The sequence below is a fragment of the Teleopsis dalmanni genome, chromosome 2 (assembly GCF_002237135.1).
Source record: "Teleopsis dalmanni isolate 2A chromosome 2, ASM223713v2, whole genome shotgun sequence".
Lineage (NCBI taxonomy): Eukaryota > Metazoa > Arthropoda > Insecta > Diptera > Diopsidae > Teleopsis > Teleopsis dalmanni.
The window spans coordinates 52,819,329-52,876,853 of record NC_051847.1 but is presented as its reverse complement, the minus strand read 5'-3'; the positions used below and the strand labels follow the sequence as shown (position 1 = coordinate 52,876,853).

Here is a 57,525-nt window from a genome sequence, read left to right as displayed (position 1 = left end):
TATTCTTTAAATAATAATATAATATATAAGAAAATATGATTATTTTCTTTAATTATTTTTACAATATATGTAAATAATAATGTATTTTCGAATATTTTTTGATTTATTTAGTTAGTCATATAATTTTATTTAAATCAGTTGTTATAAGTTTTTGTTTATATTTACTTTTAGTTTTACTTATATTTTGTTTATAATTCCCAACTTTTGTTTTGATAAATTTTTTTTAATATCACTTTTTAGTAAAATCGATTATGTCCCGAAAAACGACGCATGCCAAATTACTTTCGCATACTAAACCTCGTAATTTTATTCCTCGAATTTATAACAAACTCGGTTGAGGTTTTGCAAGTCATGTAAAACCTCAACAACAGAAACGAATATCATCCCAAATTGTATTCTATTAAAATGTGCCTATTAATTGTTTAAAAACCACTTTTTATCAGTAAAAGTGAGAATGCATTAACCGAGTTTATCAGTTCGTTGTTCGGTTTCGTATTGTCCCGAGTCAGCAAATTTTTCGCTCGAACATTGGATATTTATTTCAGTGCAGTGTTGGAAGACTGTCCTAAGTGCTAGAGCTATTACGTCTGAGACTATGTTATCAAGCTAACGCAATTTTTGTTGGCTGAATGAGTGGAGAGTATTATTAGGTCATGCAGTTATTTAGCATCTATTCACATTATTTAAGACTACCGCACAGTGCGGCCGATTGTCGATTGCCGAAAAGCTGGTCAAAAATCAAAAAAAGTTTTAGATTACAGATTTTTATATTTTTATGTTGTGTTGGATTTAAGATATGATCAGGAATAATAAATATCCTATAAAAATTTTTTTTCCTTTTATTTCCGCCACTATAGCAGTCGCAACATAACCTTTGTTTAAGTAGCATTTACTGTGTGGTCAATTAAATAAAATGTTTAAATGAAAATGAATAGCAATGAAGGAAAATGAAATAGATTTCTGAAAGTAAGTAAAATATAAAACAATAAAAACTAAATAACAAATTTTTAAGTGAAAAATAAAACAGCTGCAACTATTGTTTCTAAATTTTTATGATTAAAATTGTTGAAGGACTATATAAAATAATGAAAAAGTTGTGTTGTTCCACGTTGTTCCATTTCAAATCCATTTTTAAGTTATAGGCAGAATGATTTCCTTTAAAATTAAAAAAAAATTTGTTTCTCATTATTACTCTTTTTTTGTTTTTGTAAAGTGTATTACTACCAAATCAATGCAAAATTCCATCTCGCAAAAGCAATATATACAAATAAAGTGTTTTTTTTTAGATGTTAAAACTAACTGTTATACCTAAATTAACGTCTATTTCATTAAAATTTCAATATATTTGTATGTCGATATGACTCAAAAATGAGTTGGTAAAGAACTGAAAGTTTTAGAAAAGAATTAGGATAACACAATTGAAGGTAATACTGCTCGACGATTTTTGGAAAATGGAAGTATTTCTGCTACTATATCTAGACAAATTAATCGATATCTAATTCATTGATTTAATACTGCATTAGAAGCTATATCATCATATATCATTTCATATATAAAATTGGGGATTTAAAGGATTAATAAATTTTTTTTTATTTTCATAATTTCGAATACGAAATTCGTTAACACGTCAATGTTTTATAAATCGGACATCTTGTTGACCTCATCACCTCCGATTTGGCCAAAATCATTTTCATCCTTCCAATTAGTAAAAGAATGACCCAATTTTAGTTAATTTGCAATCAATGAATAGATAGACATTTTTGTTTTAGATGTTATTTCTCTAATTCCCTTTCTTGCCTCTTTCCCTTGCCATATTTAGAAATAGTTGAAAAAAAAGTCTTTATGATAGTATAGGAAGTACAGGAATAAGCGAAAGGACGTTATAATCAAAATTTTTTATATATTCATTTGTAGCAAAAAACAAAAATTCGTATTTCATAAACTAAAAAAATTTTTATTTACCCTCTAAAACTTCAACTTTTTGACTTTTAGTCAAAAACATTACTTATATATTCCACATTTCTTGTCGTAAGTATCTTGTGTATCTTCATTTTAATCAATCTTCAAATTATGTAATCATTTTAACTATATTTTGGCAAAAAAATGACTTCATGATCTCCGATTTCGCTAATAGTTCTATCTGCTGTGCCATTAAATTTTTCCTGTCATCTTCTTCATCGCTATCGTTAGAGTCACCAGAAGGAATATTAAAAATTTCAAATTCGTAATTAAAAACTAAATATGATGTAAAACTAATTTGTTTAATAAAAATACTTCTAAGAATAACAACGTCCTAATAAGTTGTATATTTATATAAAATTTAATGATAAATTCAATTCAGAAATAAAAAGTAAACATTTTTGTGTCGTTTTTCTTGGAAAATTGATTTAATGGTATTACAGTGCGTATGAGTTATGTGTAGGACGTCTGATAAATTAATTTTTTTTAATTATTTCTAAAAGGAGTATCACACTGGAATATTTATTTTTTAAGTAAAATATATTTGTTAACCTATATCAAAACTAAAGAAGAAAAATTTGTATGACATATTCCTCTTTTTTTTAGTCAAAAATCGTGTGTATGTGTTCAGTGTGTTGTGAAGGATAAATTAATTTTTTAAAAGTACTTCTAAGGACAATATCGTCCTGAAATTTTTTGGTTTTATGTAGAATTTTATTACTAATTGAAATTAAAAATATTATATAAGAATATTTGTAGTATATTCTTTGATAATTCAATGGAAGTATATTACGCATGTACTTGATGTGTTTTGCGGGAGAAAAATAATTTTTTTAAATTTCAAAAAATAAAGCCATTTAGAAAATTTTTATTTCTTAGTAAAATTTAAAACTGATTCTAAATAAAATACAAAAAATGAAAATTTTGGGGATATGTTTTGAAAAAAATTTTTCTTTGAAATTCAACGGTTAATATTTATACTTAAATATAAACAATCTTAATTGTTTAAACAATTTATTAAAACCTCAATTAACCATCTTCAAAACGTAGCAAATCTTAAGTTTCTACCGTTAACAGAGCCTGAGATAGAGCCATTTAAAAATATGACTACAATGCCAATTCTCAAAACCCTATGAGTCCATATCTCCTAGGAAGAAAATTACAAAGTTTTTTCACGAGATACGAGTCTTCTTATTTTATGAAAGGAACTCATAAAAAAAATTTCAGCGAAATCGGAGATCATGAGGTAAAAAAGGTGTCCGATTTGTAAAAGAATGACCCATATGTTTTTTATTTTGACATTAACCTATTTAATAAATGGCAGTTTATGTGGTCTTTTATCCATCGGGTTTTGAGAATTAGCATTGTGTACACATTTTCAAATTGCCATATCTAAGGCTATATAAATGAGAGAAACTTAAAATTTGTTTCGTTTAAAAAATAATTTATTAAACTTTTAAGAAATAGTATAAACGATTAAAATTGCTCACATTTAAGTACTAAAATTAACTGTTAAATTTCAAAAAAAAAATTTTTTTTCCCAAATTTTCATTTTATTTTATTTTATGTATTCATATTTTTATTTAGTGTTAAATTTTATTAAGAAATAAAAATTTTAAGGATAGCATTATTTTTATAAATTATTTTTCACCCGCAAAACACATCTAGCATATGAGTACTATATTTCCGATGAATTAATTTTCAAAGAATGTACTACAAAAGATCTTATATATTATTTTTCATTTTGGTCAAAAATCGAATGTGAGCTAGGCATTTTTATATTTTTGAACTACATGATTCATACTGTCCTTAAGCGGATTTATAATTTTGGTATATTTTACTATGAATCTCAGCACCGATGTTTAAAGCATTAAAATTAATCCAAATTAAATACATAACTATAATGTACAGAAAAAGTTACAAATACTATATGTAATAGCTTAATAAGACCGAAATCTGATCTCTAGTTTAATTACGACATCTTAACATATATACAAATTAATATTTATCTGTTAATTCAGTTTCTATTGATCCAGATTGGAAAATATTTTTTATATTTGCTTTAGCTCTTTATTAATATAATTATTAAATTATTTATATAAATAGTAATAGTAAATTAAATAGTAAATTAAATAAAAATAGTTTGTAGCGCTATTAGGCTTTTGTTTAAATGAACTTAAAATTGGGTGATGTGATTATATAAATATATAAGTGGAGCACACACACATATATATATAGGGCCTCAACTATTCCTCCAAATCTTATTCTGTTGTCTGCTTCTCTCGTTATTTGGTTCCAGAAGTACTGTGCATCTTTAAGCTCCTGGTTCACGATTCTTCGTCATGTCTTAGCAGGTTGACGATTGCTGTATGGGTTTCAGCGTAGGGCTTGCTTTGTATGAAGGTTGATGTTTTCCTGAGCACGTGACCAATCCACTTCCAATTTCTTCTTTTGATTTGTTCCGTGCGTTCCCAGAAATCAGTATCATATGCGCTACGGCCATCATATTTTTTTTTATTTTTTTTTGTTAATTTATCATATTTGTTAATGAATACGCGATTGAATAGAGACAGAGTTTTCTTACTTTTCGTATCCGTAGTACACACTTGATTTAATGTTCGAGTTAAATATATGAAGCTTAGTGCAAATGCTTATTTAATTAGACTTCCACACATTATTTAACTGACCGAAAGCTGACTTGGCTTTACTCAGTCGGGGCCTGACGTCTTCTTTAGCACCACTTTTATCCGTGATGATGTTGCCCAAATATATAAATGATTTAACGTGATCAATTGCATCATTACAAAATCTGATGGATGAATGATCCTGGATAGTGTAACCGCTACACATGAGTTTTGTTCTTCCATGGCGTGTGGCAGTATATATTGTGTGTCAAATCCAAGTCTTGTTAAGCATTTGTCTAAATGTTTCCAACTATGTTTTGGAAATGCTAATAAATGTATAAAGTGTAGAACTGTATTGACAATTTTGCAGCTTCATCATCTAGCTAGTTGCCAATAATATCCTGCCCAGAGATTCGTATCACTGAACTACAAAGAGTCGTAATAATATATGTTTGATCATGAGTAGCAAAGTATATATTCATATAACTAATCTCTTATGCTGTTATTCCTAGGCACTTATATTCACCACAAAGCCTCTTTCTGACCCCCACCCAATTGCTTAAAAAATTGACAGCATATAGCACAATAACAATGTCATGAATACAATGTTGTAATGTGTAATATTTAGAAAATTATTTTTTATATATGTAAGATTTAGAAAATAACAATGTTATGCTTAAAAACTAAATTATAAATAAATTGTCATAGATGAGCAAACAAAACAATAAACAGTAAAAAATTGATTTTATTTGTTATATGTCTAATTGATTGCACTTTTACAGTGATTGATCATATCAATATATAATAAACATACACAATAAATACATCTTATTTTTCAAATAAATTAATTTTTCTATTTTACATTCGCTTTTATGTCGTACATGCGATCATTTACAATGTTTAAGTAAATACCTTTAACACATTGTAGTACAAAAGCTTTAGGATCGAACTCCATCTCAGATGGTGTTTGATCGCAGGGTTCAACGAAATAATTTTTTAAGAAGTGTACCAAACCAAGTTTTGTTTGAAGTAATCCTAAGCGACTTCCTATACAATTATGTGGTCCATTTCCAAATGGAAAATATGTCATGGGAGTATGACTTTTTTTGTTTTCTGGTGAAAACCGTTCTGGATCAAAAACATCTGGGTTCGGCCAATACTAAAATCAAAATTATGTAAAATCAAAAAGTTTATAATATAGGAAAATTATTTTATACCTTTGGATCACGTTGTATTCCATATATTGGAATGTATATTGGCATGCCATTGGGTAATGCGTAATTGTAATATGGTTGTAGAGTAAAATCTGACTCATCTTTAGCTTTGTTAAATTCGCGATCCAAAAATGGTAATACAGGATACATGCGCAAAATCTCATCTACAACCATTCCCAAATACTGAAGATTTTGAATATTTTCATAAGATATTTTTCCGTTTTCAACCAAGAATGCATTGCAAATTTCTGTACGTAAACGCTTTTGTAATTCTGGCTTCTTCGATAATTCATAAAGTGCAAAAGACATTGTTGAAGATGATGTCTCAAACCCTGCAGTTAAAAATACAGCAGCTTGAGCCACTAAGAATTCATTATTGTTAGCTCTATATAGGCTTTGTGCATCTGGAGCTTCCTTTTTCAAGGATACCAAAATATCAATAAGATCATTGCGAGTGGTTCCACTGCTTTCACGTTCTGATATGACATAATTAATAGTTTTACGCAAGAAATTTGCACATTCTGTAGAAAATATCTTTACACGGAAAAAGCTAACTAATTTCGGTAAATATATTATAACGAAGAAATGAAATGCGCGAAACAAATTAAATTGAAATACTTTTCTTCCATAATGACGAAATTCGGCATTTGGATTTTTGAGACTGTTGGCACGTAAACCGAATGCTATGGTGGCGACAAGATCTGTAGTGAAATTTGCGCAGATCTCCTTCACTTCCGTTACAAAGGAATTATTGGTTTTCTTATAAGATGTCAAATGATTTTCCAATTCTGTTGCAATCTTTTTGAAAAATAAATTCAAAATCAATATAAGTATTTTTATATAGCACAATGCATTTAATACTTACATCAACCATAAGTGGATACATCTGTTTTATTTTACCACTTGTAAAAACTGGTGATAGTTTTGTTCTGATATCTTTCCATTCTGGATTTCTAACGAAAAATAAATTATTCGATCCTAGTGGATCATTATGTGGATCACAAGCTACTGTACGGTTTGAAAATTTATTGAAGTCCTTGATTAAAATTGATTTTATTAATTCAATATCTCGTATAACTAATCCAGGTTTATGGAAACTGTATATTCCTACAGCGGCCGCATCGCTCAATGTTTTATCACTATAGACATCTGACGCAATCAACCCGATACTCGTTTTCAACGTTAATATTGATTTAGTGTTACCAATAAATGGAATCGGTTTTAAGTACGGAATACCTTTACGTTGCCAATAACTATAATTATGTTTGACCCAAAAATAAATTAAGCCAATTATAGCTGTGATCAGGAACAGAGCCTCAGCAGATGCCATTTTAGCTATAAGAATATAGTATAAGATAAGATAGAAAATATATATAAAGTTCAATGGTGTATAATATTGTTAAAAAGTTAAATAAACAATTAAAATTTTTATTATTTACTAAAGTAATTAGCGCAGACTTCGAAAATAATTTCCGAGATGAATTCAAAAAAATAAATTATTTTAATAGTAATACATTAAAGCGCAAAAGGGAAATTCTAGTGAAGAATTTATAATTTATGTATGAAATTACTAAAATTTATTTAGAATTTCGGTACGTTGCAGTTTTTCAGAATGCCACATATTTTTTATATAAAATACTCTATAAAACTCCTTTCACTTTATTATATGTCTATATAGCCTAGTTCTGTAAATATCGGACTTAAAATATGCAAATTTTGTATACAAAATAACAATAACAGATGGCGTGTCTACCACTTGACCCCTCTGTGTCTAATCAATATAAAAATGGCATATGTATACTAATTCTCGCTAGATGACAGGTACAGTTTTCTGTTAATGTCAATAATGTAAGAACTTTACAATTTTTGAGAATAGAAGAAAAAGCTTTACATGCGTTTACCGTAGTGGAAAAAGTTACTCAGTATTGAGTATTGAAATGATCAAAAATTTCTTCAGAATTTTTTATTTGTTTTTTTAATGTAGTACTTAGTAGTCGGGAGCTTGGTAAAATTAAGGCTTTAATTTATAAATTTTAATTATATGAATAGCAATAATAATAAATTAATTTGTAATAATGGTATTGAATAAAAGCCAACCAAACTAGTCAGAACAATATAATCGCGGGAATAGTCCGAATTAATTTTGATAATTATTAATCTCACAATAAAAATCAACAAAACTTTTTAACAATAACCTGATTATTTGCATAACATACACGTTTATTTATTTACGTATTTTAAAATAGTTATACCAAATATTTACGATAATTTAATTTCGGGCACTACAATTTAAGTAGTCAGCCAGACAAGTGATAATCATAAACAAATATCACTGGCGCAGGTGTAGATACTATACGGTAGACTAGATAAGAATATTTTGTCTATAGTATAATAGTTTTTTTTACTACTGTTAAATCAAAATAAAAAATTTTAATTAGAAATGATTAAAAAGATTGTTTAATTTTAACATTTTCGTTGCGTCGACAACAAAACAACAAATAATTCTCCTATCGTTAATAAACAACAAAAATAATTTTTTTATTAAACTGTAAAAAAGCAAAGTAATTGGCACGCTTCTCTTATCACTGCAAAAATATAATTACTTTTTAAAAACTTTCACATATATCAAAATAATGATAACAATGATAATAATGCCGGCTTTTATTTAACTCAAAAAAACAGAAATTACATAAAAACCTTTCCATAAAGTTAATTTATTATATGAATTAAGATTTTTTTTTTCTGTACTATTTAATTGTATTTTTATAAAGAGGTTTTTTGAACAGTAGTAAACTACAACAACAAAAATTCATTTTTATATTATTTTAATTAATTGAATTTTTGGCTGACCATACAGCTGTTTCGAGTATTTCCAAATACCCATCATCAGTGGTCTTGGAAATAATTCTTGTATTTAAATATTCGTAAATAATTATTTTTTGAGACTGCAAGTACCAGGAATCGAACTCCTGTCCTGCCATATTTGAAGTTCAGAGTCAGTGCTCCTTAACCAACTGACCCAAACACGTACTTGACTTTTATGTTCGCACATTTTTCTAGAATTTTGTTAATTTTGCTGTGAAAGTTGTATTAACAAATTCATTTGTATTTTTATTTAATTTGAAAAACATTTAGTTTTTCAGTTTTTATATATTCCCTTATAAATTTCTAAATTTAATTTTTTTATTAAAATATATTATACTTTAAATAAGTGCTCACATTTAGTTAAAGTGAAGATGTCAACTAAACTTAAACATCAAGTTTTATTAACTTTAACTTATATTTCTCTCTACTTGTACTAAAGTTTTGAATATTATTTGAAAAATTTATTTAAATTAAATATTTGTATTTGACTCTTTTTAGTAGAATTAAAAATTTAAAGTATCTTTCGTACTACACACACCGGACTGTATTTAGTATACTAAATCTCTTCAAATTTATAACAAAATTATAGATTGTTTTTTGAAAGTCATCGTTTGATTATCAAAGCATTTGAATACGATTTGCAAATGTTTAAGCAAAACAAATTTTTATCAGTCCAAATTAAAAATCACTAACCTTTTCTGCTCCAAATGACAACAATGTTTTTGCACTGTCATTGGTAGTTTCGGTAGAGAAGTATGAGAAGTATAAATTTTAAAGCAGAGTCTTTTAGTCAATAAGAAATGATAATTCAAGAGAATAAAATTAATTTTTATATTAATTTAATCTCTTCTACATTCTTCAAAATAATATGATTATATGGTATATTGACTTTGTTAAGGTGTTTGTAACGCAACATAGATTTTTCCAACTGTATTATAAATACTTTATAATCTATATATAGAGTTTTTAGAGTCAAATAGCTTTAACTTTGGCGGATCGAAAAACAAAAAAAATCAAAAAAAAAAAAAATATTATCTATGATGCACCGGTGTCCTGTAATACTTCTTTGTTAAGGGCGTTTTTAAATTGTGAATTATATTGTTTTATGCTATGTGTGTTATGGCAGAACTAATCAGTTATTTCGAAATGTGCTTTTTCTGTTGCTACATTTATTTTAATCAACTTTTAATAGTTATCCATATATATATCATTCCACTATTTCAGTAATAAATTTTCAAAAATGCTGCCAAAATGGTATCATATATTTAGGACGTATGCGAGTTAGGCTAAGTTGCGTTCTAAATGAGGGAAATTCTAAGTTATGCCGATAATATAGCCATGTGTCGATACGTATTGATAAATGGCTAAATGCGTGCAGTGCAAAAAATCCCAAAAAATCTCCCATTTGGTTTAGCATCAACTTAGCCATACTCGCACACGTCCTTAGTTTAAAGTTTGTTATTTCACAGAACCGCAGAATATGTTAAAAATAAGAAAACTTACTACAAAAATGGCGACGAATGCTCTCAATGTTGGAACTCATTTTTTCCTTAGTGGATCTGTCAACATATAAATTTTTAGATCCGGTGCAGTTAAAATCCGCTGGTAACTGTTAAGAGAATCTTATTTAACAAAAAGTCATTATATGGTGTAGCATTTGTTCATAAGGCCGTACTTTATAATATATAACGGCTGTGTAATATAAGTTTAACCATTACAGTCATATAATTATTAATTTGAATTTGGAATGTAATCGGTTTTAATGAAACGGTAACATAAGCCGCAGTATTAGAGCTTTGTTGTGAAAAAAAATTACACGAAAGTGTAATTTTATACTTTAAGATCATGCGATTTGTTACTAATGGATTTTTTTTTTTTGAGGTTCGTATTTATGCAAACAATCATTCAAATCCCGATATATTAAAACATCTTGATGAACATTCGTCAAGTTTTAGCCGAACTATTGGCAGCTTTTCCGATAAGCCATAAAAAATAACCTCAAAATGATCCAGAAATAATTTAATAGAAAATATTTGCAATAAAGTTTTTTAAAGTACCCTGTAGCTAAAAACGGACAAAATGGATCAAGCAATCCAGCCCAGTTAATAATGAAAGAGCCTCAAGAGGCCTCAAGAGATCAAGATTTAAGTTATATCAAATAATAAGAGGCAAACATTTTATTTTAGAAACTCATAAGTGGTGTCCGTTAAAAGACTTTTCACTGTAATTAGAAAACTTAGCTTCTTTATTAACAACATCGTTAGGAATGTTTCGATATAAGTACATATAAGTTACTGTACTTTACTATTGATACCGAGTATATTTGTACTTAAAAGATATTTTCGATATTTACTTTGTGAAGAAAGAAACTGTTTAAGTTTAAGTTCTCTATATCATACATACACAGTTTAAGTTCTCTATATCATACATGTTACTATACTCCTTAATATCAACTGACTTTTTTGTTGACACCAAGGTCTTTTGTACTTATTCAAGTTTTGTGGCGCTAATCTACGACTACACTTGTTTATAAACAAATGCAAAACATTTTTTTAATTTTTTTATAATACTGATAAAACACAAGTACTAGTAAGTATTTGTACTTTAAATAATTCGTAAGAGTTCAAGTCCAAGTTCCTTAAAATAGTATACACATCAAAATGTATCGATATTTACTTTCGCTATCGCCACAGTAAACTTGATCTAGCGAAAATACGGAACAACGATAATCACTCTTCGAATTCTATCAACCATTTTTAACATATTTTGAATTAGACTTAGAGATATCTTAGCTTAGAGATATCTTACCAATATTTATTCAAGAATTATTTTTATAGTGGAGTTTTATCCTTACTGAAAGACATAAATAAATTGGATTTTGTGAAGCCAAAGGAAGTTCTCACTTCTCTTATTATGTTTATACATAAAACAAAAAATATTATATTTTTTTAATATACCTAAGAGTTAATTATGAACCAAGGTCTATTATAATATACATATTTATTGCTATAGTATTAGTATTTAATTACTATATATAAACGTCATATATTATAGTGTACACTTTCTTTTTAAAGTAAGTAATCGAGATACCTCCTAGATATATGTCTCTCAATAGGTTTACTTACAGGTCATTGTATTTTAGGTAACCAAGCCAGGAGACTAAATTTCCATTTCAATTATATCTGTTGTAGATGTAGTGAGGATGATGAAAATGAATCCCAGCTGCTTTGTTTTTTGATACGAGGTTTAGCTGACAAATTAGCTAAAATTCAAAAGCTGTGATTTCCTTAATGATTATTATTCATTTATTTGCTTTTAAGTAAATTAGCAGACGATAGTTCAAAAAATTATTAATTAGTAACTATTGAGAACTAAGCTAAGTCAGAACGTCTTTGTCTTTCTCCCTAAGGAATTGCGTGAGTTTTTTAGATCAATAAAACATTTGTATACAGTCAGGTTCAGTTATAATTCCTATATTGCAATAGTTATAAATATATTAATTATGTTTATATATGAATCAACATAATCGATGTTATAGGGTACGTCAATAGTTGATTTAATGTCCATATGTAGCGCATAAAAAGACAAATCGTTTAAATAGCTGTTGTTTGAGTTCTTATAAAAAAATTATTAATAATAAATACACCTAATCTAATATGAAAGCATGTTTCATTACGTTATTTAGAAAATTTATAAGAAATATTGCGAATTGATAAGGATTATTAATTCATGAATAACGTAGAATCAAAATAATGAATTTTAGATATATAGCTAACAGATTTTGTCAAATACGGATTTGCCGGAATACCGTGTAAGTACTCTTTTTTTGATTCAACTATAATATATAGCATCTTTTTGCTAACTCTATGGATTAATAAATTTAAATTTTGCTATGAAATGAAATCCTTTAACACGTACTTAAATTTAAAAATATACAAACACATATTACCTTTTTTTATTGATACTAAATTATGATGAAGTCCTTGACCATAGAGTGCTACATCACACTCTCAATATAGTTGCATAAATTACAGGTAAATAACAAAGCATATTTGTAATTTAAAATAATCACAGTAAATAACTATAAGATTACATAGTAAGGTAAAAAACCAGGTTTTATTAACATATTTACAAAAAACTACAAAAATTAAACTTAAGCAGAAAATTTAAATTTTCTAAAGTAAAGGATCTCGCACTAAATTGCAATAAATTCCACCATCAGATTGTATGATCAGTGCACGAGGATTGAGTTTCATTTCTGAAAACGATTTCTCACACGGTGTTACACGATGGTTTTTCAAGAAATATATAAGACCAATCTTAGCTTGCAATAACCCGAATCGTTCACCAATGCAATTGTGTGGTCCTGTACCGAAGGGCAGGTACGCGTTTAGATTAACTAAATGTTTGTTTTCTGGAGCAAATCGGTCGGGATCAAATTTCTTTGGATTTGGGAAATACTAGAATGAAAATAAACAATTTAATTAAACGATTTCATAATAATAAAAATATTATTTATATCCTTACTTTGGGATCCATATGTAACGAATGTATTGGTATGTAGACAGGCATACCATTGGGTACAGCAAAATCACAATATGGATTAAGAGAAAATCCTTCTTCACCTTCTTTTAGCGTACATGTACGATCAAGGAATGGTAAAGGTGGGTAAAAACGTAACACTTCTTGTACGACATTATGTAAAAATTTCATATCTTTTATTATGTCATAGGTTATTACGCCATTGTTACTTTGAAACGCTTCACGTATTTCCTCTCGTAAGCGTTCTTGTAGCTTTGGATGGCGCGCCAATTCATACAAACTGAAGGACATTGCAGATGATGAAGTTTCGAAACCAGCAGAAAAGAAAATAGCAGCTTGTGCCACTAAACAATCACCTTCCAAAATGAAATGATTCTTATCTTTGCTAGCTTCTGCTTCCTTACGGAAGTTCACAAGTATGTCAATAAGATCATTCCGAGTGGTACCCGATTTTATACGTTCCGATATAACATAATTAATAGTTTCACGTAAGAAGTTTGTAGTGTCCTTCGAAAATACCTTAAAACCAAACAGTTTCACTATGCTAGGCATGAAAAACATTGCAGTAAATTCAAAAGCACGGCGTCTGGTAAATTCAAATATTCTTTTACCATTTGTACGAAAATCACCATCAGGATTAATCATACTATTTGCGCGTATTCCATATGCAACCGTAGCTATGACATCTGTCGTAAAGAGAGTATTCAAGTCTTTTACTTCTTTCATAATGGCATTTGTTTCTGGATCGATAGGTAGAGAGGAAAGATATTTATCAAGTTCACGTCCGACCTGTAAAGTTAGTGGAATAGAAAATTAGAATTGTTGATTCAACGAAATAATTATATTGCAACTTATATACAAAGTAAAAAATAAAAGTAATATAAATAAAATCATATTCGGCACACTTTCAATTTGTAAGTTATTCATTTTAGTAAGCAAATATTTTTTGATAAGACATTATAACTAAAAAAAATTGATTATTTAATTCATCATTAAAAGTGATTGATGACTGCGACTTAATTATACACATTTCTCGAATCGTATCTACTAAACTTGTGATGTTTTGCAATTTATAATTTTAAATGAAAGAACTTCAAGCCTTGAGCTTTAACTAAAAAATATATTAATAAAAAACTATACGAGTACGCTTGTTTTGATTGTTAAATAATAATTTCCATAATATTGTATTTGGTATTTTATTGGCATAATTTTAGAATGATATTGACGCAAGCAGTAACCTACAACATGATAATAGGTCGCAATTTGTACTTCATACATACTTTCTCTCTCTTGTTAAGAAAGCGTGTATTGAGTTTGTTAGGATCTTTGCTATTGAGTGTAGAAAACACCGAAGACAAGGCAAGAAGAAGAAATGATGAAAACAGAATGAATTAATTGTTATATGTTCACCTCTTTCGTTCTAAATTAGTCTTTTATAGAATATAAATAAACAGGATACTGGTTCCTGAAAGAGCAGAGCAACGCGACCATAGTTAATCTTTTGCGCTCTAAGTTCTATAGTTTTAATGTATTTTCTAAATCTATTCTTGGGATGGCCCTTCATTAGAATCTAATTTGAGCCCAATTGGTCTACCGGAATCTCTTCAAATTTGATTCCAAACATGTATCTTTTTTACATTTTAAAATAGGTAGTAAATCCTACCTAGATTCCTTTTTTCTTAGTTCATGTTAGTTATTCCCTAACTTAATCCTTAAAGCAAAGTTAAAATTTTTAATTTTAATTATAGCATTATTTCACGATTTATTTTTTTGTATTCCAAATAAATTTTAAATAAATTTAAATAAAGTTATAAAATTTAAAAAAAATTAACAGAGAAGTAATCTATTAAATCATGGGTTAAAAAATATAGTTATGTGTTTCTGAAACTTAAAACAGTGTGATTTCAGTTTTTGCATTTGCGGTCTAATATAAACGGACAATGTATTTTTCAAATAAAAATACTGATGAGGCTTTTTGATAATATCTGTAAGGATAACCCAAAATAACATTATTGTTATTTAAGCCTATTATAATTTTTATATAAAATAATAATGTATAATAGATATTATATTTATATATTTTTTTGTATAATATATAACATATATTTTTAAAATAATTATAATAATAAATTATAACTCTTTATTCTTCAGCTAAATAAAATTAAAGAATATAAAAATTGAATATCTATCGTACATTTCTTCACATCAATCAGATCACATCAATTAGAGTAATATGTTACCTGATGGAAGTTTTGCATATACTTTTGATGGAGGCATATATATATATACTAAATATACTTTCACTACATATACGTTTTGTTATTTACTAATATGTTAATATTCGTTTTTTTCTTTCGAATTCTATATCAATAAATTTTTTTTAAAATTTCCGGGATTCTCTAAACCGAACTTACCTCTTCAACGAGTGGAAACATTTGTTTCATTTTGCCACTTGTGAACACTGGTGTTAATTTTACACGTATCTCTTTCCATTTAGGATTTTTGGCAAAAAATAAATTATTGGCCCCTAAAGAGTCTGAGTGGGGATCCGATGCGGCAAATCTATTTGAAAATTTATTAAAATCCTTGATAAGCACTGATTTTACGATTTCTAAATCACGCACTAGCAGGCAAGGTTTATTAAACATGAATAACCCCACAACGGGTTGATCGATAGCATTTTTATGATTGTACAAGTTCTGGAAATGTGCACAGATGTCAACATCCCAAGTAATCACATTCTTAAAGTTTCCAAATAATGGTAATGGCTTGATGTAAGGCACATTTTGACGTTTCCAATAACTGTAGTGATGTTGTAGCCAGAGCCAAACTATCGACAAGAACACAACGGATACCGCGAGAACTTCCGTTAAATGCGAAAATAAATTTGTGGAAAATAATTGCGACACCAGCGCCATTTTATTAAAAAACAAATAGTTTTATTTTTGAAACATTTATTTCATTATGATTTCACTTTTCGTACTGACTTCGTATTCGATCTTAACATGTTTTTATACGATTTTTTGGCGAGTCAAGTCATATCAGCGTCGCTCACCAATTCTGATAGAGAAGCTACGATGAGTAGAATGATTAGGCATTTTAAAAATGTTTAATTTTTACAGTAGCTAAATTATTTTTTTCTAACTTTAGTATTTACTTATTTTTCAAAAAATATTTTATATTTTTTAATAAAACATAGATAATCCAAATATATGCGAATCTAAAAAATATGAATGCTTTAATTATACAGAATTTTTTTTTTGTAATTCTTTGTGTTCCTAATATATTATTTCATATAATAAATCAATTTGAACAGATTTGTTATGAAGTAGTTTTAAACATATATTAAAAATGAGTATGCAAATATATAATAATTTAACATAACATACTCGAGTCATATTATGAAAAAAAAATCCTCAAATCTATTTATTTCTTTACACAAATACAAAATAAAAGTATATAAAATCTTATAATATTGCACTTTCATAGAGCACATGCCGAAAGTAAGTTCAATCTATTATGTTCCAAATGGTAATATACCTGAGCTATATCTTATGCTGATTTTTTCAACACTTACCTTCATAACTATTTTCGTAAAATCAGATACGATTCAGATTTTCCTAGGATTCACGGATTATATTCGAATAATAGACTATTTTGACGCCCTTCTCAAGATATCGTTATTTATTGTTTAAATTTTTTAAATTGATTAAACTAATAAAAAAACTACATTCGCCATCTAGTGCCGTACATAGATTCGCCATACATAGTACTGTTGATTATATTAACAATGCATAACAGAAATTGACGCGGCAGATGATATAGAGTGTAGTGAAAATAAAATCTGAAATGAGTTTATCGGATATCGCTTTCGTGTCTAAAATCAATATCATCCTTCTGAAATATTATTTTTGTAAATTACCGCTTATATATCTCAGTAAGTTTAAGTTTGATGTGAACGTAGTTAAGAAAGTACAACTGTTAATATATGTCGTTATCAGAATAACAGACTACTAGATCCTTATTCCATTTTTTTCACTTTATATCAGTGAGTATTAGAGTGCTGTAATCGAAGCAAAGAAAATATACTTGCTAATTGTAATAGAGCAGATTCATTTTTTGTGATCATAAACATTTGTCTAGTATGTGTTTGTATACTGGAACTAAGATGTAAGTGTTAATAATGGTGAACTAAAAATAACTGTCTATACTAGATTAATAGATCACGCTTCATTTGTTATATTCCATTTTATTAAGAATTAATGTTTTACAAATAAAAATTGTTACTGATATTAATAAGTAGCAATATAATTTTAATAAATATTAGTATGCTAAGAGTGAGGTTCCTAAATAGGATTCACTTCTCGATCACTTGCAACCAATATAAAAATGGAAGCTTCAATTTAATAGCCTTCTTTGCAGTTAGAACATATTCTGTGCTATCATTTGCTGTTAGTAAAAAATAATGTAGGTAAATATCATCTCATTATAAAAATTATTAAGTCGTATGTAGTTGTACTTTCGATTAAGGAGAGAAAGGTATTATGGGCTTAAAGGATGTGATTTACAGAGTGATATATCCATCTGCTCTGCACGTAATCTAAAGTCAGAAAAGAAATGTCGTGTCTTTTTAAATCGAAAAAGATATCTAAACTTGTAATAGGAAATATTATATTGTTTTTAAATATCATTAACCTATGTCCGGATTAAGAGACTTTCTCCAGTGATACATCAATGCATCTCATAGATTACTGCAAATCATTGTCCATTCGCTATCTTCCACTTACAAAAAACTATTATTTTGTATGATATTTATTTATATTATCAAAATAATCATATATGTATATAAATATATAGAACAAGAGAGATATATATATATACATATACGCTTGTTGAAAATAATACTTATTATTTTAGTAGAGATATGCTTTGAAAATCAACTAAGAACTATTCAGTTAGTTACGGCTAGTTTTTAAGTTAAGTGTACTTATTAAAAATCGTGGCTAATTAAATTTATCTTATTTTGTTTGTTATCTTCTAGTAAACATCTTATAATTTCTTATCTAAAGTCAAATAATTATAAGTACCTGAAGTATTGTAAATACTTAATAAATTAATTTAGTTACATACATAAATCTTATCAGCATATCGAATGGCTTAAAATATACATTTATCAATAATTACATCCATAGGAATCTAAATTATTTATTAAACTGATCCTTCAATTCCTTGTTTAGTCGATTGCAACTCAGTATAGTTGTTTCTAGTATTTTAGTTAGATGAATGAAATGTTTAAAATACTTGTGTTTTAAGAACTGAGCAATTTATTGAAGTAAGTATGTTATTATTTGCCTTATAAACTGAACAATCAAAATATATATTTTATGATTATCCACAAAAGTATGAATAGTATTTAATATGAATGCTAAGCTTTATTTAAATAGGTGCAGATTTGATAAACTTTAAGGTTTTAAAGAGAAACATAATTGTTTAAATAAATGTTTATATTAAAATCTTTATGAGTTCTCTTTTCACCTTTTTTGTCTACACCACATGGTCCATGGTCAATCAACAATAGTTGTGTGTACAACTATTCATTCAAACATTCAAAATTTTCACTGCTGGTATCCAATACATATTACGGTATTCTGTTGAATGGTATTCTGTTGGAAATGCTATAAGTCATAAGTCTAATATGATTCATCGGCAGAATACACTGTGCCTGTACAAATTTAACCGTATTCTCCCCATTGTTTATATTCTCTAATTCGTTGTTATATTGTTTCCAGTGTACTTCCGAATACTTCACCAAAACTGGATGTATTTCTTAGTATTCTTTCAAATATGTTAAGTTGGTTAATTATATCAACACTTAATATATAGACACCCGTGTGTTACAGCCAAACGTATATATATATTTTTTTTTTGTCGTTTGTTTGAGGAATTTGCGTTTTATAGGCAGCTTTATTTATTAACTATATATGATCCTTGAGGAGCTTATAGTATTAGATTTACTGAGCAAAAGCTTTAGACATTTGATTATGCATCATATTCAAATACTCGTATATAGTATAGTGACTAATTTTCAAATCAGATAATATTTTCACTACTATTTAATCGTCTATTTAATCGTTTACATTTTAGTTCATCTTAGTTTAACAAAAATATCTAATTTTAGCTTTTAGAATTTTAAATATTACGTTTAGTGCTATTGTATTTTTTGTAAGTACTCATATGCCTGAGTATTTTTTTTTTTTGAGGAATATTGTCAAAAAGTTGTCAAGATCATGAATGGAGATCGTATGATACGCGTATAATATGTTTTAGATCTAGTTTAGCTTTATATGATTGCGAAATTTTTCCTTGTATAAAAACTTTTGAATAAGTTTCTGTTACTGTAAACTGTCAAGTACGGCAAGTTTCCATAGTAAATCCTGTATATATTGTATTATATATATCACTATTAAAAATCATTAAAAATTTGTATGTTATCGCCATATAAGATAGGGAGATACAAGCTACTGAATGGTAGAATATGTATATTCATTTATATGTATATACGAAACGAAATTTTTTACAAAATACTACAATAGTTAGGATCTATGTTTATATTTCGATTAGTATATTTAAGTGTATATACATACATATGTTTATATATATCATACCTACATATTTAAAACGTTAATAGCTTCTATTAAAAACGTAAATTTATTAGTTTATAAGGTAGTTAGGATCTATGTTTATATTTCGATTAGTATATTTAAGTGTATATACATACATATGTTTATATATATCATACCTACATATTTAAAACGTTAATAGCTTCTATTAAAAACGTAAATTTATTAGTTTATAAGGTAGGTGCAAGGAAAATAGTGAACAATTACTTTTGCTAGATCTAACTTGAATTAGAAATCAGTTCAAATACTGTACTTAATAATTATTTTATTATTTCAATATACTCGTAAATCCATAAATATTATCTATAAACATATACATATCTACGTACATATATGTTTATATTAAAATTATGTGTAAGTTAATGAACTCATATATATTTTTTTTGTTAAGTATTTTTAAGTTACCTTCAACTATTACAAAATGTCAACGACTTATATTATTTTGGTAAACATAAATAAATTTATGTAAAAATGTATGTATGTATTTACTACGCAACAAAAAAAAATTATTTCAGTTAGTCGCGTTTTAGTTATACATGCTATATACATAGTTGTGAAAAATTAGAAAAAAAATTTAAAAAATAACTGAAACAAACTTAAATTTAATCAATTGAAATTCTACTAAATTTATCACAAATGTTATATCAAGTAAACAAAAAAGGTTTTTTTAATTCGGTAAGTTAGGGGAATTATTGTTAAACAAAATTTAACGATTTATATAAAAAGCAATATCAACTATCGTAACGATATAGATATTGTATAGAAAAATTATTTATTCCTAATCAATTATGTACTTGTAAAACAGTAAGCACTAATAAAAAAAAGCATATAATACACAACAAAAAAGAACTAATCTTTTCAAATCGGTTACAAGATCAAAGTTTCATTATCTGAAACAAAAGTAAGTCAAACAAACTTAACTTTAAAACATATCTTAAGACATTTAAATTTTAAAATTTTAATATATATAAAACATCTTTTTTATCATATATTCTGTTTAAGTCTAATACTTCATTATATACATTTTTTATAAGCTCTCAGCGACCTTATATGATGAGATTATTCTAAGAAGTTAGAGCATTATCCCATTAAATACTGTATGACTCTGCTTCTGAAACTAAACCTTATTTAATGTAATAATTATAGATAACATACTTTTTATACAAAATGTATATAATTGGTTCTCTCAATTGATTATTGAAATATTATTTATATATATATATAAAGGGTTTGCTTTCACCAACAGTTCTAATAAAGATTATTTAAAATTGATCTCACCGGCAACGAATCAAACGGTCCGGAGATATATGTTAGTTGGGTAAAATTAATAAGACAAAAATGCATAAGATTTTTAAATAAACAAAAATCTAAAATAATTTTAGATTCATATTAACAGTTGTCAATTGAAGATCTCTCCTACAAAAAGGTATACAATGTTCTTTAATATAATAATGTCATTGAACAGTTGATACTAACGGTCTCCAGTTAAATAGTAATATTTGTTACTTCAATTTGGAGAGCCTTTAACCTATTCAAAGATTATTAGATGGGAAAATGATGAACTGTTGCCTATAAGATCTATTGTGGAGTTCTAGTCTAAGATTGCTATAATCAATTTAAGCAAATGATTTATCTTGACTGTAATTTAGAACTCAGATGTAAATTCTTTTATAGAAAAAAAAGTAAAAGGTTTTAATATTTCTTCAGTTTTTCCTTTTCTTTTTACGACTTATATTGAAAAACGCAAAATTACTTATTAAGTCGAAGCTTTATCTATATAAATTACGATCATCTTCATATATTATATATCTTCATATATGTTAGTTTAGTGTATTGAAAGACAGTTGTGATATTAATTATAATTATAAAGCTAAACAAAAACAATTTGAAAAACATGAATCTGAGATAAATTGCAATAAGTAATAAATATTTATGAAGTAAAATAATTATAATTAATATGTATTTAATTTGCTGCGTATGATTGAAAACAATTATTATACATTTTTGTGTAAAATACACAAAATGATTGCTGAATAAGTAAACAAAAGTTAATAATATACACAAAATTTAAAGAAACAAATTATATTAAATTATATGGAAATCTGTTTTTGACAAATAACAATATGAGTTCATTCTTTGGTTGTAATTGACTAGAATTTATTTAAAAAATCTGTTATTAAACTCGTCAATGGATTTAATTAAAAATGTATTTGAAAAATATTTTATTAACATTAAAATGATACAAACCAGATAATGAGGTTAGGTTTCGAATTTCGTAGGAACTCACCTCGTAGGAACCCGTAACCTGAAATTTATTGTGGTGAGGAAATGGTGGAGTATCTTTCAGATAAAATGATGAATTAACTATAGTACTTTTTACCTTTCAGTAATGTTATGATACATTAATAATGTATAAACGTACCTGTATACATAGTCCTTTGATTCATAAATTTTAAAATATCTTCCACAAGTTAAGAAGTAGATTTTTACTTTCCATTCATCAAAATAATACACTAATACCCTGATTTGCGTCGTTAATTGGGATCGACAAAATACTACGCAAATCGAATCACATTTCTCCGTATATTTAATTCCCAAAAATATTTTGGTTTTTGACCACTTGTTGATAGAGAGGTAACTGTTAACCGTTTGAATATTGGCGAAGTCTGAATAAGATTTTGCTCAAAAGTGTTCCCTTTGATTCCGATTTTCTATCCAAATGGTTAGAAGGGGCTCCATTAATAGAATTAATGGACTTCTAGTATTTGTAACTTGTTTGGCCTGCAAATGTCTGACAGCTTCATAGTCCTTTATTTTGTCCGCATCACGATAATAAATTGTTCTTACAGTAGTTGAAGCTAAACCCAAAATTCATGCATTAAATTAATAAATATAAACTCCCTTTTAAAAAATGTGTCGCAAAGCGGGGTATTTGAATATTATAGGGGTTTTTTGATTACCAGAATATATTGAATACTGAAGCAACTGTATAGCATTTGTATCGACTCGCGACGATTATAGTAAAAACTATATCAATAAGAAAACAATAATAAGGTGTATATATACCTTCCAATGAGCTATATAAATTATTTTCTGGGTATGCATATGAGTGCATATAGATGTTTTTCCCTTTAATCGTATAGCACAACCCGATTTTCTAGATTATAGCGATTAAAATTTTGGTTAAATTTGGAGTCAAAAAAAGTTTCCAAATTTATTATATCTTTATATAATAATATATTTGTATTTATATATATTTGTTATATCTTTGGCAAATGTTAAAATTTTTTTAAATGTATTCATCTAACAAATTAGACGAATTCGTTAAAAGCGTTTAACGCCAAGTCAGTTTTCATTATTTGATTCACAAACTTAATGAATTATTAGTCGATTTTGTATGAAAAAACAAAAAAAATTTATGGTTTTTTCCAGATTATCTAAGCTAATTACACAGATTTTAATTAAACATTAATAATTTATTATTTCTAAAAATCGTTTAAAATCAGCTTTACGAATTTTTATAAGATACCTCTAAATCTTTTTGAATTTGAAATCATTATTAATTTGTTTTTGCTGTTATATCAATAATAAAAATTAATAAGTTTAATTAATATAATTTAATTTTGATAAATTGGATTTTTGCATTCTGCTAGACAGCAGAATTCTATAGAATGCTATAGATTATCTAAACTACTTCAGTAGATATATAACACTATATATCTTGTTATATCAGTAAGAAATATTAATATGTTTAAATAACACAATTTTGTTTATTTAAATCACACTGTTCTGAAAAATTTGTTATGAAATAATAATAAATTACTAAATTAATTAATAAAGTAATAAAGTACTTAATAATAAAGTACTTCAATGTGGAATGTAATTCATTTCGAATACTTGTTTCCAATTGATTCTAAATAAATGTTTTATATTAACTGAATCTAATACTACACTACTATGTACATATATTAAACAGTTAATATAATTTAGCAGTATATCAATTCTATTGTTTAAACTGCAAATTATATTAGATCCATTGCATGCGAAATCACCGATTAGAGTGCATTGACCCTAATAATTTTCCAGTTAAATAATGAAACAATTTATTAAATAATTAAATATTTTTCAGAAAGATAATTATTGTTGTATTATTTTGTTAAAGATTTGTGGAATATCAATTATTCAATAAAGAAAATTACACGATGTTTTGTGTTTGCTAGTAATTAATGATATTTTGTAAAATGAATATCATTTTGCAGTTATAATTTACAAATTGTTATGATAATATAGAAACTTAATTACGTGCAAACATACAGGTATAATATATGTAATTAAGTTATTTAAATATCAGTTATTAAAATTGATGGCAAACAATCATACAGAAATGACATAAACATGTGCTTCAAAAAATACGACGTATGACAGATGAGCTTTCAGATTTCTTTAAAAAAAATTGCTAATAATTATGTGTAATTTCAATAATTGGTTACTGTATAAAAACATTCAATAGCAAGTACTTATTTCAGAGAAATTGCGTAGAATTTAAAACAAATAATAAATATATAGAAGTAAAATTAAAATAAATGTAAATGTAGATGCTACAGTTTATTAGGGTATGCGAACTATTGTGGAAAACTTAGTTAAAAATACTTCCATTTCGGAAGTAAACTGGATAACCAGTTTATCGCTATAATAAAACATAAAATGCCTTTATTGATATTGGACAAATTTGATAAAAAAAAGCAGATATACTCCTTTTTGCTCATTTCATCCTCTGACCTACAACTTTGACGGTAGTTGCTGGAAGAACTTTTAATTGGAAGACGTTACTACCTATGAGACTAAAGTGTCAATACGGCGATTATGTGGAACATTGAGTTTTCTTATTATAGATGGACTATGACAGTCATGTTGTGTTTTGCGTACCATCTTTAATTGACCATTTTAAAATATATTGTACGTATAACAAATTTAATTGAAACAAAATAAATTCCCACATCTGATGTACATAATTAATATATTGAGAAGACGTGTATCATTTTTAACTTATTTATTACCCCATAGTTGCCAGGGATGGTCTAAGACCCAGAACCGTTGATTGTATCAATATATTGTTAAAAGATAAACGACATTTCGATACGAGATTAGATAGTGTTAAAAAAGTATCAAAGAAGATAATGAGCGCTTAGTTATCACTAAAGATGTTAATATTACTATTAAATATCTCATTGTGTAAACTTATTTAATTTGATGTTCAACAAAAACTTATGTCTACCATAAAAAAACTTAATGCAATCTAATCTACAAAAAAAATTGATTGTATAGATTGTTCATTATTTGAAATAATAAATAGTTTTATATTAGGAAAAATTATCCATAAAATCCTTTTATTTACGAATATATTTTAGTAATTTAAGAAAATTCTTTCGTAAGGTTCGTTAGTTTTATGGTCTTATACCACAACTTTAATAGGTGATTTTACTCAATTTGTCTTCAATGTCATTAATACGACACCGTACTTCGGGCGCATTATCTTTCTGAAATTTAACTATTTCCTCTTCAAAGAATTTTTTGACTATTTGCAATTGTTTCATATCATTCGCTTCGGACAACCGCTTGATAAGTATCAACACAATATTAAGTGCCTCCTTTCTCAAACCTGTATGTGGCACACCTGCAAGCGTTTAAAATATTTTAATTAGGAATATTTATTTAGATTTATATAATTTATCATGTTTTACCTGCAGCATAGGAGACAGCGGAAAGTACATCATTGCAAATTTTCTGTACGATCACTTCACGTGTTTGTAAAGTGTCAACTTTTAGTTTTTTCTCCACTATCTGATTTACTTCTGCAGTTTTTAGTTCATCAAATATACGTAAGCGATCAAGAAATTTAGTAAGCGCGACCAATAGACTGACTTGAACCGGTCTTGTGTTATCTTTAAGGCACAAGGAGCACCGTTCTGCAAACATTATTTGATATTTGTTTTGAGTTTCAATGGCATTTTTCGGCCATGATTTTCCAAGTGTATCACAAACTGTCTCCTTTAATTTGTTAAAGATTTGTGCGCGTTTATTACGTTCATCTGCAGTAAGATCCTTTTTGTTATCTTCATCATCAGAAGTCTCCGATTTACGTAAATCCTTTTCATCAAGCAAATACCATATCATATTATATACCTAGAATTGAAACCAAATTTGTGATATGTAATATAAAAAACTTTTGTAGATTTTTAACTCACGTCCTCAAATCTATCTACATTTAGTTCTTCTAATATGTCACCTAAAGATGATAGTGCATTTGTGCGATATCGTGGTTCTTCTTTACGACATTCACGCATTGCTGATTCGATGAGGCGTTCGCATACCTCATGTTTGTTATCTAAACCTTTGCAGAGTGCAGCTAAGGCTTGCAGTAATCGCTGCTTACCATCAAATGTACGTCCTTGTAAGCCAACAAGTAGCAAATTTATTAAACGTATACGATCTTCTCCAATTGTAGACCACAAACGCTGTGCAATTGTGTGTATTGCATTTGCAGCTTGAGCTTTACGGTGCCAACTGGCATCATTTAATGATTTCTCTAGTTTAGGTATTATGACATTTAAATTCAAACGAATACCAGCATCTCCTGGACTAATTTCATTCCATAAATCTTTCCAAGACTCAATGTGGGCTTTATTTTCTTCTGTTTGTTCTTCATGCATAGCAAAGAACACTAAAGGAATTACACTGTCTAAGTAGTCTTTCAACAGTTCCGGATGACGTTTGTTTATTGCATGAATTGTTTGCACGACTGATCGATTGGAAGGATTTTCCATATATAATTCGTCAAGTTTTACAAATAAGTTTTTAATTGACTGTTCCTTAGCGTTCCCCATTAAGTGGCCAATAGCACTAGCGCTATATTTTCTTACTGTTGGATTACGATCCTTGAGTCCAACAAAACAAGCACCAAGGTATTTTCCTACAAGAGGTGTCATTTCCTTGCTTAAATGTATGCTCAGCTATATTAAATAAAGAGAGTTTTAGACAATAATACTATAAACGATATATATTTTAGCTTACCAAACACACAAAGTGAGCACAGGTAATTTTTGTACCCAAATTCACGCTTGTCTTCATTAGTTCTAAAACTGCTGGAGTCATTTGTTCCAAAGATTCATAATCCAAGAACCTCACGCACTTAAAATGTTAATAATTAAAGTAAAAAAGAAGTGAACAAGAAGTGACATATTTAAAATAAAATTAAAATCAAATGTAACGAAAGAAAGTATTTTTAAACAGAAAGGTTTTTGAATAGTAGTGGATCACAACAAAAAGTATCAATTTTATTAATTGAATTATTTGCCATACAACCCTGTTTTTGTCCAACTGACACAAAGTCGTTATTGACTCGTGTTATTTTAACTAGAAATTTCGTCATTTCATTACTAAAGTTTATCAACACAAATTCACTTGCATCTTTTTATTAGAAGAAAATGTATACCAGCTATACAATAATATAACTAACTAGAGTTTTTGGTCTTAGATTTTTGTTCAATTTGTTTTGTATATATACCTTAGTTATAGTCTCTGTTGTGTGATGAGACTTTGCTGCTTCAGCTCGTAGTGAATCAACAGCTTCTTGAGCTTCGTTATCGTTACCAAGCCGTGCAGATAAATATGATAACTTTGTTGAATCTAACTCTCCTGTAGCTTTTAATAAGCATGGTATCAGAGCAGCCAAATGAGGTTTAATAAGAGATCCAGAAGAATCAATCAATTCTGAAATAGTTCTAATACTGATTTTACGGATATCAGCGACAGTATGTGTAACTCCAGTTTCAAGTAATAATGGTAAAATAGAGGAAGACACAGCTAAACCAGATTTACCATGATCAGATGAAGCAGCTACAACGCAAACCTATATAAAATAAAAATATTAATAATTTATATTTACATAAACTAAGTTCTACATACTTTACTGAGAAATGTAACTGTACCCTGTGCTGTTTGTCGAGTACCTTCATGTATATCGTCCATAACACGAAACAGCTGAGACCATAACTCTTTTAATTCTGGCTCTGGAACTTCATCTGTTAAAGTGAACTTACTATAATAAAATCGTCATTTTTATTAAAATATTTTTCGTTTACTAACCTACTTCCATAGATACTGGCGCAGTTTTTGATTTTTCTACAACTTTTAACTTTTGTATCATATTTTCTTCAGTACGCAACCTTAATCCATTTGAACGCTTTAGTAAATCCCGTACAGCTAGGCAGCAAGCAATGCGTACGCGCCACTCTTTAAAAGTTAAATTATCCAAAATTTCGCGCAATATCTCCCAGTAGTACTTTTCAACCACTTCTTTTGAATCAGTTACAATCGAGTCCCAGATTGATATCATGGAATTTTGTATTTTTGGTGTGGGATCGTATTTGTAACGGTACAAACGTGGTATAATTTTTCCCAAGTATGGTTGCATTTTAGCTTTAGAATTTTTTGAAAGTGATTTTAAGCCAAAAGCAGCACCAAGTTTACTCGTCCATGCAGCATTATGATTTGCCAATTGCATAAATTGATAAACCATTTCGGGTTGATTAAGGTCAGATGCTAATGCGCAAAGTTCCTTGTATGTAGTTATATTTCCACTAAAAAGAGTTAGTATTTAATTTAAAATTAATTCAGTAAGTTTATTATTTTCTTTACCCCATTGGAGTTTTGCCAAGTGTTCCTTCTGGAAATAGTTCAGTTTCTTCTGTTACTTTATTAACACTTCGTTTCCCACCAATTAATTGATTTAATAAGGAATTTGCTAAATCGTGTTGACTTTCAGAACTAGATAAAGAATAAACTAAGCCAAGGCCACGAGAAGCAACATCTTGCACAAATTCTTTGGAATTATAAAATTAATTACACATTAGCTATATCATATCACTTTAACAGCACGATACAATTTTGTTTAGCGTTGCGATCTAACGACAGGTTTTAGTAAAATTGAATATTCTAAGTAACTTTTTTATTACGATATGTCCACGTCATTTGAGTACCAAAAGATATCAGAAAAGATAATCAAACCATCAAGTACCATATGACATTTTTACATTGATTACAAAAACATTGATCAACAACAATTAGTATCTAAGCAGTGCGTCTAAGCTAGGGTCTAGTTTGTATTTTTTATGTAAGACATTTCAGTCGGATATCTCAACAATCAAGTTATATTGAGACACACCGCAATGAAAAAAATTTCTCAGCTTGATTGATTTTATCAAAATCCGTAATCAGATCACAGCACTTCGGAAACTATAAACATAGCACTTTAATCAATATACTCACCACTGTCGTCTGACAATAGTTCGGTGAATGCGAATTGTAATATTTCTTTTTTATTGAGTAAGGTCGGATGATGATTACAATGCTTTACAATTCCTAATAACCAAACGGATGTGGCCTATATATTATTAAAAAAAATGTTATGCATTTATTAATATAGTCTAAACAAAATTGTACCACTATTTAACTTACCTGTCTACTGTGTGGATTTGGTTCCGGAACTAAACGAATAATTGAGTTCAAAAATGCTTCAAAACTCTTTTCGTTGCAATGTTCATTTACAAAATCTACTGGTGGTGTTCCCGTAGTAACATCATACCCATTTAGTGTTGACACAATAGCTTCTGATATAGCAATATTCAAAGCAGCATCTTTTGGCACCTTTACCAATGACAAAAATTTTTCTAAATTACGTTGGGTAAAGTGGGATCCATCACCTATAGCTAAGTGTCCCATACATTTTGCTGCTACTTCACGAATTTTGGCACGTGTTGAAGTACTCCGCAATATACTGAATACTACAGTAAATATTATAGTCTTCGTTTCTGCTGTAGCAGCTAAAGAATATAAAATAAATAAATAATTATGGATTTGTTTATTGTCACTAAAACTTACTTTGGAACTCAACTACTTCATCCTCATCGTTTTCCTTTGGTATTGTGATCTCAACTGCAACATTTGGTATAATAACAATTTTACCAATCATCGAAATACAATTTAAAGCAGCTGAAACCAGCAGCCATTGTGTTTCACAAAGCATTTTTGCTAAAAAAAAATTAGTTAAAAATAAGAGATCGAAATGAAAAATATATTCTTTTTATTACATATAAGTTTGATAGCTTCAACAAATTGTTTCCACTCGGCTATATTAATACTCGAATTATTTGCTTTTAGATTTTCCAGTTTTCGACTAAATGCATGTCCTATCACTAAAAGCCAGCCATGCTTGTGCTCTAAGCTTTTTTGCTTTATATCAGCAATATATTCCGAAACCTGAACAAAAATATGTATTTTAATAATCTGTTTATATATAGTTTTTATGTATATTCCTTACCTGAGTGTTAAATTCATCGTCACTATAACCGTTTGCCAGTAAGATTCCATATACTTGTGCTACATTTATACGCATAGTTTCTGATATATCCTTCAAAGAGTTTGATAAGGGTTGCAATAAATGCATTTGAGATTTTGCAATTAACTCGGGTGCCACATGTAATAAATCGTACAGACAAATCAAATTCGATTCGGCTGTAATAATTGTTATTGTATATAAATATTAAAATCGTTATAAAATATTTACTTCTCTTGGCCTCAATACTGCGTTGCACAAATTGCAGATATTGATGCAGTTCATTATTATCACTCTCTTCATAATTATTTGCTATATATTGTTTAAGAATGTGAGCATATCTTTCATCACCTGGAAACGATCTTATTCCTGCTGAATACCATAAGCATACGCGTAAATAGTCAAGTACCTAATAATAACAAAATATAATTATATATATATATATTATAAATACACAATTCAATAGATATGTACTTCTTCATAGACTTCTAGTGTAAATGGTAGCTTAGTACGTCCTACTACGACGTATGATGAACTTTTTGCTAAACGTTTCTCAGTCATGCTATGTACATGCTGCATCATAGATTTGAAACTTGGCAACACAACTCGCTTCTGATCCTGTGCCGATTTGTTGAAGTCATCAGATGCTTCTTCAGGATATTCAATTGAAGATAACATATTATAATTAACATGATCTTTCTTCGATACGCCATAAAGGTATGTGGTGACATTTTCACGAAGCGAATTTCTAAAAATGAATTTTAACCATTCAATTAATAAACAATATTTAAATAAATGTTATAATATTACCGTTCTCCTGCTATTAATAAAAGTAAATATCTTGCAGGAGCATAAGATTCCGGAAAACATGTTGTGAGAAAGACACTAGTGACATTTTGAATTATATGCAATTTCGCTTCAGCGTTATCTGAGAGCATAGCTAATAATAGATGTTGTTGTCCTGACAAGTGAATTTCATTATCCATTTCAACATCCTCATCATTGTTAACATTATTTTTTTTCTTTTCCCATGAGAAAGCAGGAGCCATCGATACCAACGCTTCTCGTATGGAAGAATGTAGTTCTGGAGGTGCATTAGCAAGATGATTAAAATATGAAAGTACTATTTTGAGATCTTCATTAACAACTTCAGGACAAGTACGTGCTAGTTGTGCCATTGCAGTATACGCAGCATTTTGAACATCTATTGGTTCTGATGATTCTCGCCCAATAATTTGTCCAATACCACCTAATATAACTTTAGCAAGTTTAGAAATAAGCGCAATAGGTCCACTGAAAAAAAAAGAAAACATAAAATTAAAAAAAAATTTATATAACAATTAACAACACTTACTCTTTTATTAGGTTTTCAGAAAACTGCAAAGCTAGCACTTTACATTTTTGATTAGTATTTGCGCCAAATAGTCCTTCGAATATAACTTGTATACCGTTTGCAGGATTTATACCTTTACCACGACATTTAATAAGATACTGTAGTAATTTTTGCCTAACACGGGCACAACAAGGATTCGTTTTACGATCAGGGTCAGTACTTCTATTACCAGAAAAAAGTACATAAAGTGGTTCAGTTGCATGTGGATCACTAAAGTCTATCACAGTAGAAACTTTACTCAATTCAGCTATAGCAGGAGTAGCTACACTAAAGCGTGTATCAGCAGATGCTACAACTAGCAGTACGAAAATTTCCTGATCATTAAACACACCGGTGCAAATAAAGCGAACTATGCCTTTTTTAATCTGTATAGAATTATAATTACAATAGAAATTATAAAAAACTTTTCTTAAAATTGCACTCTTGCCTGTTCTAATTCTTCAGCTCTCCAATTACTAACAGTCACGCGTTTAAAAGAATATGTACTCATACCCGGAGGAACATCATGCTCTGGTGTAATGCCATATGGCAACAGCAATACATCCAAAAGAAGATTAAGAAAATTTTTACGTATTTTTGGTTTATCATCTAATTTCAATACTTGACTACGTTCTTTTGGATCATCTGGAACTTTTATTTCACCTAATATTGGAAGTAACAACATAAAGAACCTAAAAATAAAATGAATAAATAAATAATAATATAATGAATATATAATATGGTAAATATTTACTTGTCTTGATAATTTTCCATATTTTCTTCACATCCTACCACTTTAGATGCTAATTCACTTCGACTTTCAATAGAAAGTCTCGGATATCCCATAATTATAAATATAATAGCAAAATTAAGTAGAAATGGAGAGTATCCATGTATAACATATTGATCCAATAATGCATCGACTGGCAACTGGACTTGCGAACGTGAAGTAACGCGTCGTTTAATGTGAGTGAGTACTTCGATAACCTAAAGTGTATAGAAAACATAAGTATGTTTAGTTTATATCATAAATCTATAAAATTTCTCTATATCTAACCTTAGCACGAACATTTTCATTAGGTGAAGTTATTTTAAGAATGACTGGCGTTAAAAAACGTCCCACAGTAGATTCTAATTTTTCATCAGTGTCTGCGGCCCCCAAGCGAAACAATACACGCTCCAATAGTTCTGCAATTGAAAAAAAAAGATTATAGTAGAAATATGCAAGTCTTATTAACTGAATAAGTATTTATTAATTTATTCATTAGTTATTTAATATTAATATTCGTATATACCAATTTCGTCCGATGCAGATGACATTTTCTTTCTTTTTTGCTTACTCGTCTAACTTGTGTGTCACTTTTCAAATGCTTTGTTTTGTTTTGATTTACTTTTGTGCCGTTCTTTCAAAAGTATCGGCACATTCAAAATAAGTTAACTACTACAGTATAGATGTAACATATTTTTAGGTAAAAACTTGTAGTCACATCTACAATTTCTATAAAATGTAATTTCTACACTGTAAAAAACTAGAGACAATATTTTCCAACAAATTTTTACTACTTAGTGAGTAGTGTAATAAGTAATAATAGGTCTGTTCCACGAGCAACTTAAGTAAAGTACAAACTGCGAGCGTAACAGAAATAAAGTGTGAATTCACACAGATTTAAGTAAAGTGTAAAGTTTGATGAGAACACCAGTGCCGCGCAAATAAACAATACAAAAATTTAAATTGAGACCAAAACAGACGATTCACACATCAACACAAATTTTATTTGAAATAAAATGTACAAGTAAAGTCTGTGTAATATTTTCAAATTTCGACAAGGATGTTACGCTTTCTTAGATGCTCTCTTTTACTCGAAAATTTGCTTGGTGAAACGCACTTGTGTATACACAGTGTTACTCAAAGTTACTGCAAGTAGTTCGTGGAACAGATCTGATATTAAGTAATTCAGCGGGTCACAAGGATAATACATGGCATTTATGAATTTTGGCCTTCTAGTGTGTTTAGTGTGCGTATATATAATATATTTGCAATTTCACGTGTAATAGCAAAATTTGCAAAAATCATACGCAGATTAATGAAAATCAAAATATATGTATTAAGATGTCAATATTAAGACAAGGATCAAGATCTCTGTGTATTGTTGAATGTGCATCATTGCAAACTTAAATAATTGTGAATGCATTTTGATCATATTAGTCTTGCAAATATTTAGAACAGCTAATTTTTGTTTTTATATTTATTTACTTATATAACTCATATTTCGATATGCATAATTTTAAAGATGCCAAGAAAAAGTGAAAAGTAGAATATATTGAATTCTGTGCTGAATTTTGTTTGTTGCAGAATAAACGAATAATTTGAATTTAAGCTTTTACATGTTTAATATAGTACTTTCTTGATCGTAAAATAGATATAAAATCAAACAATTGTCAACAAAACTTACCAGTTCCGCTAAAGTATCGCCTAGCGAACAGTTAAAAAAGGTACTATCATTCACAATAGAGTTTTGAAAATCACATATGCAAGAGGGAATTGGTGTTGAAAATATGATCTTGCATACTGCCTTGAAAATCAATTGTAGTATTATAAGGGAATTATTTTTGTAAAATCAAATAATTTTGCAGGTGCAACAATGCATGGAGATCTTGAATACTCCTCTTAATTTTTTTACGCTTTTGCTTGTTGATCTTCGTATGTGATCGGCATTATGTCGGTAACTATTTAGTCCTTGAAAATAATAGTGTATGCAAAAACATTAAAGCAGTGTTTAGCATATTATAATATCCATCAATAAAATTTTTAAAATAAATTATTATATATACTGTAATATGTGCAATATCATTTTATTTCTATTCAATTGGATACAATTTTTTAAGACACAAATGTGAACTTGTACTCTAATCAATACACCGATTAGAGGTAAAAAATATTTGAACTATTGTAAAAATGTCAAATAGCTTTAAAATATTAACTTAAGCTCAAAAAGATCAATTTAGCCGTATTTTTTTCATATAGAGTTGCAAAAAAATTTTTGTAACTTACTAAAGAAAACACGTGAAGTAAGAACAATACACTTAAAATTTTCAGAGTAAGGCTTTACTTGTAAAAATAATACGTCGAGTTTCAGTTTAGCATTGCTCTGTTATTACTCATTTTGTTTTCTTCTATTTAAATGAAGTAATTTTAAGTGTTTGCAATTTTTATATATATCATATTGTACACAACACAATAAAAAACATATAACAAAAAATAGCATTAGACATATTTTAAGTGATGCCAATGTGTTTAAACCAAACTTAATCCTGTTTTTTTACAACTCTAAAAGAAATAAATACATCTATTGTAAAGTCTTAATTTTGACTTACAATTGGCGATGGGATCTTGTGGTAACCCACATAAATGAGTAATAATACTCGTACTATTAAGCAAAGACAAATGCATACAAAAAATACTCTATTCGGACACTCTTCAATAAATCCCCGAGCTGCACGTTTCCAGATTGGTTCATGAATTTTTTAAAAAGGACAAAATTTTGAATACGAAATATAAATTGAACGTTTCTGTCCTAAAAAATAAATAAAAGGTTTTTTAAATGTTTTAAAAATTTTAGTATTAATTACTAGGATAACAAAAATCTACTCTCTTAAGTAAATTGATTAAAAATAAATAAATATTGTTAGATTAGTTATGAGTTCATTTTTTTGTATATATTTCTGTTTTTAAAAACGCTTATTTGAATCAATAAAATAGATGTTTATTTGATGTCTTCCCCAGAATTGTAATAATAATTCAACCTAAGGAAGATTATCAAATAAACTTCGAAACGTCGACGATAATAATATATAGAGGATTATATTATACATGATTAATTTATTTCAAAAAAATAGTGTATTAAAATCAAATTACAATAATATGGGACATAACAATAGAATTATTCAACGAGGACTGTTAATTGATAAATGGTTCTATTGAGACCAAATGGTATATTAATGGGCTAATTTAAACTAAATCTACATAAAGACAACTGACGACTATAGATATCTCCCTACCCATCTACAAATTAAGTTATTCGCTTATCCACGCTTTAGGTGATTATAATTGCTGCTATAGGTCCTTGGCAGCTTTAGCCTTATCTATTTACACAAACAGACAGGGAAAATAAACTATAAAGTGTCCTTACTAAAAAAATACTTTAAAAATGTATCTGTTAATATTACAAGATTCTTGATAAATGATAAAACCGTTTGGCATGGTGGTATATGAATTTTAACAGTATATTTACAACTAAAGGCGCATCATCTAAAATTTCCCTCATAGAATTTATTAAGGTAAAACAGGTTGCACATACTTTCGCAGTACATGAAGTTAAATAGTTATATCGTATTTCAGCTATATTGGTTATCAACTCAAATATAATATCAGAAGTTTTATGTCTTACTATTTAATTATATATTAGTTTAAGATAACGTTTTGGATATTTGATTTTTGTTTTCGTATTGCTTTGTGTACAAAAACAAAAAAACTGAACTAACTCTACCTGCACCAACCATTCAATACATTTTGCATGAAATTAGAAAACCAACTATTTTACATGCAAAACGCGTTTTGTATTTTCGTAATATCAGGCACGCCATGTGGCTTATATTTTGTTTTTAAAAATAAAAGTTATTTTTGATTTTTCTATTTAAAAATAAAATAATAGTTATTTGTGCGTTTTAAAATAAAAAGCAGAATGATAAGAGTTATTTGTGCGAGGAAAAATAAAAGGCACATGATAATAATTATTTTTGAAATATATAATATAAGCAAATTTAAATATAATTTTTTGAGTTTTATTTTAAAAAGCGAATGATAAAAGTTATTAGTTGATTTTTATATTTTTAATTATACCTGTAACGGTCCCTGTCTATGAGTGTTCTGAGATCCTCCTGTCTCTGTTTTTCATATCGACTGAAAATTAATATATCCTTCATAATTATTAAATAATAAATTATTAAAATGCAAAAATAGTAAAATATAAACATATTTTTATTCCATTAATAATGCTTACATATAAAATTTAAATCTTAAAAATAAAATAAGTTTATATAAACAGCAGCTGAGAGCTACTAAATGGTTTTAAAATGATAGTAACTTAATGATTTCTGTTCCGTGTCCGAAATTACTCACAAGGACAAAGTTAATGTACCGGCACAATTTTGTTTTGTTTCTTAGAAGTATAATCACTGATTAAATTAATGCAAATTACTACAAAAATAAATAATTTATTATGTTAATAAAATGAGTAAAACTAGTTGCTCTTGTATCTGAAGGAGCACTTTATGTTTGTGAGATGCGTGAGAAGTACCATACTTCTGGGCGTGAAAATTAAATTTATTTTTTATGTGTTGTATAATTCTACAAATTTCTGGTAACATTTATTATTCATTCTTATGCAATAATTGTATCTTTAAGGATTAAGGATCTGTGATTTTCCGCCACTTTAACGGCTCACATGTCCGAATAGATTATCATTAAATGTCCATTAAAGTTTTTCTAAGTGAGGCGCTTAATTACTATTGCGAGCAAGGCTGATTACTTAAGTGTAAACAAACAAACTATAAACTTTTTTCTGTCTTTATCTGCAAAGTTTTAAGATGTTTTCGTTGTTTCTTGTTAGGCACGATAACATAATATGAAAGAAACCATTAAGACATTGGCAATTTAATTGACGCAATTAACACCAACTACAACATCAGTATTCAAGTCATGAGATTGATTGGATTTAGTATTAACCATTATTATTAAAAATATCTATAAATAGATACATTTAGAAGCCTTTTTTATGTCGAATACATAAGTTGCTATTGTAAAAATATAATTTGAATAAAACATATTATTCAGTATAATACATTCCATATTTTGGATGCCTTAAAAACTCCTCATGTTGCTAAAAATTTAAATAATAAAATCATTTGTATTTATGTATCTAATGTCAATGTATTATGTATTCGGGCTATATTGTTACACGTGGGCGTAGGCATAAACCTTGACGGAGGGCAGAGCTTAAATAATTATTTTTAATAAAAATTTCAAATTGATGTGCTATTAAGAGAAGTTGAATTTAAAACTTTTTGGCGTTGAGTTCATCGAGAAGAAAACCTAAACCAAAAAAAATTATTCACATATCAATTAAAAAAAAAACACATTAAAACCACCTGCCATTGCTGTGCTATCATTGCAAGTACTAAAAATTTATTTAAAGAACTTTAATAATATTTTAAAATCAAAACAGATAATCAAGATCTTAAGCAACAAATGCTACAACCGAGTAACTTATGCCATTTTCGATTAGAAATTCTAGGCTAACTTTTTTAATTGAGATTCACTTTAATTGTAATTTCCATTTCTGATTGGTAAATCTCGAGCGAAATGTATAATACTTGAGATAATTTCATAACACTATAGATATTTCGACAGAGTAGCAAGATTACCCTAAAATTAACAGCTGTTAATGACAGATAAAGTTTGATTTGAATCGAGATATGTGTTTTTAAAAAATATAAATACCCACTAACAAAACTGCAAAAATGTTGTTGGACAACTAAATTTGAAAACGCCATAATAAAAGTGTAAAGTAGCAACAACAAAATAGATTTATTCTCTGACATGGAATCGAGATAGTTTTCTCTATTCACGAAGCTAAAACTACCATTCCGAGGAAGAAGTTCAGAGATAATTATGTTCATAAAACAAAATTCACTGAGAGAATCTACGAAAAATATGTAGAAGATTAGTTCAAGCACTGGTATAGTTGTATCGTAATTGAATGGCCTATATTTTTATTGATTGATGATTTTTTCTGATTTCTCAAATAAATGTGTACACATTTTTAAAGAATATATACAACTAGTAACGTCATAAAAAAATCTGACTACCCTAAAGGTGTGTGGGGGTCACGACAGTCGCCTGATACAATATTTAGTTTTTAGTCATTTGAAACCAATTAGCATTAGTTCAACATTAGAACAATGCATAGAACGAATCTAAAGCTGGCTTATTCTATATAAAATTAAAAGGAATCAAAAATTGTTTATACTTTTTTTTATTAATACTTTCAATAGAACAAATACTATTTACTTTAATAAGCAATTTCTTTGTGATTTTGGCGTTATCTTTTTATAAGAAAACCGATATTAAATTTTAAATCCTACAGATATAGTGAACTGTTTTATTCATTGTTTATTTGCAGTTTCATAGGTCCCAATTACATACTTGCTGCAGCAAATTTTTAATTTTTTTTTTACATATTTTATTAATTTTTTTTCGTCCCAAATTGTTAATCAAACCTTCAATAGTTTAAGTCAATTTGGATTCTGGTTTCGGGAATTATTTTTTTCTGCTTTGCTGACATTGTGAAAATATATTTTCTAAAGAATTTCTCTCAAGGACTTGTTGTGCACAGACAGTTGTGTAGACAAAGATATACATTACATATCCGGTTTATCATTGTATTATTCGATTTGAATTTATTAGAATTTTTGGCCAATAAAAGTAACACTTAAAGAAGCTCTTCTCGTATCCTCAATTGTCTGCTGCTGTGTTCAGTGCCGCACATAAAAGCTGTTGGAATTTTCATTACATATTGTTTATACCCGGATTGTTCCATAATGGCTCATATGGCGATGTGCACTTAATTCAGTGCCCCAAGGCAGCTTCTTGATTGCCTACAACAAAAAAATTTCGTATTTTGTTAGCTCATCTCAGCTTTTTAAAGCAGCACTAACGTTGCTGCTGCTGTTAATATTGGTTTTTTTCCTTGTACAAGTGGTGGACGCTCATAAAATCTCCCTTCGTAAGTGGGCGATTATTCGCGATTACAAAATTTAACAAAGCACTCTTGGCTCCAACAAAGCAACGCCTACCACGTGCATTAAGGTCATGTATATCAATACATGTTTATGTGCGTATAATCATTGAATTTAAGACATTGCATAGACCAGAGGCTTTAGACGGAACTGGGGAGACGTACTAAGACAAAATTGCTGATTAACTTAGGAACGATTACTACCATTCTTGCAATGGATTTGGTAAGCTCATGTCGAACAAATATTAATGTTCTGTTATATTGCACATAAAGTAGCTGGTCGGTGGGGATATTAACAGTATCGTTAAGTAGAATAATGAGTAAGCAATAAGCAGTAACAATTTGATGAATACGGTTGTATGGTACTTATTTATGTGTAGCGTGGATCTTACCAAAATAATTTTACTTTCAAATTTTATGGTAAAAGCGAAATTATTAAGGTGAACTTATGTTTAAATTATCCTATATATTACTCAATTCTTTTTTAGGTGCTTTGAATAATGACTTCTTCACGCTCTAAAAATTAAAGAGTGTCATTCATGGAATGGTGCAATGGAATGAAATCCCTTTTAAAATGTATGTCTAAAAAAATAGTTTTTTATACAAAGTCTAAGTTGTTGCTCCACGGTGACAGTTAAAAATTAGAATAGCTTACGTGGACGTAGTTACTAAGGTTGGAGCTAGTCGTAGTACAAGGATTCAATCATTGTGAGCCCTATGAAGCAAGTTCTTCTAAGATTTAAGACCTAAGATTTATGTTCTTGTAAAATGTAATGTAATTTTTTTCATATAATAACCTATGTATATTCGTTTAATAGTTTTTTAACTATTCATATGAAATACCCAAGCACACTTGGGTATTTTGATTATTTTAGAGGTACTTTTGTTGCTATTAATTATAATATATTAAGTATAATTATATTATATTTTGCTAATTGTGTACATCTATTTATGGTCACCGACGCTTCCGATTGTAGAAGTATATGTTGTGGAAATGTTTGTAGATTTATTTTCAAACCAAGTGCTCAATATGAAAAGTGTATAGAATAGTTCCTTAATTTCAAAAAACGATTGAAAAATTGCCATGCCTGAAATATCAAAAAAAATCGCAATTCATCGGTACGATACCGGTAAAAAAAATAATATTCTAGGGTTCTGCCCATCGATATTTTAAATAATTTTGCATAAGGTTTTACATTTAATTGATTTCTTACATCCATTGAAGCTGTTGAAACTTGATTAATACGGCGTTTACATTGGCCGAAAATGGCTCATTTTGGTCAAAAATCGAAAATGAGTATCGAATGGCTCATTCTTGCATATAAAATTTCAAGCACAAAATGAGCAATTTTCTCACATTCTGTATGAATGACGTTTGAATGCATTCCACATATGTTCCAAATGCAAAGGAATCTATTGAACATACCCTAAATGAAAGCTCTTCATGGCATTTTGACAGTTTGTAAAAGCTGTTTTGACATATTTACAAAAAAAGATAAACAAATGTTTAGTAGTTTTATTTCAGTTTGAATTGTTACCATGAGAACGAATGAAATACAACGAATGTAAACACTTTCAAATGAGTCATTCAAAATGAGCCATTTTCGGCCAATGTAAACGCCGTATAACATTCCAAACGTAAAATTGTATTTAATAATGAACCACAACTCTAACTAAGTAAGTCAAGAATTAAGATTAGTGTCTTTGATTTTAGATTTTCCAGCACCCATGGCCACACTCCGACAAATGATTTGCTTGTTGCAGTTTATAAGCTGGAAACATCATTAAGCAATAGAAAATAAGATGTTACTGTAAACGTCAATGGCAAGCGATGTCTAGCTACCACCATGTATTCTTTTACAGAAGTGCATGAACAGGAAGACCTTTGACTTCAATAGGATGGTAGCATATGTCATACTGATTATAGAAAGAATTTGATGACAATATGATATCTAAAAACAGATTCGTTACGTGATCAATTAGATTATATGGGCTGACGTCACTCCACAAATTTTTATGAGAACATTTGAATTGTTGATCTATGAGAACTAACCAGGAATGATTTCAGATCTTGAGCCCAATATCGAGCGTACTATTTGTGACATATTGCTATATATAAATTCTTGAAAAACTGTTTGTGACGATCCTGTGACCGAAATCATTTTTTTATCTATAATGTCGTACAATTATCTATTGCATATACAACTTGTTCATTTCATTTGCTTTAATTTCAATATTTAATTTTATATATTTAAAAAGGACACCCTTTAAGTAAAATCAGATTTTGTATCTTTATATTTTTATTTAATAATTTTAGGTTGCAACTTATAATACCATATTAATTAAATATGCGGTCTGAAATACATACTTTTAAATTTATATATATTAAAAGAGGATTTTGATGTAAGCATATCTTTCAATATGATGTTAGGATTTGATATATATAACAACAGTGAAATCACCGATAATTGTAGAATCGTATAATTGTTTTGTAAGATGTATTGAAGAAAACTTTTTCGTAAATAAAGTTTTTGCATAATAAATTTGATGACTGACTAAAAATATTTTATAAACAATTAATATAATAATGAAATCACAATCTGCAAATATACTCATACCTGTTGCGTTACAAATTGTATTTCTGCTTTATATTCGGGATGAACTGCTGCTAGGTACAGTGAAATGTTTATGATGGACTCTTCTATCTTATTTGCCCATTTATTTACTTTTGTGTGTAATTTTGATAATAAAAAAACTTCCAGTAATAAACTCAAATTAATTAATAGAAACGGTGTTGTTAAATACGACTCGCTATCGACCAAACCAAGTAAAGAAATCATCAACCGATATATTACCAACTCAGCAAAAGATTTAATTTCATATAAAATATTGTCGTGAATAGAATGCATTCTTGTCTTTAAATTATTTACATCTTTAATAACTCTCCAAAGAATCTTGTATTGTTCTTCAGAATACATTATTGGTTTATCTAATAATATACTTAAATGTTGGTACGAATTCGCCACTCTTTGATAATAGAGGAATACACACTCATAAGCGAATTCATACATTAAAACATATATAATGCTGGAAAAATAATTAAAATATGCAAATAAGCGAATATAATTTAAAAAAATTATATTTAAAATATCGCGTAAACGAGATATCCAAAATGAAGTAGTGTCTATGTAGGAAGTCAGCATAAAACGATGTTTAAACTCATCGTACGTCTGTAGTATATCACTAATCAATAGTTTGTTTTTATCCTTTTGCATTATTAAATTGAATATTAAACTAATTGAACGTATTATGCTTATCATATATAAAAACATATAAAATTTAATCTTCAATACTCGTCCTCTTTTTGTAAAAAATATTTCATACGCCGTTTCAATAAAAAACAAATATAGACAAAACCGAAGAATACATTTCATAGCGCATTGGTAATATTTTTGACCATATAAGGCATAACATTCTTCAAGACTATTGGTGGCTTTTACATAAACCAAATTACTGAATCCCACGCATTGTACACTTTTACATAGTAGTAAACTTTGCAACTTAAAGAATAGACCAGTTTTCAAACGATAATCCACAAAGCTGAACATTCTAAAACGATTACAGTACGAATGAATCCTAAAATGCTCTTCCAAAACTATTCATTATTTACGAATAAAGGTCTGCGTTTTATATAACTATGTATTACGTTAATGATAATGATAACCATAATGTCACCATTTACCATTAATTTAAATAGTGAAATTGCTTAAATGTAGCAATAAAAATAATATAGAAAATGTTTATTAACTTTAATGGATTCTTATCATGACTATATTAACAAAATTTCTAATATTTTCTCAATACACGTATCCATGAACAAAGTACACACACAAAACTCTACAGTAGAAGTTATACTCAATTTTATGTCATATTAAAAAAAAATAACTATAATTAATTAATTCAATTATTTCATAGGTGGTTTATGATTTCATTCTAATATAATACAGCAAGTAAATTTGTTAATTAATTTTACATTATTTTTATAACGTTATTTCTAATTTACCATCGCCGCACCACCTTTCGTACTTCCATGAAATAATGTACTTTGTCCTTGCTAGTATTTTGTGTATTCTTTACACCGGTGTCTGGTTTTGGCCTTCTTTATCAATTCTCTCCATTGAACGTGACTGCTAACCGATATCCTACAAATGGGCGCCACTAGGACACGAGTGTCTAGATCTACGCTATATTTTGAACTCATAGATGTTCTGGCTATTGTCGCTTGGCATAAAATTGACCACAAAGCGCTTTGTAAGCGTACTTCTCTATACTAATAGAAAGTATATGATTCACCAACTGCAGCCTAATAAGCTTTATTTTATTCCGTTTGCTTGTATAAAAATTTAGATTAATTTGGTGTCGTTTAATGTCTGGAGGTGTTATTAGTCTGTATTTCATTTTTGATAATGAATATGGCAGTTATCGTCAATAGACTATCTACATATATGTTATATGATTACAGATCTTTCATGACATGAATAATATTAATGAATTATTTATTTTATATTTATTTTATTTTTAATAATATTTAGTGTTAAAACTATATTTTAATATTAAAAAAAAAACAATAATCCAGTCAAGGCGTAGAGAGAGGTTATGAAGAAACCTCGCAGTTAATAGAGAGCAAAAGTGCTCAAGTGCACTGACTCAACTAGCCTTAACATTATATTTTTAAAATATATATATTCATTATTACATTTTGTAAATTATGTATATTTAATTTGAAGTTCTTATTCTTAATAAATAAATATATTAAATTTAATTTAATTATATATTTTCTACAAAAATTAATATACATATATATATATTTACATATATATAAATTTGGCTAAACATTACCCCACTCTAAACTGTTAAGCGCAAGGATGCTTTTGTGTCATTCAATGCCTGTTTTTAATACTTAAAAAAGAAAAATTTTCCAAATTCTAAAAACAAAAAGAATCCTTTCAGCCTTAACTAAATATATGACAATGCATGAAATAATAGTTGTGCATCAAATGCAAGGATACAAATTTACCCAATATTATAAAAAGAGACCTTGACTTTTGCTTTAAGGATTAAATTAGCTCTTCAGGTTAGAAGATTTATAAGAGCAATTGTTTTAAGTGCAAAGAAAAAAAAAGCTAAGAAAAAAATAATCTATAAAATACATTTCTACCTTATGATGTTTAGATGCAAGGAAGCGAATAATAATCCAGTGAGAATTTACACATATATACATTTACGGAACTTTTTAGTTTGTATTTTAGGCATTTACATTGGAAATATATTGCAATTGTATTTGTCCGAGGTTATTTCTTTAAAATTTTCATACATACAGATATTTACAAGGATAAGAAAAGTATGCAATGATGATGTTCACATGCAAATATTTGTCTAAATAATCTAAGAGTAATTAGTTTAAAGCTCAGGTAAAAATATACCTATTGTATAGATGAATAATTTCGACTGTCATTTTTTTCAAACAGCAGAGGTTATATTTTGCAGAAAATAAATTAAATATTATTATCATTAATGCAAAAAAAACATGCCTTAAAATAAAAATTTATTATTAAATATTATTATAAAATATTTTGAATTTGGTGATAAATTTACACAAAATAAATCTTTATACTTGAACCTCATTTCTTTGATTAAATCGTCATCAATAGCTTTATACCTTTCAGAATAGAGTTCGTTTTAGTCATTAATTTGGTGGATGAAAAATATTTCTGTTGCCATTTTTTCAAATTTTGAAATAATAAGTAGATACTATATTTCACTAAAATCTTCAAAATAATCATTTACGACAGAGCTAAATCTGCGTACTTTTTCTTTGTGCTCAAAACTCCAGCCTTTAGAGCTTTGTCACTGTCACTGCCTGATAACCATATCATGGTTACAAAGTCATGCCCTCAGTATATTGCTCAATGACAATAACTGGACAACAGTGGAAATTAGCACCGTAGATATACTGATCCCCATCATGCTCTAAAAAATGATTATCCTACAATAGCTAATTATATAGGTGAATATAATTAAATAAATGACTTGCAAATAACTAACATAACTAAAAAATAAATAACTAAATAAATAACTATAAATAAGTCAATAAATAACTATATAAATATATATTATTATGTTGAGGCTAGTTGAGTCAGTGCACTTGAGCACTTTTGCTCTCTATTAACTGCGAGGTTTCTTCATAACCCCTCTCTACGCCTTGACTGGATTATTGCTTATCACTTCTATCGTATCCATCGTTTGCGTCAGTTTATGTCAGGGGAAAGATGCTAGGTGCAGCTTAAGAAAACATCAACAGATATTTGAAAACAGTGTTATGTCCTCAATTCTCTAACAGTTTCCATTTAAACGTTTCGCCTAAGCACTATTGTAGGTTTATCAGAGTTGAAGTTAGTATTGCAGTTTAAAATGCAATACGTAAACTAAAGCAACTAGCGAAGTTAGTCCCTATAAGTTGTGTTAGTGAAACAAAATTTACTTTAAGAATTTGGATTCGGTAGTTGTGACTTTCAGTTTATTCAATATTATACCTATATAGTAAAATCTAGATATAGTACGACACTCTATGAAGTATGTAATCTATTAATTATACTCCCTTGCCATCCCAGAAAACAGACCACATTTTTCTTCATATTCTTCGGAAGTTTTTTCATCTTTTTTATTGCACTGCTTTGAATGTAGTGGTGCATCATTATTTCGCGTTTCGTAAATAGTTACGAATTTAACTATTGGAATAGTCTTTTCCAATAGACCCATAGAAATGTAAAGTGATTATGTTGTTGGTCCACAGTCAATAAATGCATGTTTCTACACATATTTGCATACAATATTGTTCAAATGTAGTAAAGCAAAAAATCTATAGCAAGACCAAGTTTTCTGATTCTTTTTGTATTATCACTCAATAACCTTTTTAACTTTCTAATAACTTCAATAACAAAACGAGCATAGATTAGAATTAATTCAAATTAAAAAAATTATTTTATTTAAATCTACTATAAAACAATATAACAAATAGAAATAGAAAATTAAATTTCAAATTATAATCTGTTGATGATATAGTATCAAAAAATAATATGAACTTTATGATAATATTTGAAAAAAGTTAAAGTCTTAACTGACAACAATACGAAGATATATAAATAGTAAGTAACTTATGTTTGCCACTGATTTGGATTAACATAACTATGAGATACTGCACCACGTAATGAGTCAAGACCCTTATTTAATGGTACGGGCTTAGGTTTTTTAGCAGCTTTCGTTATCCATGCTTCCCATGCTTCAGTTGCTTTTTGTTTTCTCTCTTCTATTTCAATACGTTGTTTATTTATTTCTATTTGTTTTAGTAAACGCTTTTGTTTTTCTTCTCTTTCCTTATTACATTCCCATTCTAAAAATTTGATTTTTGATTGCATTGCTTTTAAAATAGTGTTTTCTTTCTTAATTATATCCGTAAGTAACTTAAGTGACTCTTGAATTTTCTTTAAGGAATGAGCATGTTTTTTTTTATTGAACCATTCCTGAACTTTGGTCGCTGAAACACTATTTTGCAATTCCTTATGTTTACGTTTTTCCTCCTCTAATTGTTTTTGTTTAATAGTACGGTCCGTTAAAAGTTTGCTGTAAAAAATATTAACCGATGAAAAATTAACAGAAATATAATCAAATTTTATATCTATTTTTAAAGTAAATTTAGTCTCATATTGTTTTAATGCATTTACTTCTTTTGTTCTAGCCACTGTGTATAAGCCAATTCAGGATTTCTAGCCTCTCGATATATTTTATTCCTGTCTCTGTCATATCTTGAAGCTGTACTTGAAAGTTGACGATTTGTTGGTATCTTTAAGGGAGGAATGATGTCTTTTTTCTCCATATTGAGAAGAGAATTAACCTCTTTTTTATTAGTTGAAGTCGGTTCTAAAATGTTCTTAATATATGCAGCTGAGTTTACAAATCTTGAAATAGGATTTATTGTTATCTCCAAGGAAGACACAATATCATTATCTTCCATATTGACAAAAGAGCATGTCTCTTCTTTATTACCTGAAGTTGGTTCTAAACGCTTTTCAATAGACCCTGCTGAATTTAGAAACGTTGGAAGACGACTTTTTGGTGTTATTAAGCTGGAAATATTTTTTTTCATATCAACAAAAGTGCAAGTCTCTTCTTTATTGTTTGGAATTAGTTCTAAAGTTTTCTCAATATATTCAGCTGAGTTGGTAAGCCCTGGAACATAATTCGTAGGTTTCTCCAAGCACGACACGATGTCATTATTCTTCGTATCGACCAGAGGACAAATATCTTCTTTATTGCTTGAGGTCATTTCTGAAAATTTCTCAATATACGCAGCTGAGTTTACAAACCTTGGAGGAAGAGAAGTTTAAATAAATACGTTCTTTTTAAAGAATTTTACAGTTCCCACCTCACGGTTGTGTTTTTATTTTGAGAACCAGAGTTTAGTTTTGTTGAATTTGCTGAACGTGTAGAGCTTAAAGAAACGCTCCTATCAATTTCTGTGCCGTTTTTATCAATTTCTGTTCTGTAAAATACCATTATGTAGTTGATCGATATGACAAAGAAAAATTTTTTGTATTATATGAAAGAAGGAAATGACAATAAATTGAATTGTATTTTGTTAATATTGTTAATATTTTTATTTTTTTTTAAATTAAAACTTTATTTATATATAAGCAAATCTGTAAAATGAGTGCTTTGCTATAAACATAAAATATTTCATCAAGTTTTTTTAGTCCTGTTTTGAAATTTTTGGTTATTAGTGACTATCAAAAAAGTTTGCCTAAGCATAATTCATAATAACTCAATAGTAGCTTACAAGGTCAAAGTACATCACAAAAAGTTCCTGAAACAGAATTTTCCTCCGCCTTCGTTTGAAAACTGATTGTATGTCATGGTAAAATATGTCAAGCGAAAAAACTGAAAACCTTGTCATCAAATTGTTTGCAAAGAAACTTTTTCTTCCTCTTTAGACTTTCGTATGAATTTAGTTAATTAATTAAATTGTCAACGCCAACAATTGTTGTCACTCTGAGGACATTTTTGTAACTTTTTATATACACAAATATGCATATCTATTTAATCATATTATATTATATTTCCTCGTTAATGAAGATATACGTCCAATTTTTATGAAATGTAGATATATGTATATTTGTATTATTAAAAAGTTTCAATAAAATTAAAAAAAAGGGACGACTTTTAAAAACCCTGTAAGTGTGTAATGGATGACTAAAAAATTAAATATTTGTTATATATAATTTAAAGGATCATTAAGCCTTGCTAGCTTATTTATAAGAATGTTTTCTTCAAAAATATTTAATAACACATTTTTATGCACTCTTCCATTCACTTGAACTCCACTTCTCAAAATTAGTGAGAACACTAATTCAATGGGATAAATTTCACTTTTTGAAAAATTGGCGGTTCTCGAGAATATAGTAATAAAGAAATACTTTACTCTCGCTGCTATGGCCTAAGTTTTTCTGGTTTACTAATTTTAGGCATTCATCTCATATAATTCTGTAAAAGATATTTCCCGACCGAAATGAACATATTTCTCCAGCTCTAATAATACACATATATATACAGGGTTAGGCGATACATATTCGCCTAACCCTGTTCACCTACATATTACATATTTATTTTTTATTGGTTCAAATTACAAAAATCTCATTCACTCTAGCTCGTTAAAAGCGGTTAAAAAATGAGTTGTATGTTTCACGAATGTGATCTTCCAGTATTTTTGGCCCATTCATAATAATGGGTTAATGGGTTTCAGCCTATCCAAACTGGCATATTTTTTAGTCCTTACCTTGATATCCTAAATGGTCCAGATGGAATCGTCAATCGAATTTGCATCTGGCGAATTCGAAAGCCTATTGTATGCAATGTAGATTCAGAATATGAGACCATATATATATAGTTTTTTTTATTATTTAATTATTTATTATTAATTCAAAGAAATTCGTATAGCACTTATAAAAATGTTTGAAATCTTACTTAAAATCTAAATTGACAATAACATATTTGTTGTGTGTCAAATATATATATTTTGTAATAGTTAACCCGGTTTTAGTAAATAAGCCAAGTTTTTATTTATTAGAAAAACGAAATATAAAAGTCTTAAATATTTTCATCCTTTAAACCTCGTTTATATTCTCAAACAGTTCATTTTCAAGTTCAGATTATATACAAAAAATTTAGCTACAACCTGTTACCCATCCTTGATAGGATTTTAATAAAACCTGTGTAAATAAACTGTCATACGCACAGAAAATGGAAAAACTTCGGAAATTTAATGACTTTGTAATTTTGTTTGAAAAAATTTTACTAAAAAGTGTAGTAAAAAAATAACATCCGCCTTTTAATATATTTATAGGATGGTAGTAAAATTTTGTACCTCGTATATGAATGTATGTACATTCTCTGTGAAAATACCTATAAACATTCTGCATATACATATGTCCTCTATAAACACAAACAATGCAATACCCAAGGTAAAAGGAGTCAATGAAAGACCGCAGGATAGAATGAAAAATAAAATTTAAACAATAGTAAACCACATCAAAAAGAACATAGCAAATACGGAAAATTGAAATTTGGAAAAGGAAACGAAGTTGGTTTGCTTTTCCGAAATTAATTTTTGTACTGGAAGTACAAAAATGGATACTTGAAGCATATAAATGGGTATAAAATATTTATAAAAAAGTATGGAATGGAATGAAATTAAATAAAACATATGTTGCACGAACAATAAATAAATTACACTTATTACACGCTGCTTACGGGATTAATAAGTTAAAATAAATAAATTCTTAATATGATTTGGAACAATATAACCTTAAGGACTTCAAGAAATTTTTTTGACGTCAACAAGAACCTAAAACATAAACTATAAGTCGTATGTGAGTTGTTTCAGCAATAATTTAAATTCATATTAATTCATTTCAATCGAAGTAAACCCTTACACTTTACTCACGCATGCATATAATGCTAAAGGTAACTATGTTAAAAGAAATATATACTTTAAGGTAATAAAAGTCAAATAATAGTCGCGCCAAAATTCAAAAAAAAAAAATTAAAAAATAAAAGCATTTAAAATGTTAAAAACTGTTAACTGTATAGTAAAAACTTTAAAAATCAGAAATATTTTCAAAAATTTAACTATTCAGAAAGATAAAAGTACTTAAAATTTCAAATTAGTATTTTCCATTTGATTATGCAAAATTAAGTATAATTTATACAATGGCCTATAACCTGTGAAACGGAAAAGTTTTCTTGGTGAAAGAGCACTTTTTTCTTTTTTATCTGGGGTCGTTGCTTCAGGATTTTCTCCTTTAAGCGCACCGGTTGGACGATCGCCATTCTACTCTGACATTTTTCAAGGTAATAGATGAACAAGTTCTAGGGTCATTTCAAATTACGAATGCCATAACATTACTAGTTGTCTGTTGTGTTTTTTACCGCTTTGGGCGAGGTTCACCGATTACCGACGCAAAAACTAATTTTTATCTCGCTTAAACAACTCCAATTAGCTCACTAAGAGAGCTGTAACTAAAAAATTATAAACAATTGTCATAATATTTTGGCAGGCATCAATTGAAAAATTGATTGAAAAGTGAGTGTTAATGCCTATAAAAAAATAACTAAAAAAAAACAAATGGAGTGTATATATATGTCACTTTACTTATTTTACACTACTAAAAATTGCTCAAGGGACCCTGCTTTCATTAAATATCTCAGGCGGTGAATTAGTTAATATGCTATAATTTATTCTGATTTTCTCAATTTGCGTTTAAAGTTGTTTTTTATTTTTTATATACTAAATAAAAGTTTAGGAGGTTAAAAATCAATGTTTATATTATATTATAATATAATGCATTATATTTATAATGCTGATTAAAATAGCAAAAACATTTTTTGTAAGTGTTCTTATTATTAAAATGTTTTCTTTTTATATACACATATATACAATGGTAGGACAAAAAGTAAAGAGCAAATTCAACAACGAATCCCGGCCTATTTAAACAATGTAGGCTTTACTACCTAAGTAAGCTCGTGTATAAAAATATTTCAAATTAAAAGATATAATTAGAAATATTTACCATCATTTTAATGGTATCATTACTTAGTCAATTTTAGTATATTTGCTATATTCTGAAATCCGCCGACGTATATACTTAATCCTGCTAATTATAATGGAATACATTATGGTGTCATTGTTATTGACAATATCGCTAAAATAAGCAGCTAGATGCCGGTATTGTTTATGGTCGTTTTGGAGGAAAATAACTTGTATTGTCTTTTCTTTGCTATTCGAATCCTCCTAATTTTTAAATAGTTTCTTTCCATCATAAGGACGCGTCACTTTCGGCAAGAAAAAATTAACATTAAATGAAGTTTTGTTGATGCTTTTTTATAACTGTTCGAACCCTTCAAAAATTTTTTTTTTCATTAAACGTGTCGCAGTTGCCAACCTTATAATGAAAATTTCTTTATTAACGTAACCTTTTCTTTATTACTACAAAGTTACAAGATTGCCTGATATTTTAAAATTTGAAATATACTGGAACTTATACACATCCATTTCTAATATAAAAAGTTAGCATTCATTCTTACATTAGTATTAACTACAAATGTATTCGTAACATTTTATGTGGTAATATTTTCTTGTTTAAATTTCTTGATCACGTCTGCAGCAATTTTTCTCCTGACATTTTTTTAAATACTGTTAAGCTCTAAATTTGTTTAAAGTTTATGTAGACCATCTTAAATATTCACTTTTGATGATTTTACTCTTCTTTTCTGGTTTTTTTATTATTATTAAAAATATTTTATTAGGGTAAAACGGCAATATCATATAACTACTTAGCCCTACCACTTAGGCCGTATAAAATTTGAAGAGTTAGAAAATATTAAGAACTCTTGATAAAGCCTAGATTGCTGTTTAGAAAGAGGTCACTGCAGCTGACTGACATTCTTCACATATTAGGTCCCTAACATGTGCTCTTATTTATTATTATTGTTATGAGATGTGTCACAGCGACCGTCGGGTGTATTATGTCCACTTTTGGATTTAAAATAGGTCTCTAAGCACTGTTGCATCGATAAAAAATAGTATAGAACCTACTTTACAGAGTTTTATTTCGTAACATGTGCTCTTAGAGTATGTCTTAATTTTGTTATTTGATTTATGCGATTCCATATTTCTGTATACTTTGTTTTTGTGAATCCCTTACAATTATTTAACGTATTAAATCCTTTTAGACATTTAATACTAAGAATTTCCACTTAAAAGATGCTACAATGATTAGGAAGCCTATAATATTTGAATATTTTCAGTACCTTATAGAATTTTTGTTTTATTAAATATTTGATTTCAATTTTCTTAAAAGATAAATAAAAATTTTAATTAAGGATTAGAAAAATTTAATAATTGCGAAATATTTTTAAATTTCAGATTTTGCAGATGTTTGCTCCTTTATCTACGGCCATAGCTGGCTTTATAGAAAGCAAGAATATGTGTTGTTTTTTTTCTTGACAATCTTAAAGAATGACAGGAAAAAGAAATAATTTATGTGTTTATTGTATTCTGTAAGGATATAAAATATGTAATAATGTTCCATATACGAGAACTGAATATCCTACGGAATAATGTTTTTTGTATTTTATTACTTATATTAAATTGACTTTTTATTTGCTAAAGAAATAAGTACAGAAAATATACGAGCACTGTTGTGTGCTTTTTTCCTGTTGCTGCAATAAATTGGATATTTAAAACTCCATTTCACAGTTCCATACTAGAGAGCACAGTCATATCTGTTATTTGTTCAGAAATATGAAATAAAATTACTTTCATTTCTGTGTTGTATAAAAATAAATTTTTTAATTTCTTATCATTCTTGAGAAATTTTATTCATTACATCAAGTCTGTATTATGTTATTTGTTTGACATAATATTAAAATAGAAATGACAAGTAATACGTTTTAATGTGCTTCAACCTACACATAGATCTGTAACAGAATATTGCTTTTTATATAATATTAAAAATATTCATTTTTAATCAAAAAGTTAATTAAAAAATTTATTTGCGAACACTAAATACACACAAGTTTTAAGTGCATATGATTCATTTTTCTCTCAATGATTTCTGTACGAACATTATAAAAATCATTTTTTTTTGACGAAAGTGACGCTTTCTGTTATGACTAAAAGAAACTATTTAAAAGTAAGAAGGGTTCGAATAGAAATAAAAAGACAACAAGAAAAATTTTAGTTAATTTATTGACATTTTTCTGACTATACCTGTATCGAGGGTTTCCAAGTACTCATCATCAGTGAACTTATGAAATATTCGAATTTTTATTTAAATTGTTTATAGAGTGTATATATTGTGTTGGGCTGCAAGTGCCAGGCTTAGAACTCATCTCTGTCAAATTAGAATTAGAATTAGATAAGAATTAGAATTGTTGACTAATCGTGTTTTTCCACAAGTAGCGATGGCTGTACAAACTTTCAATGTTCAAGTTTCAAGTTATAAGTTAAATTTTTTTCGTTTTTAAGAGTTTACGACCTTAGCATTATAGATATGGTTTAATTAAAGTTTCTCAGTCATGTCTCGTTTTCACATCAAATGCTTGGTGTGACGTTCTTTTTTTGATGACTACATTCTCGTGGCGACTTAGTTTATGTCCTAATCAGTGTTTTTTTGCAGATTATATGTTTGAACTCATTGTTGCATCTAATATCATCAGTGCCAGCGTCTTCTCGAACTGGTTCTAATATGTTTCACAGTAACAACCGATTCCAATGGCTAACAAATGGTGACACGAATGGCAAGAATTTTTTACTTCCTTCTTTTTTGCAATATAACTTTGATAAAATAAATAAAATAATCGGTAAGAATATTTACATTTTTAGTTTTTAAATTTACTAAGCTTGTGTCAGAATGTCGTACATTTTGAATAATATATCGATGCATTCAATGGTTAATCTGAAACAGGTTCCGAGTCTTTTGAACATTCATGGTAACTAAAATTCCGATAAATTGGTCAAAAGTTGTATACGATTTTTTATTATATCAATTACATCAGGAGTGAAAATCCTTTCAGTCTCATTTAAATAGCCGACAAGTTTAATGGGTTTAGTATTTCCTGCTTTGTTGCTCCATTAAATATGCTGCACTTGAAAAACTTCCCATGAACATATAAGCATTTACTAGTGGTTCTTTTTTTTCGGCGATTTCATAGCTTTTATTGCTGTCGCTAATACGCAACACCCAGGTATTTAAAGTACTGTACTACTAAAAATGATAGAAATCCACTTGTTTAGACCGTTAGAACTATGAATATCACTTTTAACGGAATTAAATTCTTTTAACAATAATTTTTTATTATTTAATGTTATATTATTTCAATAACTAAGCTGCATTATTTAATTTATAATACAAGACAAACAGTTATTTTTTTCTATATTTGCTTCTATAATAAAGAGGAAGCCGAAGCTGAAACAACAGTTGAAAAGCAATTATTGTCTTGACGTGTGTATATAGGTAAGAAAACTATGTATATTAAAATTACGAATCGTAAAGTAACATTAGCATGACTTTCTACGTATTACGTCCCCAGATAAGGTTCTATACACAAGAAAGAATAATATAAAAAAAGCATGCAATAAGGATAGTAAAAAAAAGATTGTATATTTAACATTTAAAAATATAAATATAATTAATCATTTAAATATACTACAGCTGGTTTGTGATTTTGTTCTAATATAACACATCAAGTGAATTTGTTAATGAACTTTTACAGCAAATTAACAAAACACAAAGTTCAAGTGTAGATTTGGGTCAGTTGACTAATGAACGCTGACTCTGAACGTCAAATTTGGCAGGACACGTATACGATTCCTGGTACTTGTAGTCTCAAAAAAATAATTAAGAATAATTAAATATAAGAAATAATTCCAAGATTGCTGATAATGGGTATTTGGTAATACTCGAAATAGCTGTATGTAAAAATACAAAATATATATATATTTTAATATTTATATTAAAATAATATAAAAAAAAAGTTGTTATTGTTGTAATTTACTATTTTTCGAAATCTCTCAAAAAAATTTATAAAGTTGTAAAATAAAAATACAAACATTAGAAGTAATAAATAGAACATAATGAATGCAATAATACGACTCAATAACAAACTTTTTGAAAAACTTTATATATAAAAATAGTAATGATTATTACAACAAAACAAAAAATAAACTGATATAAATATTCTATTTACAGGAGAAATTGTTAAAAAGTTTGATTTTTGAGTTAGCACGAGCGTTTTGAGTAAACTTTCACTACAACCATATCTAGTAAGTTTTACTATTTTAGCATAAATATATTTTAACAAATGGCAGATAATTTTTAATTCAGTATGCTTTACCACTTCAAAATAAATATATTTATACCAAAGTAATTTTATCAATTACAAAGCAAATAATTTAGTTGAACTCATGCATATAGTTAGGTTAGGTTAGGTTATACCGGCGATCTCTAGTGGATCCATTTAGGCCTTTTTGTGTTACTGTATATATAGGAAAAACTCAGGGTTTAAAGGCACCTAGAACCTTTGGCGGTCTTGTAATTGGTCAAAATTCTCAGGAAAGGGAACTTTGAATCATTGAGTCGACGCTGGACATTAGCTGGGCCACACACACAGTTAGTACTAAACAGAAAACATTCAATAAGCTAATAACTTCATGTAGTTACCCTGTGAATTCCTTTGGTTTATTTTCTGTGAAAATATATAATGCTAGTCTATATATATATATATATATCGCAAAGTTAATCAGTTAAAAACAGCATCAGTTAAAATTCTAGGTGGTAATTGATTTTAGTCATCATATTTATTCACTAAACTCAATTTTATTTTCCTTTAAAAATCAAATATTTAAAACGAACGTTGATAGTTTCATTTAATATTGTCATATTAAATAATTCAATATATAAAGAAATAAATAAAATTACTATAAGTATAATCAAAATATATACATTTATGTTTATTAATGTAATGCGCAAAGCTTCTTTTCATCTCATGACTTATGACTTTTGGAGGTTATACACGTATTAGTTAGAATAGTTCTAGTTTATAGCGGAAGGGTGGGTATGAATGTATATATGTATTTTTATATGTATTTATGTATAATGTATAATATATGTATTTTTATACATTTTTTGTTGATGAGTTGACACGTGCTCTAACGTTACGATTGTTCAGCATTGCTCAAAATGGGATGTTCACGTACTGCATTAATTAGAAACATTGTCTAACTTTTCCATTTTTATAACTTTTCCTGCTACGTTGGCTACACACCTTTATTGCTAAAGCAATTATTCCATTTGGTGCTATTATTAAGTGACCCGAGTATGCATGTCGTAGGAAGGTAAAAATGTTTTAACAGAAAACGTGGAGAATACAATATATACGAGTGTATGGGAATATATGGCTTTATTACTTAAAGCACTTAAAGTATAAATATAGATAAAACATATATAAGCATGTACTACAAAAAAGCATTCTTGAATTCTTCGGAATTGTTTATGAAATAGTTGTTAAAGTTACTTTAGTCAAGTCATAAATTTGTATAAATATAATAATTACAAAGAAACTTGTTGCACTTACAATTGCAAGGCGACATTTTCACAAATGTTTACTAATAAAACAGTTAGTGGAGCTTAAATTGATTTATAGTCCAACTACAAACTATAAACAAAAGAAATGTACTCGTAAAAGTACACCTACACAGTGTGGACAATATACCACATACTATATATGTCTATGCTGAGTAGGTATCTATATAGAAGAGCATGTACTGGTGACAATGGGATGAATTGGCCCCAGTGGTTGTGAAGTATGACTAGTTGAATGAGAAAAAGCACTAAGCATGTCATTTA

At 28.1% G+C, this 57,525-nt stretch overlaps 4 protein-coding genes across 4 annotated transcripts; all 4 read right to left on the bottom strand.

Annotated features, from left to right (window-relative positions):
• Window positions 1-5,387: 5,387 nt before the first annotated feature.
• Window positions 5,388-9,130, bottom strand: LOC119677712 (cytochrome P450 6g1-like). The gene is made up of 4 exons (XM_038089172.1): window positions 9,017-9,130; window positions 6,663-7,132; window positions 5,801-6,595; window positions 5,388-5,742 (listed from the first exon to the last, which is right to left on the bottom strand). Exons 2-4 carry the CDS (start codon window positions 7,125-7,127, stop codon window positions 5,437-5,439), a joined length of 1,566 nt encoding a protein of 521 aa, XP_037945100.1. The 5' UTR covers window positions 7,128-7,132; window positions 9,017-9,130; the 3' UTR covers window positions 5,388-5,436.
• Window positions 9,131-12,744: 3,614 nt separating this feature from the next.
• Window positions 12,745-16,157, bottom strand: LOC119677709 (cytochrome P450 6g1-like). The gene is made up of 3 exons (XM_038089169.1): window positions 15,619-16,157; window positions 13,190-13,993; window positions 12,745-13,122 (listed from the first exon to the last, which is right to left on the bottom strand). The coding sequence occupies exons 1-3, from the start codon at window positions 16,120-16,122 to the stop codon at window positions 12,838-12,840; spliced, it is 1,593 nt and encodes a 530-aa protein (XP_037945097.1). The 5' UTR covers window positions 16,123-16,157; the 3' UTR covers window positions 12,745-12,837.
• A 9,086-nt stretch (window positions 16,158-25,243) lies between these two features.
• On the bottom strand, window positions 25,244-33,090 carry LOC119677398 (proteasome-associated protein ECM29 homolog). The gene is made up of 21 exons (XM_038088733.1): window positions 32,945-33,090; window positions 32,707-32,837; window positions 32,404-32,636; window positions 32,098-32,341; window positions 31,632-32,035; window positions 31,088-31,570; window positions 30,752-31,025; window positions 30,509-30,686; window positions 30,263-30,456; window positions 30,033-30,201; window positions 29,824-29,973; window positions 29,401-29,765; window positions 29,212-29,326; window positions 28,582-28,765; window positions 28,030-28,523; window positions 27,850-27,965; window positions 27,449-27,793; window positions 26,956-27,072; window positions 26,130-26,894; window positions 25,626-26,067; window positions 25,244-25,558 (listed from the first exon to the last, which is right to left on the bottom strand). The coding sequence occupies exons 1-21, from the start codon at window positions 32,967-32,969 to the stop codon at window positions 25,350-25,352; spliced, it is 5,637 nt and encodes a 1,878-aa protein (XP_037944661.1). The 5' UTR covers window positions 32,970-33,090; the 3' UTR covers window positions 25,244-25,349.
• Window positions 33,091-46,644: 13,554 nt separating this feature from the next.
• LOC119681367 lies at window positions 46,645-48,158 on the bottom strand. Its single transcript, XM_038094539.1, has 3 exons — window positions 47,988-48,158; window positions 47,287-47,928; window positions 46,645-47,185 (listed from the first exon to the last, which is right to left on the bottom strand). Exons 1-3 carry the CDS (start codon window positions 48,116-48,118, stop codon window positions 46,720-46,722), a joined length of 1,239 nt encoding a protein of 412 aa, XP_037950467.1. The 5' UTR covers window positions 48,119-48,158; the 3' UTR covers window positions 46,645-46,719.
• Between the last annotated feature and the right edge of the window lie 9,367 nt (window positions 48,159-57,525).

What these genes read in the sequence shown, in the direction of transcription:
- LOC119677709 (XM_038089169.1), bottom strand. Translation starts at nt 16,122, where the DNA reads ATGGCGCTGGTGTCGCAATTATTTTCCACAAATTTATTTTCGCATTTA. An exon ending in TGTTTCCACTCGTTGAAGAG is followed by an intron (nt 13,994 to 15,618) that starts GTAAGTTCGGTT and finishes CTAACTTTACAG; the next exon opens with GTCGGACGTGAACTTGATAA. An exon ending in CGTTACATATGGATCCCAAA is followed by an intron (nt 13,123 to 13,189) that starts GTAAGGATATAA and finishes TTTTCATTCTAG; the next exon opens with TATTTCCCAAATCCAAAGAA.
- LOC119677712 (XM_038089172.1), bottom strand. Translation starts at nt 7,127, where the DNA reads ATGGCATCTGCTGAGGCTCTGTTCCTGATCACAGCTATAATTGGCTTA. An exon ending in TGTATCCACTTATGGTTGAT is followed by an intron (nt 6,596 to 6,662) that starts GTAAGTATTAAA and finishes TTTTTCAAAAAG; the next exon opens with ATTGCAACAGAATTGGAAAA. An exon ending in GAATACAACGTGATCCAAAG is followed by an intron (nt 5,743 to 5,800) that starts GTATAAAATAAT and finishes TTTTGATTTTAG; the next exon opens with TATTGGCCGAACCCAGATGT.
- LOC119681367 (XM_038094539.1), bottom strand. Translation starts at nt 48,118, where the DNA reads ATGGTATTTTACAGAACAGAAATTGATAAAAACGGCACAGAAATTGAT. An exon ending in AATAAAAACACAACCGTGAG is followed by an intron (nt 47,929 to 47,987) that starts GTGGGAACTGTA and finishes TCTTCCTCCAAG; the next exon opens with GTTTGTAAACTCAGCTGCGT. An exon ending in CAGTGGCTAGAACAAAAGAA is followed by an intron (nt 47,186 to 47,286) that starts GTAAATGCATTA and finishes TATTTTTTACAG; the next exon opens with CAAACTTTTAACGGACCGTA.
- LOC119677398 (XM_038088733.1), bottom strand. Translation starts at nt 32,969, where the DNA reads ATGTCATCTGCATCGGACGAAATTG. An exon ending in ATGGAAAATTATCAAGACAA is followed by an intron (nt 32,342 to 32,403) that starts GTAAATATTTAC and finishes TTTTATTTTTAG; the next exon opens with GTTCTTTATGTTGTTACTTC. An exon ending in CAACAGAGACTATAACTAAG is followed by an intron (nt 27,073 to 27,448) that starts GTATATATACAA and finishes TAACATTTTAAG; the next exon opens with TGCGTGAGGTTCTTGGATTA.